The sequence below is a fragment of the Mustela putorius genome, unplaced genomic scaffold (genome assembly GCF_011764305.1).
Source record: "Mustela putorius furo isolate JIRA1106 unplaced genomic scaffold, ASM1176430v1.1 tig00003987_pilon_pilon_pilon, whole genome shotgun sequence".
Lineage (NCBI taxonomy): Eukaryota > Metazoa > Chordata > Mammalia > Carnivora > Mustelidae > Mustela > Mustela putorius.
The window spans coordinates 11,653,716-11,725,804 of NW_025422126.1; positions in this window are offsets into that span (position 1 = coordinate 11,653,716).

The following is a 72,089-nucleotide window of genomic DNA, read 5'->3' on the forward strand; positions in this document are numbered from 1 at the left end:
CCAAACTATGGAAAGAACCTAGATGTCCATCAACAGATGAATGGATCAAGAAGATGTGGTATATATACACAATGGAATACTATGCAGCCATCAAAAGAAATGAAATCTTGCCATTTGTGACAACATGGATAGAACTAGAGCGTATCATGCTTAGCGAAATAAGTCAAGCAGAGAAAGACAGCTATCATATGATCTCCCTGATATGAGGAAGTGGTCATGCAACATGGGGGCTTAAGTGGGTAGGAGAAGAATCAATGAAACAAGATGGGATTGGGAGGGCGATAAACCATAAGTGACTCTTAATCTTACAAAACAAACTGAGGGTTGCTGGGGGGAGGGGGGTTGGGAGAAGGGGGGGTGGAATTATGGACATTGGGGAGGGTATGTGCTTTGGTGAGTGCTGACTCACAGACCTGTACCCCTGGGGATAAAAATACATGTTTATAAAAAATAAAAAATTAAAAAAAAAAGAATAGAAACCTGATGTAAAACAGTATTATTAGTAATAGCATTTTGAGAGTGTTATTTAATTTTTTAAACTTATAAACAGGTTCCTGGACTCTTTGGAAATAATTTAAGATAAGTTTCATCATTTTTTAAAAAATAAAGTATAGGATTACCCATTTAGTCAAACAAAACAGAGAAGGAAATGCTATTGAAAGTCAGAGTAGAAACATCTAAAAGCTGATTTTTTTTGAAGAGATTAGAAGTATTTGGCAAAGAACTCAGGTAAACAGAAACATTTCCCCCTATTTCTAATTAAAATGCAAATAACCTCAGAACTAGATACAGGTTCTATTAGAGGATGGGGAGCCTTACAGGATTTGGAGTCAGAGCATTCAAGTTCAAGCCTATCAAGTTTTATGATCTTGAAAGAGTTACTTTCTCTCTTCATTTTCCCGTTTTTTCCACATAGGAACTCAATATAATCATGGGGGAAATATTATTATAAAGATAAAAGAAGAATCCAGTCAAGACAAACTAACATTGTTTTTGTGAGAATTAAATAATATGTAAATGTGATCCATATACTATATGCAGCTCTAAGCTGTATGGTTATTATGGCATTTTTAAAAAATAAGACTACTGTACTTTGCAGGGAGATCTCCAATCATTGGGATGAACTTGGCAGGAGATTTGCCTTATCTCTGTGTTAGGCATATCACTGGCTTTCAATATTATGAATTAAAGAAAGAAAGAGTCAGATTAGATAAACCCCACATTCTCTTGCAAACCAAAGACAAACAAAACAGAGAATCATAGAACCTGTCCAAGTTGTAGGCTTCCATTGGATCTGAAAGTAGTTCACAAATTGGTTTTTTTATATAATATGTTCACTTTTCTAGTGGCAAATGACTACTGGAACATCAATGCTAACATAAAGTTTTTAAAGTTATTTTCAAAATAATTTTAAAATACAGATTTTGTTTAAAGCTAAGGCTATCATGTTTTAGATGCTTCTGCTAAAATCTTCAAAATACTTAAAATATATTTTTACCATTCTAATTAGTTTCTTGATAGTACTATTATACTTTTGTCTATAAAAAACTACCCAGAGTCATATTATCAACATATCTTCACAATATTTGGATCATTTGATATTCACTAAGGAGAAGTTGAAAGCTTTAATAATTTGAAGCAATTAATTTAGTTTCAAATTATTATTCTCCTTTGGAAATTGTAATAAATGAGAAAATGAGCTTTTGAAGAAATTAGTGAGCTATTATCTAAAATATGTAAGCGACTCATGAAGACAACATTTGCTGTGATAAAGAAAAAAAAAAATAAAACAAAACAAACCAAGAAATCACTGTGTGCCATTCTTTTTATGTGTTTAGGGAAAAGAGAATATTCCATATTTATAATAAAAATAAAATAGCTTTAAGAGGTGGAAAGGAAAAAAAAAAAAAAGATACTGTCAACTCTGATATGCCCAGAGTTTTAGAGTTACTCTACTAAAATGTCCCAAGTCTCAATCATACCTCAGGTTATGTTTCTGAATAACAGAACTCTAACAGGACATTTTGCTGAGACTGTGGTCAAGACAATTCTATTGTTTAGACAACTGTGAAATGTAGAATGTTGGCTCTACTTGGGCTTGCCCGCAAGGGTGCTGGCTACACACCTTTTGCACTGACATTTACAGAAGAGATATTTAAAGTGAAAAAATTTATGATTAGCTGAATTGAATTTTATGGGGTTCTGGGCCAACTTCTTGGACTTGTGAAGAAACCCCACATGATCTTTCTTAATATAGATCAAGACCTTGCTTATTTTACAAAAGCCTGCAATCTCACCATTACAGTAACCCTTTAAATCATGGATCTAAATGGGAAGGGAAGACTTTAACCTGATGGACAGGGACATTTCTGTCATATTTTTAGTCACAAAACAATATGCTGAATATAGGCTCCTATGTCTCTACCTCTTCTAGGCTTCAACAGGGATGATCTGCCTTCATAATCAAAACATCAGTATAAGAAATTACTTTGTGTGTCCATGCCATAATCCAGATGATTCGAGGAGTTCCTCAGTTACCAGCTGGTAGAATCTAAAATTAGTCCTGCTTTTATCAACATAATATACATGATGACAGAGGCATTTTAAGACCAACTACAAAAAAATTTGAAAAGACCAACTAAATTTCTCTTCCTATCCTAGGTCCCCTATATTGTCATATTCCCCATGTCTACAATGACAGCAAGATCAACAGCTATAAAATACTAACCTTTATGTCTCCCATGGGAAGTATCATGCATTTGCCTGGCATTAGGCATGCAATATCTATCATTCCTATTATCAGTGTCACTGTTCCTTTCACCATGTAGGAATACATAGATTGAATAAAGGTTCAGCAGGGTTAGGTAACTTACTGAAGTTACAGTGCTGGAGACTAGTCTTCTCCTTCAATGTGTCTATTAATTCTCAATCTTAGCATTCTTATGCTAACGCAGTTCTTACATTTTGAATGAAATGACCTGCTGGTGTCACAAGAACACCATCTCATTGTTCCTCAAAATATACATAGATACATACTTTTGTTCCTGGTGTTTTAATTAACTGGAGCAACATCTAGTTATAGAACTGTTCCCTAAAGAACACTTATTCAAAACGTTCAAATCCATCCTATCCAAAAGACAATCATGTATTTTATCATTTATAGTTTTGTCCTGCAAACTTTGAGATCCTGGCTCTTCTGCCTTTATCTTTTAAGGTGCTTGGCTTTTTAATTTATGCCCCAGTAACATGTAGTCACTGGTCATTGTCTGGACACAACATTTATTTCCTTACATTAGTGTTTCTGCTTATCCCCTGCCTGGGATGTTTTCCTCAAAATGTTTATTCAATGAACACAGATTCTTATTCTTTAAACCACATTAGGTATAAAATCTTCTAGGGAGCCTACTCTGATTCTCAAAGTCTATGTTCCCACAGTAGTATTCTATGTTTGCTTTTTAATGGGTGCTATTTGAGCACCTATTATACTAATAATAAACATGTTTTCTCTTTCTCCCTCATAAGACAATATCTTGTTGCCTCCATAGCACTTTGTCTAAAGCCATGCACATTTTTAAATAAATACATGAAGAGAAGTTTTATAACTTACCAAAATGTGTTTTATAAGGCATTGATTATTGCTATATGTTTATGTGTTCCAGCCTTTTCTGTGTTATTACAAATTCGATCAATAATGTACATGCTCTATCCCAGTGATCAAGAACACAACTCTCTAAAGATTGTCTGGCTTGGCCAAATACTAGAAGTAAGATCTTGGACAAATTGTTCAACTTGTCTTGATGTTAGTTTTTTCATCCAAAAATAGAGATAATAATAATTTCTATCTAATAGTGTTCTAATGAGAGTTAAATAATTGCATTTATACAGAATTTTTTATAATAGTGCTTGCACACCATTTTGTTAGGTTTTATTCTTAATTATCAATGTGTCAATTCTTAACATTAATGTATATATGGACACTGAATGAATATATAGGGTAGAAAATGCACTAGGTTTTGCATTTATTAGGAAAAAAAAAATCCATGACCCCAGTTCTCATAAAGAACACAGCATGAAAAGGAAAAAATAAGGATGGAAATATGTGTATGAATATGTCAAAGACACACACACACATCTATATATACATATATAATATATATAGTATACATATATGTTATATATTATATATACATTATATATTATATATACATACACACATATCTATATACATGAAATATATGATAAATTGTGATGTCATGAATAAAACCACCAAGTGATCTGTGGCAGAACATGATGTAGGTGACCAGCCTTATGTCATACAGCCAAATAAGGCTTCACTGAGAAGGACCATTTAAGCTGAGAAATAGTAAGAGTGAACATTTGAAGAAGAGTAATTTGAAAAGATAGACCATAAAATGCAAGACCTGACCACTAGAGAAAGTTTAGTGTGTTGGAGGAATTAAATAAAAGCCAAGATATAATAGTGTAGTCAGTGAAAGAACAGATGGCAGGAAGTTGAGGTAGACAGGGGTGAGACAGTGTATGACTTTGTAATTAAATTGAGACCTTCTTTCTGAACAACCTTATATAACAGCTGTAGAATACACCCAGTCAATACTTACTATATGGACCTGAAGTGCTTCAAAAGTGGCTATTTGATATAATTCTAAACTTTAAATAGATAACTAGACAAAGTGGGGATTTTCTTCATTTGTTTTTCTTCTTAAATTAAAGTTAAAAAAAGAAATACCACATGTTCCAGTAATTCCACTATTGGGGATTTACCTCCTCCTGCCAAAAAAGCTCCACTAATCCAAAAAGATAAATGCACCCATATCTATCTATCTATATCTATATAGATATATGTGTATGTGTGCATGTGTGTGTATATATATACATATATATGTATATATATCTATACATCTATCTATATATAGAGAGAGAACCAATATATGGAAGCAGCTCAAGTGTCCATGGATAGATGAATGGATAAAAAAGATGTGAAATGTGTGTATATTTGTATATATGTGTGTACATATCTAAATATGTGTGTACATACATCTATAATAGAATATTACTCAGTCATAAAAAGGAAGACTTCATGCCATTTGCAACAACACAGATGGATCTAGAAGGTATTAAGCTAAATGACATAAGTCAAATACCATCATGCTTCACTTATATGTGGAATCTAAAAAATAAAACAAATGAAAAACAAACAAAAAACAGGATCATACCTATAAACACAGAGAACAAACTGATGCCTGCCATGGGGGAGGGATGTGGGGGAATGGGGAAAATGAGTGAAGGGGAGAAGAAGATACAGGCTTCTAGTTACAGAGTGAGTAGGTCATGGGGATGAAAGGTATGGCAAAGGAAACATAATCAGTGGTATTATAATTAGGTTGTATGGTGACTGATGGTAGCTATGCTTGTGGTGAGAACAACATAATGCATAGAGTTGTGGAATCAATAATTGTACACCTGAAACCATTATAACCCAGTGTCAACAATACTCAAATACACATAAAAAAGGAAATAAGCTATGTTTCATGAGAGTATAAGTTAGAAAAATGTTGAATCAAAGAAAGTTTAAAATGCTTCTTTACTGTGAGACTAGAAGTTCTTCAATATGTTACTGGGAACTGTGACTGACCAATAATGAGATACAGTATGAATCATTCCCAAATGTTTTTCAGGAACTCCTTTATTTTAGAGCATCATTTTGGTCTAGGGCTACACTGGAACAACCCACTTTGATAAGTGCTAGCTGAGATAAATGAGAGAGCTTAACTGAATAGTATAGTCCATACCTGAACTTGATATGTGGCGTTGACAAGAAATTTTAAATTTCTAAACCTCAGTCTTTCAATTTTACAGTGGAGAGAATAAGTCATTTCAAATAGTCATGGTATAAGTGAAATGTCATAATCTATGTAAGTTAGGCTAAAGTCTAGCACATTTTAGTCAATAAATATTACTACTTAAAAACAGAAATATGTTTTTTGAATGGTTTATAATTTGATGTTGCTATTAGATTTATTCAGATTTTATTCTAGGGTTTACCACAGACATCAGAGTTGAGTAAAATATTTAAGGTTTCATATTAAAAGAGTTTATGTATTTTTAACTGCATTCAATAAGATTTTATAGAACTCAAAAAAAAAAAAAAGACAATGAATACAAAGTAATGTAAAAGCCAGCCTTCTGCCCCCATCTTGAAGGAAGGGGTTTCAGAAATACAACCCTTTATTTCTTTAATTCTACAGTGGTAGCTGGCCTTTGAATAACCCAATGATTCCTACTTTTTTGTATTTATGCCTTATTATAGGCCTTGTCTACATTAAATCATAGCTGGCCTATCAGACAAGAGGAATATGGTAGAAAGAATTGTGTACAGCTTCCATGGTTAGTTTATAGAAAATATTATAGCTTCTGCTATGACCTATTGGAATATTTGGTCTGGAGGAAGCTGGCCACCAGGTCATAAGGACACTCAGTGCTCCCTGTAGAAAGATGCATTTGGGTACAGCTAGCTTGTCAACAGCCAGAGCCAGCTTGCTGATTATTGAGTGAGCTACCTTAGGAGTGGATCCTTGAGCCCCAGTCAAGCCTTCAAATGACTACAGCCTTGGACTGCATGCTGACTTTAATGTCTTGAAAGACTATAAGCCAGAACCATTTAGTTAAGTTGTTCTTAAAAGCTCTGCTTTATGAAAAATATAATAGTTAACAAATACTATTATTCCTTTATACCACTATGGTGTGGATAATTTTCTGTATAACTGATAAGTAATGAATCTATAAACTCCTTTGTTGAGAAAATTTTGCTTAGTTTCATTTCCCTATTATAGTATTTACACACATTATTCCCAAATTTAATACTTTTTTCTGATGTACCTCCCTGGAAGAGAGTCTTTGTTCTGTTATTTTTTCCTGTATTCTTATTGTAATCACCATCTGTATCAACCTTAATTATTTGGAGGTCCTGATACCCCATTGCTACTGGCTTCTTCAGTGAAATATCTCCTCCTCTGCATCTTCCTTTCTGTTCAATGGCTCTTTTCTCTTTTTACACATTTTGTTTTCTTATTATAAACAAACACACAAAGCACATTTTATTCTGTAATTTTGCTAAATGATCAAGGTACTATTTACTCATTCATTTAACACATCTATTCAACAAATGTGAAGCACCACTAACCAATATCTTCTCAGTGTTTGTGAGATAAAAATTTCAAAAAAGGTTCCTTACTCTCATCAAATTACAGACAAGTCCATAAGAAATTACACATGAGGTTGGCAAATGCCAATGGTCAGCATCAGAAGGTGACATAGCTCATGCACAAGGACAATGAAAACACAAAATAATGGTAGGCCTTAGTATGCATGAGAGCAGTGAAGGTCCTAATTTCCTCAGTGAAAAAGGGGCATGGCCAGGAGTTAATAACAAGGATATAACAGTGGCAGTGTAGCCAGTCTCAATGAAGATAGTTTTTTTTTTTTCTTTCTCTTTTAAGATTTTATTTCTTTATTTGAGAGAGAGAGAAAGAGCACATGAGTGGGGAGGACAGACAGATGGAGAGCAGAAGCAGATTCCCCACTGAGCTGCGAGCCTAAGGTGAGACTCAACCTCAGGACCCCAGGATCATGACCTGAGCCAAAGGCAAATGCTTAACTGACTAAGCTACCCAGGCACCATAAAGCCAGACTTTTTACAGACCTATGAAGGAGTGGTTATTTGGATACCAGCAGAAGGTACAGAAAATACTGAACTCAATTCTGAATACAAAATCTGTAAGATATTTGAAAATAAGGTTTCTTTTGAAAGATCATGATAAGTCAGATTCACAGGAGAAAAAAAAAAAAAAAAAAGGTTTGTGCTGACCTATGAGATATGGGGACTATTCAATGAAAAGTTTGAAGATGTAGAGGACTGTGATAGTTATGGAACTGACCATATATACAGCACAATAAAGGGATACAAGAGTCCATTAGTTACTGGAGGGGAAGAAAGTTAGATCAGGGTATGGTAATTAGAAAGAAGAATAACGGTGAGCTTATAATAAAAGACAGATGACCAGAGGCACTGATCTCTTAATCAGTGGATGAGGGTAACAAGGTGTGAACCATGATGAATATAAATGAGTGAAGTACCTTCCTTAAGCATCAGGACTTAAGAAGCCCTTGACACAGTGTCTTACCCATAGAAAGCACTTAATTGGTTTATGTTGAATGAGAGACCTCTGGGTCAAAAAAAGAGATTTAAAAGTTATTAAGTTACAGATGATAATTTAAATAATAAGAGTGAATACAAAAACCCAAGGGGACCATGATGAGATTTACAAAGTCAAAAACCTAGGAAATGGGTGTATATTTATGTGTGTGTGTGTGTGTGTGTACACACACATTCGTGAATGCACACATACATGCATATAGAAGAAACTTGCTAGCATTCATGTAAAAGAATGGAGATAATAGATATAATAAAGAAAAGTGATTGACTTAGTTAAATTATGCAACACATTCACTCTAAAATTCGCCATGCTATTCCCTGAGACCAGTGGTTTGGACTTGTGGCTTGCTTCAGCACCACCTGAGGACTTAGAAATACCAGTGCTTCAGAAATACCACAGCTTCAGAGCTATTGAATCAGAAATTGGGACTGGCCCCCAGGCATTAACTTCTAATTATATGATTAGAATATTGCCCTATTACCTTGTCTACTAAGCAGTTCAATGTGAGTACCTTAGATTTATGCTCAATTTCCTTCAGAAAGTATTTAGCAGACTCCAGAATAACCACTTTTTCCTCATTCTCACTCCTCTACAAGAAAATATCTATACTATTTCTGACATGTGATAGTAATTTTAAAAATATTTTAAGTGATGCAGAGCTAATTCTTATATATGGATGATTGCATAGATTAATATTCTTGATTTTAGAAGATTCTTCCATATTTTCAATTGATATGTTACTCCATAGAACTACTTCTACATATTTCTAAGTGTAACCTTGGAAAGGTTATTTAATTAATCAGAGTCACTCAGGATGCTATAATAAATCAGAGGCAGGATATCTAGTCAACTGTGCGGGATGATTTGTGATTCTGAATTCCTCACACACTTTTTTTTTTTTTTTTTGGCACTTTGTTTTTGACTCAATGTGGAAATAAACTTTTTATTTTATTTTATTATTTATTTATTTATTTGACCCAGAGAGAGAGAGGGAGATCACAAGTAGGCAGAGAGAGAGGGGGAAGCAGGCTCCCTGCTGAGCAGAGAGCCCAATATGGGCCTCAATCTCAGCACCCTGAAATCTTGTCCTGGGCGAAGGAAGAGGCTTAACCCACTGAGCCACCCAGGAGCCCTGGAATTAAGCTTTTAAACATATACACATGCAAAGTAGAAAACCACATGTCAATAACTGGGTCACATATTTGCCATGTAAACATATCACCCTTAATTCCTTATCTTTTATCTTTTTAATTTAATTCATGTTAATGCTTTTAAAATGATTATGCACAAGCCACTTCTATGTACATATGCATTCATAAATATAGATCTATGCTAAAAAATGTAATCTTTCTTAATTATCTGCATTTAAATGTCTGTATAACATATTTCCTATTTATAGTCAGTTTACATGAAAACAACAGCTGCCCTAGAAAAATAATTGCTGGGAAAGAACCAGGGTATAACTAAGCAACCATGGGCATTTCCTGGTGAAATAAATCTATTTGACTGAAAGCAACTCTGAATGTTAAAATGGGAATAGGAAAATATCTATGAGCATGTTGCTTCTCCTTCAAGAGCAACTAGATTTCAGATTTAATTAAAAAACTGTTTTCTCTATCTGTATTTTTTTTTTTTTTTTTTATTTTTTAATTTTTTATTTTTTATAAACATATATTTTTATCCCCAGGGGTACAGGTCTGTGAATCACCAGGTTTACACACTTCACAGCACTCACCAAATCACATACCCTCCCCAATGTCCATAATCCCACCCCCTTCTCCCAAACCCCCTCCCCCCGGCAACCCTCAGTTTGTTGTGAGATTAAGAGTCACTTATGGTTTGTCTCCCTCCCAATCCCATCTTGTTTCATTTATTCTTATTTTTATTACCTGTAAGCCATTAGGCTTCCATAATTCTCACAGTACACAGAGAGAACTGATATATTAATATAGAAACAAGAGAGACTGAACATCAAATGTATCTATAGAATAGGTTGATCGATCAACAAGAATATTAAATATTTAACTAATTCTAACTTCATTAAACCCCAAACTTGCTTCCTAAGCTTTTAATCTGTCTTTGTAGATGAGTTATTTGAAACTTAGTGAACTATAAAGAGATGTGTCCTGTTAATGTTTTTTAATGGGATTTAGCCTAATACTGGGATTGTGCATAGTATAATTTCAATACATTTTTGTAATAAATTGGCCAATAATAAGATGAGTATTGCTGCTAGAAACTAAACCATTTCTATGTGTTTAATCTTACATTTTCTTAACACATTTGTCTCTAAACTGAATATTTAAAAATTATTTGTTAGATGATCTTATAAAATAACTACGATAAAAAAGAAATTTCAAATCATATATAGTTTTTAAAAAGCAAGTCCCTTTCACTTTGGATCCTTTACCATGATCATCTATTAGTAAATTCTAAATATTTTCTGTTCCCTTCCTTTTCCCCTTTGTACCACACTGTAGACAATTAATATTTGAATATACAAATATATATGTATATATGCATATATGTGTCTATCTACATATTACATTACAAAATTAAGGGGTATTATGTATTCTGTTTTGGACTTCATTATTGCTTTTGGTTTGTGGGTAGTTATGTACCTTCACCTTATTTTAGAAATGCTAACAGTATATATGGACCTATTTTCACTGTATGAAAGCTCTCAAGTGGTCCATAATTATATTGTTTAATCAGACCCAGTTATCAGGCATTTAGATAGTTTCTGATTTTTCACTGTTATGAATAAAGTTGCCACATGTATCTTTTTCATGTACTTCGGGAACATCACTGTGTGAGCATCTGCAGAGAAGAATCCTTGAAGTGAAGTTGCTGGGTTAAAAGGTCTGTGCATTTTAAATTTTGATAGAAACTGACAACTTGTTCTCAAACCAGTGACAGTTTTAAAACATGACTATATTGTATTCCATTCCAACTTTCAAAATGTTACCCATAATCCCTCCCCCAATGTACTCAAACAAACATAAAGTATCAGTTTATTTTTTTTAAGTCTGCTGTTCAAACAGTTACTAGATGTATCCTTTTTCTTCAGTGTTTCCCCCCCACACCCCCCTCAACCCTGTCCTTACATAAACATATAATCTAAGTAAAAATATCCTGTCAGGCAAGCACAGCTTCAACACATAAGCCCTGGGCCCCTTTCCAATCAGATTGTCATACTTCATCCCTCTGCTCTAAAGGTGATGAACCAAGTCACAGTCCTGCCAAAAATGATTTTGAGTGTTTATTTACCCACAACCTTGTCACCATTGCCTTTTCTCAAATGTGTTAATGTTTGCCAATGTGTCATGAAAAGTAAAGGTGTCTCATTATTTCAGCTGGCATTTAGGTCATTGTAAGTGACTGAGTATCTCCCTCATTTCATTAAAACTCAGGATTACTTCATAAACATATCTAGCATTCTTCAAGAGTATACAACTTTTTTCATTATTGAACCAACATTATAGTATGATTTCTGAAGAAAGCACCCTAAGCCAATTGATTTGTTCAGCAAGTTTTACATTTAAAATGTTATAGGAAATGTTCTAAGTGGATGGCAGAAATGCCCCTATGGTCAGGTGAAAAGACAGAATAAATCATTAGAGTGGAAACATGTTATAATGAGAAAAACCAAACACAGGGAATGTTCATTGAACATACACCATTTAGTACAAAAGTATGGTCCAGGCCTTGAAGAAGAGAAAAAAAATTAAAAACAAAAACAAAACAACTCATTGAACTGATGCAAAGAATTAGACCCTGTGCCCACTGATTTCCCTGCCTAGACATTTTTAGTGGAAGAGTTAGTGCTGCAGGTTTACAGAGGTGGAAATGGAGGCTCAGAAATATTACCTAGTTAATGGTGAAGGGAGAATTAAACCCAAAGTCTGTCTCTTTGCATACCTGAAAATTTTTTTCGCAGTACTGTACTCATTTTTATCAATGTCAATTCTGATGAGAATCAGAAAGGTAAGTTCACTAATAATTACAACTATGAAGACTGATAGAACTCCGGCAGCAGGGAGGGAGGGAGAGAGAGTGAGCTGTCTTTTGCATTTTGCATGTGGGAGATGGTGAATGACTTCCTTCTACACGATGACTAAAAAAGGTCATTAACTTTGAATACAACACACTAACTTCAAGAACTGTGTTACCATCTTTCTTTCTTTTCTTTTCTTTCCTTTTTTTTTTTTTTTTTTTTTTGCCAGACCTCAACATCTGCATCTCTTATCCATTCCCAAGTTTCAATATGTGTGTTATTCAGATAGCTCTAGGTCATACAATAGTTTATATTCCCCCTGAATCCGAGTTCACTGTAAGTGATTTAATGTGACAGGAAATAGAAAATTGTATTGGCAGAACGTTGCTAAACTTAATTACTCACCAGATCCAACCCCAATCAATTAACTACAACATTAAACAACATAAATTCTAGATTATCTTCTATGAGAAAGGTCGCTACTCCTGATTCTTCTCAATTAACAACTCTACTCCTTTTATTCACATGCAGAACCATAGCCAGTAAATCCATGTTAGTTTACAATAATGATGCTTTATATTTATATAGTAGTTGCCATTTTCAAAGCACTTTCATATCTACTAACTCAGTTCAGCTTCGTCATTTAATAACTCATGATTTAAAGCAGGTAATATTTTTGCAACTTCTCAGGTCCTTAAAAATGAGACTTGGAGAGATCAACGGCTCATCCAACATGACATACTTAGGAAATTTTAGGTATCAGACATGTCATAGAGTCCCGGGAGGTCAAAAGTTGTATTTTTCTGAAGACTTCTAAATATAACACATGAAGAAGTCAAGACTTTGAAAACTTCAACAATTTGTCTAAAGTCACATACCTAGATGGATACTGGCAGAACTGGGAACTTGATACAGCTTTTGCCTCCTGGTTCTGTGCAGTTTTCAAGCGACACTCAAACTCCTAACAATTAGAAATAATACAAAAATCAGACATATTAGGGGAATTATGTTTTAACACTGTCTACCAAGTCTATTACAACTTGTCTTTCCTTGCAATACCTATTATTTTTTTGTGTAATTACAAAATCTCAAGAGTAATGGCAAAATTAAAATTTTAACTGTTTTCTCAACATAACATAAAAGTACACTTTAATTTTTCTCTGAGGATAGATCCCTTAAATCCTTAATTCCAAGACACTTTTCTTCACCTTCATCTCCACACCCAATGCAACTTATCATTATCTTCAATTCTCTTGCCTACCACTGGCAGTAGACTAGACCATGTGTATTCACTCTGCCACCTTCTCAGCCAGTCTTACATATTTTCAATTTAACATTACATCCTTTACCCTTAACACATGGTATGTGAGAGAAAGAGAGAGAGAGAAAGAGAATTTTCTGTTCCTTTCAAGATCTTCACTTGATACTTGTTCCCACCCTGGAATTTGCTCTCCTTCATTTGCCCTATACCTAGTTAACTTTGGAAACATATCTAACTTATTCTAATGTGTCTCCTCAGACTGCCCAGGTCCTTTTGATGCTGCCAATTTCAAAACACCTAAACACAACCCTTTTGGAAAAAGGGTTTGAAGGGTGACAAAAAAAAAAAAAAAAGAGAGAGAGAGAGAGAGAGAGAACCCATTGTTTTCCAGGCACAATCCAAAGACCTCTGCACATGGTATCACTCTTGATCATCATAATAGCAAGTTTTTGGTATGATTAGAAAAGTTTAATGAGTTGCCATCAAGCTAAAGACCTAGCATTAGAAACCAGACAAAATACCAGTACCACTAATAGTAATATTAATGATAATAAAACTACCAAAATGATTATTAAATTATTCCTATATATAGGAGAATGTTAAGTGATTTACCCATATTATGAAATTTTATAATCACAAAATAATCATAATAACACTGATCTCACCTTGTGAATAAAAAAATAATGCTCCAAGTTTATTTCTAAGATTTTATTTATTTATTTGAGAGAGAGATATTGAGAGAGAGAACACAAGTGGAGGGGACAGGCAGAAGGAAAGGGAGAAGCAGGCCCCCCACGGAGCAGGGAGCCCAACATTCAGGGCTGGATGTGGGGCTGGACATAGGGCTCAATCCCAAGACCCCAGGATCATAACCTTAGCAACAGGTAGACGTTTAATTGCCTGAGCCACCCAGGCACCCCAGGCCCACAGTTTTTAATCATGCTATTCAAAGTTCTATAACTCTTATGTAAAGAAGCTTAGCCATGAAACAAACCAAATGATTTTACAGCTTTTGAACAAACTTTCTACCATATGTCTATATGTCAGAGAACAGATACATAGCAATACACCATGATTTATCATCAGATTTATTTTCTGTTTGACTCAAACATTCTAAGTTACACTGTTCTAAAGATGGAATAATCTTGACCCTTTGCACTCTAAAATTTGTCTGGATGACCTGGCTAAGGCAACCTAGTGAATTGGACAAGATAATTTGTAAATCATATATCTGATAAAGGGCTAATATCTTAAAATGTATAAAGAACTTACACAACTCAACATCAAAACAACAAATAATGTGATGAAAAATGGGCAGAGGACCTGAATAGACATCTTCCAAAGAAGACATACAGACATATGAAAAGATGCTCCACATCACTTATGATCGGGAAATGCAAGTCAAAACCATAATGAGATAATACCTCACATCTATCAAAATGGCTAGTATCAAAAACACAAGAAACAGGAAGTGTTGGTGAAGATGTGGAAAAAACAGGAACCCTCAGGCATTGTTGATGAGAATGTAAGTTTATGCAGCCATGCTGGAACTCAGTATGTAGGTTCCTTAAAAATTAAAAATAGAAATACCATATGATCTAGTAATTAAATTACTGGGTATTTACCCAGAGAAAATCAAAACACTAATTTGAAAAAATACATGCACCCCTATGTTTATTGTAGCATTAATTATAATAGCTAAGATATGGGAGCATTAAGCATTCATCAATACATGACTAGATAAAGAAGATGTTATCTATCTATATCTATATCTGTATCTATATACATATTAAACATTACTCAGTCATAAAAAAGAACAAGAGCTTGTCATTTGCCCCAACATGGAAGGGCCTCCAGAGCATTATATTAAGTGAAATACTTATCTGCTTCAGCAATAAGATGTTAGAAATATGGCATAGCTACAGCACTTGTGCAGTTGAATTTGCCCACAACTGTACCTCTGTGCCATTACCAGACATACCTATGCTAGCTAGCCTACTGGTCCCAGGAAGAAGATAAAAGACTTGTAGAGGACAGTGAAAATAAGAAGGTAAGGGACTTGTGGAGGACAGCGAAAATAATAAATATAAATGAAAAACACAAAAACAATATAATTTCACTTGTATGTTGAAACTCTAAAAATAAATTAACAAATAAACAAAGAAAAAAACAATAAAGAGACCCATATATACAGAGAACTAACTGGGGTTACCAGAGCAGAGGACATTAGGGGGATGAGGAAAATGTGTAAAGGGCAGTGGGAAGTACAGGCTTCCAGTTATGGAATGAGTAAGTCATGGAGATGAAAGGTACAGCATAGGGTATAGAGTCAACGGTATTGTAATAGTGTTGTATGGGGACAGATGGTGGCTTCACTGAGGTGAGCATAACATGATGCCTAGAGTTGTCAAATCACTATCTTGTGCACCTGAAATTAATGTAGCATTGTGTGTCAACCATAGTTCAATTAAAAAAATTGTCTTGGAAGTCAGTGTCTCTAAAATAACAATAATTTATGGATCACTTATAAGTATTAAGTCTTATTATCTCAAATCTCCAACTGTGTGATACAATTATGAGTATGCAAATTTTATCAATTGGCAAACCAAAGCCTATAATTTCACAACAATAAGTGGTCAAACTAGAATCCAAATCTTGTTCTATTGCTTTCAAAGTCATAGTTTCCCACTATTCTCCACCATCTCTCTTGCATCAATAATGGGATTATAGCATTATTGACAACTGATGCATATTTGGTAGTGGAACTTTGCTTCAGTCTGATTTTGCTGAAACTGAAGGATCCTTTTAGTGTGATTACATTTTCCTAAGCATAAATCAGAGAAGGCTGTGGAAAAAGCTTTTCCTCTACCCATGATTTCTAATTCATGTTAATGAAAAATCCTACTGAGTAAATGCAAATTATATTTAATTATATATTTTAGAGATTTACTTATTTTGAAAATAAATCATACAACATTAAGACTCTCTAATTAATGTGAGGACATATGGCCATCATATGCTCAGCAGCCCAAGTCTGATCTTATAGAAATGACTAATGAACACATTTTGTAGGCTTAAGGAAGATAGGAAGAAAGCTCTTACTAAATACTTGTTAAATAAGGAGTTAAAAAATTCATGTGCACTCAATTATGCATTCAGTTTAAAACTAATTAACATTCCTGTCATTAGCTCACCATCTTTAAAAAAAATCACATTCTACAAGCATTTCAAATTCTTTTTTTTTTTTTAAGATTTTATTTATTTATTTGACAGAGAGAGAGATCACAAGCAGGCAGAGAATCAGGCAGAGAGAGAGGGAGGGTAGCAGGCTCCCTGCCGAGCAGAGAGCCCAATGCAGGATTCGATCCCAGGACCCTGGGATCATTACTTGAGCCGAAGGCAGGGGCTTAACCCACTGAGCCACCCAGGCACTCTCAAATTCTATTTTAAAGTGATTTTTTCTTCTTTTTTAAGCAGATTATTAACAAAGAATGACCAGGCAAGTCCAATTCTTTGTGTCTCTCTCAGTATCAGAAAGTAAGTGTGTTATGAATAAAAGAAACAGATGGAAATAATACAAGATGCAATTTGTATGTATCATTTTATTTAATATTTTAACAATCCGGCAAAGTAGCTATTATTATAATAAATTAACATTCCATTAAGTTAAGCCTTAGAAATGTAATAAGTTGTCATATATCAAAGTAATGGCAGAGTGGGGTAGAAACCCAGAGATATCTGGATTTTGGAGACAGTACTTTAAGCCCTTTCGTGTTCACTCACCAATTATTATTTCCTTTTAACTTTTAACATAAAGTGGATATATGTTAACCATGTCCACAAAATACTGCATAACAAATCACTCCAAAACTTGGTGTTTTAAAGGAACAATCATTTATTTTTAAAGATCTGCAGAGCACCGGAGTCACCTGGGTCAGATCTGCAGAGCACCTTAGGTCAGCTGTTGTGATCTAAGTTTTCTGTTGTGACTCTCCTCCAAAAGTCTCTTGTCTTCTTCCTGGATCCAGCAGGCTAGCACAGGCATGTCTGGTGATGGCAGAGAGGCGCACCTGTGGGCAAACTCAGTTGCACACAATGCTTTAGCTACACCATATTTCTAACACCCTACTGGCTAAAGCAAATAAAATGGTACCACCAAGAGGTGACATATATACTGCATACACAGTTAAGAACATTGCAAAATTACTTGTTAAATGGCAAAGATATGGATAGAAGATAGGGGATCATGATCAGGAATGCAATATACCAGAGAGGGGATAAACATTTCTATATCAGTTGTTCTTAAACTGGAGTACAAGTCAAGAACACCAAGGATGTTTCCTAAAAGTATAAAGTCTAGGCTACCTCTAGAACTTAAATTCCCTTGATTCAGGTCTAGGCACCAAAATTAGTATTTTAACAAGGGCCTTTGTGATCCTAAAGCTTCTATGTAGTATTTTTTTTTCTTTCTAATGTGGCCTCTTGACAGTTCTCTCAGAAATATCTTAATTCAATGTACCAACCCCCAGGCCATTCAGTTAAAAATGTTATATCTGTGACTCAGCAATAAGAAACTCGGCTTTCTGTCCTAGCTCCAGAGAAATTTCATAATTAAACTATTTTAATGATAGATTTGTTCTTAATAATCTAATGATTTTTTGACATTATATCACATGCAACAACTTGTATGTGATATGGTAATGGCCAACACCACACCAAAAGAATTATCAAGTACAACCCTACTTTGGAGCCTGCAGGACAAGATGAAAAGAGACACATGTGTGAAGTAATCTGTTGACAAATAGATTTCCCTTTCATCTTTGTTCTAAAGCTTTCCTTGTATAAAACTTAATGAGTACTCTGTTATCTTGATAATGAAAAACAGTAAATAGAAAAAGTAGAATTTGATGATAATATAAAACTTTGGTGCTCAAATTTATTCAAAATTGTTTTTGAAACTCTCTCAACTGGTCTTTTAATTCTATGATTTAATGGGGGGGGGGAATCTATGAGATGCTAATATCTCTTTAATGCTTTGCATCTATTAGAATTTCCTACAAAGAGATAGATTAGATACAGATACAGTTATAGATATAGACAGATAAAGATATAGATAAAGATTTATTTTTTTCCCTTAACAGGGACAGAGTCAGCTAGGATGGTGAGGTACTGATGAATACTGAGGTTGAAGCAGTCCCAGAGACGACGAAGTAGAGGAAACTATGACGTCTTGAAAGTCCCTTCTAAATGGTCAAAATCAAACATCTTAGTCTGACCTAAATCTCATGAGATAGGTGAATAAATCTTCTATTTTTTAGATGTTTTGTTTATTTTGCATTGTATCCCCCATTTTAAAAAAAATTATTTTTTATTTAATTTATTTTCAGTGTAACAGAATTCATTGTTTATGCACCACACCCAGTGCTCCATGCAATACCATGCCCTCCAAAATACCCACCACCTGGCTCCCCCAACCTCCCACCCCCACCCCTTCAGAATGCTCATATTGTTTTTCAGAGTCCATGGTGCATCTCCCCCTCCAATTTCCCTCAACTCCCTTCTCCTCTCCATCTCTCCATGTTCTCCTTGTTATTTCTTATGCTCTTCAAATAAGTGAAACCATATGATAATTGACTCTCTCTGCTTGACTTATTTCACTCAGCATAATCTCTTCCAGTCCCATCCATATTGATACAAAAGTTGGGTATTCATCCTTTCTGATGGAGGCATAATACTCCATTGTGTATATGGACCACATCTTCCTTATCCATTCATCCTTCTAAGGGCATCTTGGTTCTTTCCACAGTTTGGCGACCGTGACCATTGCTGTTATGAACATTGGGGTACATATGTCCCTTCTGTTCACTACATCTGTATCATTGGGGTAAATACCTAGTAGTGCAATTGCAGGGTCTTAGGGAAGCTGTATTTTTAATTTCTTAAGAATTTTCCACACTGTTCTCCAAATTGGCTGCACCAACTTGCATTCCCACCAATAGTGTAAGAGGGTTCCCCTTTCTCCACATTCTCTCTAGCACGCGTTGTTTCCTGTCTTGCTAATTTTGGCCACTCTAACTGGTGTAAGGTGGTATCTCAATGTGGTTTTGATTTGAATTTCCCTCATGGCTAGTGATGATGAACATTTTTTCATGTGTCTGATAGCCATTTGTATGTCTTCATTGGAGAAGTGTCTGTTCATGTCTTCCCATTTTCTGAAAGCTGCTCCTATGATATTTGTTACATAGAAATTTGTAACTATTTTACCTTCATTGGCAATTGTGACATGCCCTTTGGAATTATAAAATATCCTTGTTTTCCTCATTGTCTTTTTTTCCTGACCTCTTGTCTACTATTAAGATTTCAACACCTGCTTTCATTATCTTTTTGTTTCTTTATCTTTATATTTCTACTACACAATTTTTTATCCTTTTGTCTGAAGAACTAGGCAAAAAAAAATTACTGATGTCCTCTCTAGTATAGTCTTCTATGTTATTCATCCTTTCTTTGATACAATATTTATTTAGGTTTTACTTCTTAATTCAGTCTGTCTTTTCTTCTGCATTTACATTTTTATTTTTAATGTAAATTATAAATGTTATATTTGTTGAATTACAGACATACTGTACATTATTATTATTTTAACATATATTTATTAATATATTATAAAGTCTTTTGCTTTGTTGTGATTTCCTAAAGATTTACCATTTTCCTCTTGTTTAGTTGGAGTTTATCTTTAACTGATTTCCTCAAGAATAGCTAATATGAATAATAGAGACTGAAAAGGAGAAGAAATACAAGAGTCCTTAAGCATGCTGAAAGATCTTCAGCTTCATTTATTTTGAGAGAAATGTTTAATCACACTGCGAAATCACTTTTTACCTATCATTTAGCAAAAATATAAGTTTGACAACAAATCCCAGGAACTAGAAAAAAATTGGCTCTTTATGTATTGTTAATGTGAGCTCAAAATAATGAAACCCATAAAAGGCAATTTGTGAATATTTATCAGCATTATAAATGCCTTTAACTTTTGACCTAGCAATCCTACCTCTTGGAATTCATCTTAAAAAAAAATTACCCACATGTTTGCCATATGTACAAACTGTATACTATGGCATTGTTTTTAGTAACAAATTAGGCACAAAACAAACATCCATCAATAGAGGATTGATTAAATAAACCAAGGGGCATTTGTACATATAATATAATACTAGGCTCATCTTAAAAAACAAAGAATATCTCTACACTGATATGGGGTTTGGGTTCTAAAACTCTAGGTAGATCTTCAAGTGAAAAAAGGAAATTCTAGTAGGGGGTATAAAATGTGCTGCTGCTTTTTATAAAAGTAAGGACAGATAATACTAATATATTTATTTGTATCTATTTAAGGAAACACTGGAAAGTATACGAGGGAAAAAAGTGATTACTTATAGGGGCTGAGAGAAGCAATCATGGGCAAGACATAAATGATAGAACACCTGTCAGTTAGTAACTGTTTTATTTTAATCAGAAGTTATATTTAAATATATATTTACAATATACATCTATAATACATGAAATAAAAATTATATACAGTATGTGCACATATATAAAATATGTAATATAAATAATATGTTTATATATATACACACAGACTAGTATAGCACTATCCAACTGGGAACATTAACCAATCTATTGGTGCAAAGACCATCAAAATGCACTCTGGTCATATGACTACACTGACGACTATAAACTAAATAACATCCCTAGTTTTGAATGTTGAACCCTATAAATATATTACCCTCTAAAATAGCATATTTTTTTAAGTTTAAATATAATTAAAAGCAAAACACATAATCAGGTGTCCTAAATTCTCTTAGAATACATAAATACAGTGGATGCTTTTATACTTTCAGAAATCACATAAGTTAAGTTATAAAATATAGTAATTATACTCTTCAATAATGCTCTCAGTATAAAGAGTAATTTAGATTTTTCTAGGGCATAATTCCTAAAAATATATATTTAAGATCTACTCCTCTTATAAGACCACCCACAAAAATTTCCAAAATCTAATATATTTACAAGTACTATGTATTATGTCCTTACGTCCAATAAGAGCTGTTAGTATCTTGAAGGCTTTAAGAATTATGGCACCAATAAAAAAAACAATAAAAGTTATTTGAGATATTTCCTTAATAAATTATAAAACCATAGAATTCTTTATCTTTTTTCAATATTCAATTAAAAATATGTTTGATGTTCTTTGTTAACTATTTTTTAGATAATCTGCACTGATTATGATCTAGTAGCAAGGGTGTCCAGCATTTTACCCCATAACTGTACTCTGAATGTTTGTGTGTTTATCAAAATAATTCAGTCATTTTTATTTTTTACTTATTTTTATTTTTTTTTAAAGATTTTATTTATTTATTTGACAGAGAGAGATCACAAGTAGGCAGAGAGGCAGGCAGAGAGAGAGAGAGAGGAGGAAGCAGGCTCCCTGCTGAGCAGAGAGCCTGATGCGGGACTCGATCCCAGGACCCTGAGATAATGACCTGAGCCGAAGGCAGCAGCTTAACCCCACTGAGCCACCCAGGCGCCCCAATTCAGTCATTTTTAATTTAAATTTTAGGAAAGAGCTTGCTAGATAAAAATTGCCTAAATGGTATGGTCTAAAAATATTCATTCTACAGCCATTCTGCTACCTCAACCTCATTTTCAAAACAGACTATGAATAAAAAAGTAAACAACTGACAAATAAATTAGAAAATGCTAGAATTAAAGACAATCTAATACAGCAGAAGATGCTTGGATTTTAATTCTAGACGTATTTGGTTCTCAATCTTGCATCTTCTACTTGTAAACTGTGTAAAAATGAACAATTAGCTCTGCTGACTTTCCATTTTCTGATCTATATATATGTGGATATGCATCTTGCATGGCTATTGTCAGAATTACATAAAATACGTGTCGATTGCTTAACACAGTGTCTATCATGAGGGCTGTTTTAGTTTTCTTCTTCCCTGTCCAGAAATGTAAGCAATAGTGAGTTATTTCTTATTAATTCAAGATTCAGTCATAAAACATATACAAAATTGTTAGTTCAGTGTGCCAGCAGAAGCAAAACCAGCTTGAATTTAAAGGGAAAATATTCAAAATGAAAAGATGATTTTAAGCTTACATGTTTTTATGGATGGACAGCAAGATATCAAAGCTTCTCAACTACAAACATGGATTTGTTCTCATGGCAGAAGAAGCATATCTCAGAGAGCAGAATTAATAGCCCCAAAGAATCACACATAGGGGTAAACTGGGTTCCAAACATATATTCCCTGCCCTGGGACAGTAAGACTTGGGGCAGAGGGTGTCTTTGGGTTATTGCATCACTATCTCCCAATGGATTTTTTATTTGTTGGAACAGATAACTTGACTTTTTAGACCACGAATCTCTGCATCTGAAAATAAACAAATAAGCAAACATCCATGAAGCCAACTCTAAGAAGCCCCATCCACACATGGATAAGATTTAGATACTAATGTCTTTTTTAAAATACTTTATTTATTGAGTAATCTCTGCCCCCAGTGTGGGTCTTGAACTCCAGACCTTGCGATCAAGAGTTGCACTGTTTACCAGCTAAGCCAGCCAGGAGCCCCAACATTATTATCTTATACTTTAAGCTTGAACTTCATGCTATAATTGGATATGACTTCTGGTGGTCTTGAAAGAGAGTGTTAGTTACTTTACATTCCTGGAGAAATATGAATATTTTATGATCAGTAGGCTGATTGTCATAGATTAATGTTAGTCCAAATTTGTTGTCATTCCATGTCTTTAATCTGGGCCAGACTGTGACTTGCTGTGATTGACAGGATGATATAAACTTGTAACTTTTTAAAGTGTACTTTAAATGGGCTTACAAGAAATCTGCAGCTTCCATTTTTAATTTGTTCTCTTGTGGAATCCGACTTCCATGATCTAAGAAGCTCAAACCATATAGGGAGGTCACATGCAGGAGAACTGAGGTGCTCTAGTTAACTGCCCCACCTGACAGCACCAATGGCCAGCCACATGAGTGAGCTGTACTGGAGGTTCGAGCCATCTGAGTCTCCCAGATGACTGCAGCTCCAGCCAACACCACCTAAAACAAATTCTCAGCTGAGCCCATTCAACCTGAGTCATGGGAGATAGAAAATGGCTGTTATTATTTTAAGCTATTGTGTTTGGTGGTATTTTTTTTTTTTAATACAGAGTTGTAGACACATAGTCAAATATTTGTTAAATGAATTCTAAGGATGGGGAAAACACTTTTTTATACCATAATTAACCTGTAAACTAAAGATGATTGGTTCTTCCCAATTCCCCTGTCCACACCCTATAGAATTCTTTTGTGGATTATCTCTCGAGAAGTAGCAGAACTAGTTTTTAAAGTAACATGCTTTTGTTAAGAAGAATTATTAGAGATGAAAATTTAGTCCAATCATTTATTAGTTGTGGAAGTTCATTAAACTATTCAACATATTTGATCCTCAGTGTCACTTTTAAAAATGGAGATAATAATACCCATTTTACAGAATGTACATGAGTATTACACGAAATAAGACATAAAAAATCATCCATCAAGAATCTCATTTTTAGGGGTGCCTGAGTGGCTCAGTGGGTTAAGCCTCTGCCTTCAGCTTAGGTCATGATTTTAAGGTCCTGGGATGGAGCCCTGTGTCAGGCTCTCTGCTCTCTGCCTGCCTCTCTGCCTACTTGGGATCTCTCTCTGTGTCAAATATATATATATATATATACACATATATATGTATATATTTTTTAAAGAGTCTCATTAAGTGCAGGCACTTTGTTTTATTCAATAAAGTTTACTACCATTATTATCTAACAAGAGAAAAAGTGGCTTGTTGGGATGTGTCCATGAAATGACTTTGTCTTTCAGAGCAGAGAGAGGAAGTTGATACGCACATGGGGAAACTTACCAATTATTTCACTGGCACCTAGAATTGGGGAGGTCATTTTCTAAGGCAGTTCACAATGCCACACATACATATTTCCCCCTTCACAATACGGGATGTGTTAGCTGGTAGGTGATGGCAGAAAGGGTGCATAAGGCTCCCCTATGCCTAGGCAGATGAGTTCCTATTCTTAGTAGCCACTTGCCTACTTAATCAATGCTAATGCAGACTCCATTTCACCTCCTTACACTCTGAGGGAGAAGCCATGCTGATTAACAATCAAAGACAATATCTAGCTTTTCACTGTTTTTTCCCCCTAAGGTAAATACAAATCATAATTTAACTCCTTCCCAGAGCAGGAAGATATCAAGAGCTAGAAACCTGAAAGAATTGTAAAAAGCCTGTGTATTCTGCTATATATTTTGTAAATGCTAAGTCTACCTGTATCTTCAAGTAGAAAAGCTTAATAAGAATAAGAAGAGACATCTTTTTGAAACCCGTCCCCTTGTGTATGCACTCTTTGCCACTCCCCATAACACTATGACCACTTTATGCCTGTGTGAAACAGATTCGAATCCATTGCTATTTAGTGCTCCTATTGTGGACACCATTTTAGAATCTATTTCAGAGAGAGTGGGATAAAAAAAAAATCTAAGGGCTTTTACAGAATAAAAAAGTTTTATTTCCTGCAGTGGTTCACTGGGTGTGCTCCCCAGGCCAGCAGCACTGGCATCTCCTGAAACCTGTTAGAAAAGAAAATTATAGGGCTCTACCATAGACCTGTTAATGCAAAAATTCTGTAGATGGAGTCATGCAATCAGTGTTTTAACAAGGCCCCCAGGTTATTCTGAATGCTTAAAGTTTGGGAACTGTCAGTGCAGTGGGTGGAGGGGTAGAAAAATACAAAAACCCAAACAAAACAGTAACCTTCCCCCCACCCCACCACCTCGATCTCTCAGAAACATGGATTTCAAGTTTGATTCCATCAAAGAGCAAGGAAAAGCATCACATGTCAATATTAGATGGTTGAAAAAGCTCTACTTCTAGGATCAGAAAAGAATTGGGATTAATACATGACTCTAACCTTGTTTCCCTCAATATATAGGAAATCACATCACACATATAAAATATCTAGTACAAAACTGGGAGCCCAAGAATCCATTCCATTCATTTTAGTGTTTGCTAAAGATATGGAAACTAAAGCCAAAGTAACATTCAACTCAAAGAGCGTACCTCTTTGTTGGTTGCCTGCTTCAGGGGGTGAACAGAAGGTTGTGAGAAATGGAGATGGTAAAATATAAGTAGCACAAAGATAGGCACTGATGAGGAAACTCATTCCTTACCCTGCAGGCTATTTCTTCACAGACTCTAGTGGAAACGTAGTGCTAGGATGACCTATGGCAGTGAATTCCATGGTATGCATTCATCAGAATTTTCTGGCTTCATTCATTTTCAATTACCGAATGCCTGTCTATGAAGTGCCAGGAGCAGTGCCAGTCAATGAAGGTAGAATAGGCAATTCAGAAAGAGGTGGTGCAGGCTAATAGTTATGAACTTGGGCATGGCACCAACTTGCCTAATCCGGGCCTATCATCTTTCTATTGTGTAACCTCGGGGAATTCATTCAGCCTCCAGGGTCTCACTTCTTCATTGTTATTATTAAAAGGGGGTAATGGAAAATTCATTCTAGGACTGTGGTCAGATCAAAATGAATTAATCCCCATACAAAACTGAGAGGAGTATCCAAGAGGAGTTTTCAAGCAACACATGTCCTTCATAAATGTGGGTTAATGTCATCTTGTGCCATGTTGGTGGATTTCACTCCATTAAAGGCTTTCCTTGATATCCTATTGTCTGTGTGATGGAGTCCACAATGTTATTCTTTCTGTCCTCAAGACAAGTGAATCTCAAACTTTTATGTGACTCAGATCATGGGGGGAGTCTTGTTAAAGTACAGATTCTGATTCAGGAAGCCCAGGGTAGGGCCTTGGTTTCTGCATTTCCAACAGACTCCCAGGTGATGCCAGTGTTGCGTGTTCACAGACTACAACTTCAATCCAAAACTACACCCTAATTTCAACATTAGAATGTAGCCCATTGCAAGGCTAGAACATCAGTTTAATAGAGCTCCCTATAATAATGCTATGAAAAAAAAAATGACCAATTCTACCCACTTGGAGATCAAGCAGTCTTGTAAGTAGGTATTAATTATAAGGGAAGACAAAGTATAAGACAAGAGAAAACTATAAAAGCGTTCTTTATTATGACTTTGTTGTCAAGGGCACAGAGTTTGAATCTGATCTAGACAGCAGCAGGAGACCAGAGCAATGAATGAGAAGCAAAATTGATAGACATGCAGGGCAGGGAAGAAAGCTTTTACTAACTGCTGTGCTGAGAGCTCCACCACAGAGATGGGGAAATACAATTCACAGGCATGGAGTTAGAGTAGCAGGAAGTCATTTTTACAGATTCCTACACATCTTATATTGAATTATGGTGGAACATTATCACAAAACATGCTGGCTGAATGAAATGTAATTTACTTCATTATTTCATTTTATTTTTAGGGATAGTATTTGCCTCAGAGTCATACAGATAAAATGAATTAATATATACAGAGCATATAAAGTTTTTAGAATAGACTTGTAGCTGACACACAGAGTTAGGTCTCTTTTATAAGATATATTCTTATAAATTAATTTTACCATATTTTATATTAACGGCAACAAGCTAAAAAGAAGAAAGACACATGTAGTTGACTTCTAAATGTTACAACTCACAAACAATTCTTCTAAGGCTAAAGCTACCACAAACAGTAAATTTCAGGCACATTAGCCTTTTTTTAGTTCCTCCCCAGATACCACATGATTTCCCAACTTAGGATCTCTGTTGGTGTTTCCTTGTTGGAAAGACTCTAACCCTAGGTCTTGACATGGCGAACTCCTTTTTATCATTTAGGTCCTGGTTAAAATGTCATCTCTTTCGGGAGACTCTCCTGAACATTAATCTTAATTATCTCTCTCCATCCCTACTGCAACATGTTTAGTAACTCTGTGTCATACATACCATTTTAATCTTTTGTAATACTCATCACTATCTGAAATCTTGTCCATACATATGTTTGTTTGATTATTGGATGTTTCCTTCCAAGAAGAATGTCAGAGTGTAAGCACTTTGAGATCAGGACTTCCCCTCCCTGCAGAGTTTGGGGAGCAATCCATGCACTGAGATCCAGGACACAGTAGACACTTGATAACTATTTCTTCAATAAGTAAAGATAAATAAGACATGGGCCTCATCATTGTGAATCTCAAAGCACCAAAAAGTTCATAATCCCTACACATATTTAGAATAGTTTAAAATGCTGTCCTTTGGTAAGTGTAGGCTATCTCCTTTATCTAAATAAGCAGCAATTAAATATTTACTGTATAGTACTTCTTGATTTGCAATGATATTTCTGCTACACAGATTCTGGCATAGAAGAATAAAGTGAATCAAGGACCTACGATCAATGGCTATCTATGAATATGTCAACTTGCACAGGTTTTGCTGAGTATAGGTCCATAACTGAATACAGAAACCATATTCAATTTTACAAAGCTCACTCAGCTATGAGTGAACTTGGGTATGTCAAGATCAGATTTTTATCACTTAAATAGTGAGTGAAATAAAATCGATCTTAAATTTTTTTTTTTTTTGTTAAAGGTTTTATTTATTTATTTAGCAGAGAGAGAGATCACAAGTAGGCAGAAAGGCAGGCAGAGAGAGGGAGAAGCAGGCTCCCTGCTGAGCAGAGAGCCCAATACGGGGCTTGATCCCAAAATCCTGAGCTCATGACCTGAGCCGAAGGCAGAGGTTTAACTCACTGAGCCACCCAGGCACCCAACCTTAAAATTATTAAATGGATAGACAATTATTATGTGCTCTTTCTATATATTAAGCAATATCATGTATATTAACCTTAGTTAATAATAGGAATTCTAAATGTTATCAAATTTTTTAATTTGTTATATGCATAACCTGATGCCTTCCTTATTATCAGGAGAGAGGCGTTTGCTAGGAATTGGAAAAGGGGACTTACTGGAGAAAAAAGTCACAATTTGGTATTGTTATGTTCCTATACACTATGGTTACAGTTACTCAGCTTTATACCTAGGAAATACTCAAGATAAAGTCAAATATATAGAAGTTATATCAGTTTGGGATGTGGAAAAAATTATTATCAAAAGTCCAATTCTCAGTGCTACCCTTTTCACACCACAGTATTTCATTTTTTGAAAGCAATGTTCAATTGTGTCAGGCCTGTATACATAATAATAAACTGTGAAATCAGAAGCTGCCAAGGTGAGATGGTGTAAAAATGGTCTTCCTACAAATTTTCTTTGATCAAAAGTAAAGATGTTAAAGCAACCTTTAATTTAATACCCACAAAATGGCACATACTGAGCAGTTAATACGTGCCCAGGAAATTAACAGATTCCATTTTTAATGCTTCTGTGTTCATTTTAATTTTCATATTTATTGTTGATATTAAAATCTGAATCATCAGTCTTATCCTTGCTCCTTCAAAATGTGTCTTTGGATTGACACATTTTCCCTCTTAGGTTCTATTTTTCCTCTTAGGTTCTTCATTTTATGCTCTTGTTTTCTTTGTTAGTTTTCAACAAATGTGGCTCCGTATATATTATTCACCTCAGATTCCAAACATTTTTTATTTCTTATTCTGGTCAGATAAGATTTTGTATAAGGTTTTTAAAAGGGTACAGAAATGAACAAAACATAGTCCAGTGCTTTGAAAAACATACACATTGCTATGTGGAAAATGTGAAGATATTGAAAAATAATTCACCCAAGAAGTAACATTTGGGATATGTTTCCTGAAGAATGGGAGGACTTTTGATAGGTAGGGGGGAGTTTGGATATAATGGAAGAATGACAGATCAGGTAAATCATGGAACACACACAAAAAATTCATAGTAATATCAGGAAATTTGAACTGAAGGTTAAATTTAGGGGTTACAACACAAGGCTGAAGGTTAAATTTGGGGGAAATATGATGGGTAAAAACTACTATTTTTTAAAATGACCGTTCAATTTTTTGGGCTAGGCCATGACGGGATTAAATTTTTTTTTGATACTAACTTCTTTTCCTTTTCTTAGTCTCCTCTAAAATTTTCTCACCCAATATTTCTTCCATCTTAGATACCCTTAACTTTATTTTGAATCCTTCCATTTTTCTCCATAACGTACTATTTTCCTAATGTCTTAACTGGATTTACAAAAATGCCTCCTACAGATATTTCTTATTTCCATTCATTTCTCACAACCTGTAAAGTTTGTAAAATGCAAAACTCCCATGTCATTTTCCTGCCTCAAAAATCTTCACTAGTTTCCCAATATCCTCAAGACTCCCGAGCATAATATATGAACTCTCAAGTCTGTTTATCCTTTCCAGTATCTCCTGCATACAGATCCCCCTGCCACTCACTTACAAGCTTCCGCCTGTGTTCTTTTGTCTGAAATCCATTGCTCTCACCCCACTCATCTTTAGACAGTCCAGCAGGAAACATTTTTGACTCTGTGTTCAGCATTCTCCTCTCTGTGTCCTCAGTACACTCTGTGTATCATACTAAGTTGTAACACAATATTTACAGGATCGTATCACAAACTGGAAGCTCTGTGAGGCTCGGCCATGTTATCTTGTCCATTATTATATTCCCAGGACACTACATTGCCCAGCAAATAGTTGCAACTAAATATATATGTGTGAGCTAAATGCATACAGAAAAGAATAAAGGATGTATGTATGAACAGAATGAAGGAGAATGAACAAAGGAAAAAATGAGGAGATAAAAGCTTTTCTAACTAAAAGTTTTAAATCTTGCAAAATAATGAAAAATCAGCATAAACAACACTCATAATAACTCCTATTTATTGAGACACAAACATGTATCAAATCAACGCATGTAGTATTATATCCAGGACTTAGCATGATGCTTGAGGGGGGAAATTATATATATATATATATATATATATATATATATATATATATATTTGGCTGGCTAATTATTATCCTTATAAATCCCAAAGATGCAGTTACTATTATGTTTTCTCATTTTATACACAAGAAAATGAATATTAAAAGAAGATAAGTAATCCCTATAATCACACAATACCACCATTTGGATCTAAAGGTTGTGAGTTTTCAATTATGTCAAAGTTTTCTAAAGACTTTTAAATAACGGAGCCCCTTTCCCCCCCCTCCCACGATAACGGTTATATATAAATAGAATGTATGAGGCTTTGAAAATGGGCCCACTCTGGGATAAGCCAATTCATTTTCCCCCACCCCTTGCACACATGAGTTGGTCGCTGAGTAATCTCCAGGGATGCCTTCAAGATTATAAAGGACATCTGATATCTCACTCCTTGCTATCTGCTATTTCATGAATAAGTTCTCAAGGCACCAATATTAAGTATCTGGAATTCCTTTGACTTTTCTGCCAGTATATTTGCTATGAAATGTAATATATTTGCCTTGGTCTAATAAAGGGCCTAGTTATTAAATCAAAAGGAGTAATCCAGGAGATATGCTGACCAGGCGCATAGCTGAAAACTTCTGAAGTTTGACATTTAATACTCTGCAAGCATGGAAAAGTGAGAATCTGGAAGAATTTCCAACTAGGATTTGATGGCTCAGGAAGTTGATAGGATGGTAAAGTTGGGTCTCTGCATCTAGACACTTAGTAAATTAGGGCTATGCAGAAGTAGATTATAGCTTGGAAATGAATGTAGTTTATTTTTCTTCTGGGAACTGCACGTGATGTTATGATCAAGAGTAAAGGCTTTAGAATCTGATAGACTCACATTCATGACTTACCTTTGAAACCCATCTCCCAAGATAGAGCTCACTTAATTAAGACTGTGTTTCACATGTAGGTGTATCCTTTTTATATTATTATGTTTTATTAGTCACCATACAGTTATGTAGGTGTTTCTTTTGAGAACTTGGCCTAAGGACAGAAATGAAGGACTGAATGGGGGAATGAGCAAGTCAAAGTGTGAGGGCAGGGGTGCCTGGGTGGCTCAGTCAGTTAAGTATCTGCATTCAGCTCAGGTCATGATCCCAGCATCCTGGGTCCTGAGATCAAGCCGGGCATTGGGCTCTCTGCTCAACGGGGACTCTGCTTCTCCCTCTGCCTCTCCCCCTACCTCTGCTTGTGCTCCATTTCTCGTTCTGTTCATGCTCTCTCTCTCTTTCAAATAAGCTAATAAAATCTTTTAAAAAAATGTGAGGGTGGCTGGAGATCCATTTTCCTGGGGTCTAAGAGGACGGGTAGCATGCTAGATAGCATATAGCTTGATTAGTTTTCAACAACACTTTTCTTCATGGCAGTGCTGTTTGTTTAAGACATTCTCTGGGCAGGAACACAATCTCAAAAAAAATTTTTTTTGAAGACCCATCTTTTTATTTATCTCTTATTTTTTAAAATATTTATTTATTTATTTATCTGTCAGGGAGAGGGAGCAAGAGAGAGCACAAGTGGAGGGAACAGCAGAGGGAGAGGAAGAAGCAGGCCCCCTGCTGAGCAGGGTGCCCGAAGCGGGGCTCCATCCCAGGGATCCCAATGAGTCTGAGACAGACGTTTGACCGACTGAGTCACCTTGAAATTTCTTTGTAGAATCCTAGGCCATAGCATTTAAGTGGAACTCAATTATTACTTGATTTGAAGTTAATTAAATAATAAGCAGTGTCCTCTTCTAATTTCTAAGGATAAAGATTAAAAAGAGAAGAGAAAGAAAGGAAATTAACATGATATATATGGATTTTAGTTATTTTCTTTCTAGGACCTCACAGTCTATTTGAACTCAGCCTTTTACAAGAGTAATTAAATATAGTGAAAATTCAATAGCAAAAGTGGGCCCAATTCTGACATTTATCCATATAAGAATTCTGTGAATGATCATGTCCCCTCAGAAAAATTTGTACCCACATATCCCATTATTGCATGTGGAGCTGATTCTATTTCTCCTGACCAGAGGAAGCTACCTGTGTAACAGAATAGAAGACTTAGACTGGAGAAAATATTTTTTGCCTGTTTCTTCACCCGGCAAAAATGCAAGAAGTAGCAATTCTGTGTAATGTATTGTAAACAGTTAAGGCTGCCCTTTGGAAAACCATGCTTCAAATGAGCTTTTGCAGATTGCTGTTAAAACCAAAGGGATGAATTATATCCTCTACTGCACATAATGAACCCAGCAGTTTGGTGTGAGGATTTAGGACAATGTTCCAGTGAATATAATGTTTTGCCCAATTTAAGAGGGATTTAGAAAAGCACCAGGTATATATTTGGAGATTTTAATTGAATTAAGAATTATTAAGGGAATGGAAAAGTGAGGGTTGTATCCTCACACAATCCTTCTTCTTATCCCAGACTTAGAGCTTAATGTAGCCTCACATTCTTTTTGGTTAAGACTCAGATCCCTTCTCTGTGAGCCTATGGGTGTGTGTCCTAATATTCTGTGGAATATTAGAGTACTCAGGCACCAGAAAGCTCCTCACCAACCATTGATCCAGGGATTCCAAATTCAAAGGCTTTTAAGGGTCAAATGGATAGAATTAATTGAATAAAGAGGTTAAGTATATGGCCAGTCAAGATCTTGGTATCTACAGAACAGATTTTCCTCCTAGACTAGTAGTTTGAGTCCTATAATGATTATAATGATCACTACTTTCCTGTAATAAGAATATAAAGTTTGAAATATATAAGGTTTAAGTCAATCTCATTTGGACTTTTTTTAGTACAGTTAAACCCCCTACTAGTCACAGAATGTAAAACAAGCTTGCTTAATATGTCTAAGTCTTCCTTTGTTCATCTGTGTAATGGAAGAAAGCAATACCTAATCTGGTGAGTTGTATGGAAGGTCATAATGTGTGTGTGTGTGTGTGTGTGTGTGTGTGTGTGTGTGTGGTGCATGCATATATATACATATATATATATATATATATATATTTATAGCACACACACATACACACATGCACACACTCCTATATGGTATCTGACAAGTAGTAGAACTGATCTTAGAAACCAAAGCCGTGTGAATTTCAAGACAGACCTTCTTTCTGGTTCTGTCAGAGTGGTCCCAGGCCAGCAGATAATTTATTAATTGAAGTGACTTGTGACAAGCTTCCCTTGAACTCAAGAGTGTTTGTTTTCCAGACTAGTTTTGCTCCTTCCTACCTGGGAAGCTATTTAATATTTCTAAGCCATAGTCACTTATTTTATAAAGTTGAGGTCTAATTTACTAGCTTCAAGGTGCCCAAATCATCCCTCAGTCTTCAAAGTTTATTGACCTTTCAGGAGCACTTGATAGAGCCAGTAGTCCCTTTCTTCTTACTGAAGCACTTTATTTAGTCATCCTCTAGGAAGTTTTTCTCTCAGCCTTTCTAACTTTTTGTGGGTTAAATGAAGAAATGAATATAAAGGGCTTAGCGCAATTCCTAAAACTTAATAAACAGTCAGTAGATAGCAACTTATATCATCATTTATAATCATGATACCATGGATCTCCAGATTCATTCTGTAGGCAGAATTACATCCTCCTCACTGTGCACCACATTTAGAAGCTAAGAATTACAGGACTAGGCAAAAAAAGACAAAAACTCTTGCCTTTATAGAACTCACATTCCAGTGAGGATGCTAAACAAAAAATAAACAAATAAAATATATAGAAGATATATGGGGTGATATTTGAAATAGGGATCTCATAAAACCCTGATATTTTATTAAAGCATCAAAAGATATGAGTATGAGTCATTTGGACATTTGCAGGAACCATATTCTAGACAGAGCAAACAAGTATGAAAACCCTGAGAAAATGATGTCCCAGGAATAGATAAGAGCATGTTGAACTAAGGGGAGGGAAGTACGAAATGGTAGATAAAAGAAATTACAAGTCATTGGGAACCTAGAATTGGCTGCCATATGTGAGATAGGAAGGCATTGGAGAGTTTCATACAAAGGTGTAGCAAAATCTTTCTGGCTGCCCTGGAAAAAGCAGCCAATGATAAAAAGCAGGAAAACCAGTAGAATGCTGTTAAAATTATACATGGAACTGTGATTGGCTTGGACTGTCGGTGGTAGCTACAAAAAAATGATTAGAAGAGGTAGCATTTTACACACATTTTGAAGACAGAATTGACAAAATTTACAGAAGCAATGGATGTGTGATTAAAGGAAAAGATAATAGTAATGGTCTCAAGATTTTGAACTGAGTAACTGGTTGAATGGAGTGCCACTTGTTGATTCCATGGGGACTACATTTCTTACTTTTCTAAGATGAGGACTAAGTTGAACATCCTTTTATTTGTTAGAATATTACTGTTATTACTCCTACACTCAAAGCATCATTTTTATATGTAAAACCTTCACATATGTAATTTGAACCACATAACAATTACTTAACCAAGTAAAGCAAGAGGGCAAGGCTTTTGATGATGATGGTGGTGATGGTGATGATGATCATACTGGCATAGAAACTGAGCTGAGAAATATCAAGGGATTTTCCTGAAGTCTCAAAACTTGAAAGCAATTGATCTTTAATCTAGTATTTTTTTTTTCAATTTTAATTTCAGTATAATTAATATACAGTGTCACAATTTCAGGTATACAATATAGTGACCCAACAATTCTATACTTTACTCAGTGCTCATCATGGTAAGTGAATTCTTAATCCTCATCACCTGTTTCACCCACCCCACCCATCTTCCTTCTGGTAACCATCACTTCGTTCTCTACAATTAAGAGTCTGGATTTTCTTTGTTTCTTTTTTCTTTGTTTGTTTCTTAAATTCCACATACAAATGAAATTAAATGGTGTTGCCTTTCTCTGACTTCTTTTACCCTCAAGATCCATCCACGTTGGATGGATGGATGGAGATATATATACATATGGTATGTATACATATTGTATGTATATTGTATATTATATATTATATATCAGTTATCTACATATAAATCTATATCTATGTATATTATATATTTATATCTATGTGTGTGTGTGTGTATATCTTCTTTATCCATTCATCTATCAATGGCCACTTGAGTTGCTTCTATAATTTGGCTATTTAAAAAATGCTGCAATAAACATGGGGAAGCATACATCTTTTTGCATTAGTGTTTTGTACTCTAAAAGTGTCATATTCCCAGTAGTGGCATTACTGGATCATATGGTATTCTACTTTTAATTTTTGAGGAACCTCCAGACTATTTTCCACAGTGGTTGCACCAGTTTGCATTCCCACCAACAGTGCATGAGGGTTCCTTTTTCTCCACATCCTCACCAACACAAGTAGTTTCTTCAGTTGGTATTTTAATTTACTCAATAGTCTATATTAAATTTAATACAATCTGAAAAATTAGAATAACTGATTTCTCTTTTCTCTTCTCCTTTTGACAAAAAAAAAAAAAAAAACAAAAACTAGAAAATAAAATATTTCCTCCCCTGCTTGATTCCACAAAGTTTGTTATGATATCCTACAGAAATGGAACCAAAATAATTGATCAGTATTTTATTTTTAAATATGTGGCTAGAATTGCTGAGGAAAATCATAGTGTTATACTGTTAAAGAATAGAGACATGTATGTTTTAGATAGATGATATACTCTGGCCACAAATACATATCCTTTAGTCAAACTCTTAACCAGTACATGTATTAGTATAACTTGTAAAAATTTACAAGTGTGTAACTTCCCAAACTACAATCAGAAACAGCTGTCTCACTGTCTTCAAAATAGAACTCAATCATGTGAACATTTATTGTCTTATCAATATCTGGTAAAGGGTTCTTTCACTTGAACTCATTTTTTAACTATAATTTTGCAACTTCAAAATGGATGGCAAGAATAAGAAACTAATCATGGCATATTAGGATGTAGATAGGGTTCACTCAACAGGTATGTGCTGTGACTTCATTATCCCTCAAGGATAGTGTATTAAAAACTGGAAATTATTGCCTGCAAAGAAACTGTGACGTTCATCACAAATAGTTGAAACCCTAAATAATAAATCGATGGCTTTTTATCAACTACTGTACACTTAAAGTTTGGACATTAAGTAACTCATTAAGAAATTGTTACTAATGAGAATTAAAAAGAGTAATGTTTAATGACAAATAGAATTAAGGGCCCTGGTATTTAGCCTGAATGACAAAACATTTCCTTTGTTTCTCTACGTTCATATCAAAATTTGCATGTAGGGCTATGTTTCCTTAATGCTCAATAGCATTGTACAATGGCTTTTTTGTGGTTTTAATCTAAACCAACAGTTGGAAGTCCTTCTGATCTTAGTACATCCTTACAAATCTGCAATCATTGAGAATTCCAAAGAGTTTTTGTTTACATGGTTTATATTTATTGGTACTTACTGTATTGGTACTTATGTGTAAAATATTTTAAATCATTAAAAATAATGATTATATATTTGCCTGAACAATACATTTTGTGAAAAATAACTATATTTCAAAAAATAAATCTAACATGATAAATTGCATTGGCTTCAATTTTTTTATAAATTTCTTTAATATGTAGCTTTAAGAAAAAGCTGAATTCTCGTATCTACTCCCATATTTCATCTTTTGAAATTCACATTTCATGTAGCCTTTGGAAAACTTCAACTGTATACTCATGAGAGAATAAGAGTAAAGAAGGCAAGTATTATGTTAGTATTGTTATAAAAATAGTTTTGAAACTCATGAATCCCCTGAAAGTGGCCTGGGGACCTCCAAGGGTTCCTAGATTGCACTTTCAGAAAAGTTTTAGAAATCCATTGTCTATCCTGGTCAGTCTATGTTACCCATATAAGTAGATTTGTTGCCCTCTGATAGGACTACTCTGTTCCATATCTGACATAGAAATTATAGCATACACTATTCATAAAACACGAACTCATAAAATGCTAAAGTGTCTGAAATTTGAAGTATTTTGGGTTATGTCAGAAAAATCTTCTAATAAGGCAAATATGGCCTCATTTTAAGTAATTATAGGATGTGGGATGTGCCATGGAAATGGAAAGGGTAAATTTTGGAGACCTAAAGATGTGTTGAGAAGAAACTACCATAAAAAGGGTTTTTGTCTCTTGTTTTAGTTTTGTTTTTTGAAAGGTTTTGAATTATATAGTGAATCCATTATGTCAATCAGCACAATCAAAACATTTTTCTAAGGTTCTTGAAACAAGAATGCACTCTATGTAATTAACTTAAGGACCTGGAAAACTGAGTAGTGTGCTAGAGCCTGTAAGAATCATACATAAATTGCATATTGAACATTGACAGAATTAATGGCTTAAGTTGGATACAAGTATATGTCCAAGTATATTTTCCCTTCCTTTTTCTCCAGTGGTTATAAAGATATATGCTGACACAAAACTGCCTTCAGGTATCACTACCTTAAAAAGAAATACAGTATCAAAGTAATAATATATTTGACCTACTTGGTTAATATTCAAAGTGATGGTCAAGAAGGTTATAAGCAAACATCAGCTTTTTTTCACACCTCTTAGCTCATTCTGCAAATTAATAACACCATCTTGGGAGCACTCAAGACCCTGGATAATGAATGTTAATAGGAGTTCCTGTTGGCTGCATCTGAGGATGCATTTATTTTTCTCATTATCTTACACACAATCTTTTAGCTATTGTCTGCCACTGCTGCTCACTCAGGAAGCCACAGAAAGTGCTAAAGATGTCAAGAAGCAATAAGCCTCATTTATTTTTATGGCCTTCATCAGCGTTTTTTTTTCTTTTCTCTCTCACTTTTTTTTTTTTTTTTACTTAAAGCCCTATAATAGAATTTGCTGATTAGAATCAGAAGCATATCTAAGTATAGATATGAGAGACCTTTCTGGAAAGTGATAGGCTATGGAAGGGCACTTTACCTACATGATACCTCTGACAGTGAATCTAAAGTCAATTAATGGGTATTTCTTCTTTCCTTTCTGGCTATGTTCTAGATATTTCACAATTGATTAAAACTAATAACATTATGAAAGTCAGTAAATAATAGACTTGGGAGAATGAAATATAGTAAGGGATTAAAATATGACCAGCAGAGATATTCAGGACAACAGTATATGCAAATGGCTAAAAAGCAAAACATATTATATATAACTCCTTAGCTATTAAAAGGTTATCCCTAATTTCTTTCCATGCATCATTAAAAAAATAAAGTGAGAGCAAATGATCACAATAAAGGAAGATACAATTAAATAATATATAATTCCATGTGAGAATGGGAACCTCTCTGAGCTCATCTGTGGACATGCCTGGACATGCAGGCTATCAGACTGGGTAGACTGATAGTTCAAAGAACTTCTTATCTGTAATAATAGGACATGCAGCCAGAGACACAGACTGGAAGTCCATTCCTGAGGGAAAAACAAATCCAGATGTGACAAGAAATCAGAACTTGCTTACCAATCCAAAGAGCTAAAGGGACAGTGGAAGGTAAGATACTAACTTCAAAGTGATACAGGGATCATGAAAGCACATCATTTGGATTATCAATGATCAATGATCAATTATCAATTAGAAAACTGGCAAGCCTTGAAGACTATCTCAGGCACACTGAAGGTTTAGGGTCTCTCAGGAAGGGAAGAAGGTGATATAAGTTTTTAAGTGTTTTAAGACTGTGATTTAAGTATTTATATAGCACTTCAGTTAAAACTGAGGAAACATCAACTGTTTATATAAAAGCAAGTGGGTATGGGTAAATATTAACTACCAATTACATACAGTTTTTTATTACTATCACTCTTCCTGTCATATACCTGGATTAACTCAGAAACTGAGGGCATGATGTGGGTGGTTTTGGGGAGTATTAGATTTTTCTAATGGAGATGGAGATGGAAAAGAGAGGGCAGGTACTTGGAGAAGGGAGGCAGGTATTACTAAAAAAGGCAAGAACCAACCAAAATAGAGTACTCATGACTTCTGCTGAGAATACCTATCTGTCCCTTTTGGGGGGACATTTTCAAAACTTGATATGAACCACTGTAATTTTCCTACTTCTCTGGTGTGATCTGACCAATTGATCCTTGCTCTGTTTAGCTGGGTGTTATCCATTATCAAACAACTAAAGGCTGTCCTTAATAGCTACGGTCAGGTGAGGCTAAACTGTATTGCAGTTTGATCCCTTATGCTCTGAATTATGCTGTCCCTGATCTAAGAGTCCCAGGTGATGGGAATGGAAAACAAGTAGTGGATCCAGGAATGTGAGGAACTCAGCAGGCTTCTAAAACCAAAGGGAAAATCTTAAAGCTGAACATGTCAAAAGGCTGTCTTTAAGTAAAAAATTCTAAAAAGTTGGAAGAATTAGAGTAGCTTTTACAATAGAAAAGTTTCCATTCTATTTCATACTTAGATCCTTTCTCTGTACTAGTGTAGTTAAAATGTAATTTCAGATTACAACTCTAAAATCTTCATGGCTGAAAGGCAAACACAGAGGATCAAGATAAAGACAATGAAAAAGGAGGTCTTCAAAACAAAATTAATCATACAACTCCTCAAGCCTACTTTGCTTCTTAAGGCCTTAATGTATATGATAAAGAAACATTAGGAAAGATTCACTATCTATCTGATAACTTATCTTCAAGTAAGTTTATAGTCCTTTAACTTTAAAATCCACAGGAGTTTGTGGTGCTTGAGTGGCTCAGATGGTTAAGCATCTGCCTTTGGCTCAGGTCATGATCTCTGAGTCCTGGTATGGAGCCCTGCATCAGGTTCCCTACCTACTTTTCCCTCTCACTGTGCTGCCCCCTGTTTGTGCCCCCTGTCCAATAAATGAATAAAATCTTAAAAAAAAAAAAAAGAAAGAAAACTTTAAATTTTAAATAAAGATAAACACATTTATTTGTAAAAGGTAAAGCAGTATTTGGTATGAACTATTACTGAAGTCATAGCAATTTTCTTGAGAGAATTAAATGAAGACTTCATTCAGAGGTAGCATAAAGACATCTCTTTATTCAACAAAGTTCACAACTGTGAAGACAGAGCAAGAATCTTGACAAACAGTGATCCAAAGGGACACATGCACCCGAATGTTTATAGCAGCAATGTCCACAATAGCCAAACTATGGAAAGAACCTAGATGTCCATCAACAGATGAATGGATCAAGAAGATGTGGTATATATACACAATGGAATACTATGCAGCCATCAAAAGAAATGAAATCTTGCCATTTGCAACAACATGGATGGAACTAGAGCGTATCATGCTTAGCGAAATAAGTCAAGCAGAGAAAGACAACTATCATATGATCTCCCTGATATGAGGAAGTGGTGATGCAACATGGAGGCTTAAGTGGGTAGAAGAATAAATGAAAGAAGATGGGATTGGGAGGGAGACAAACCATAAGTGACTCTTAATCTCACAAAACAAACTGAGGGTTGCCGGGGGGAGGGGGTTTGGGAGAAGGGGGTGGGATTATGGACATTGGGGAGGGTATGTGATTTGGTGAGTGCTGTGAAGTGTGTAAACCTGGTGATTCACAGACCTGTACCCCTGGGGATAAAAATATATGTTTATAAAAAATAAAAAATTAAAAAAAAAAAAAAGAATCTTGACAAACAATGTCTTTAATGCTAAGTCTTATAAAGGACTTCTGTCTTCATACCATTTTCTTTTCAGGCAATTCACTTGGATTGGGGCTAGAGTGCATAAGTTTGAAAAAAGAGTAGTGTGGAATAGGAGTGGAGCCATATATTAGTAGATTTTGAAAGCCATGATATAGTGGAGTAAAGAGGAATCCTTTAGGGTCTGTTTTAATAGAATGCCTCAACCATTTCTGCAATTCATGAAGAAATCCTGTTGTATACAGAAGTTGCATGGAATTCCTTAATTAACATTCATATAATATTAGAAGTAATAAATCCTCTTAATACTCCCAACCCCCAAACATGTAACTGATCTGCAAGCTACTTATCACCTCAGCATTTAAAATGAATAATTTTCTTATACTTGGTCGTGTTACTAAGGGTCTAGAAAAATGATTTTATAAAGTCATATAAAATATTCTAAATCAATGTGTAACACTATGAAGTAGAATTAAAATACTACTAGACAAACAAAAGTTCTAGTCAAGAATTTGATGCTAACTCTCCTTATATCCCTTGGCCAATTCTTTTCTTTTTCTTTTTTTAAAGATATTATTTCTTTATTTGAGAGATAGAGACAGCAAGAAAGAGCAGGCTCCCCACTGAGCAGGGAGTCCAACGTTGGAATGGATGAATCCTAAGATCCTGGGATCATGACCTGAGTTGAGGGCAGACCTTAACCAACTGAGCCACCCAGGTGCCCCTGTATCTCAGTTTTCTGAAATACAAAATGAAGATAATGTTATCTATATTGCCTTCTTCCCAGGGCTAGTAAAGATATCTATGGGTCTATATATAACTAGACTTTGACAAATAAACAGAAAAAAACAAATATTCATTCAAAACAATGTGTCATGATTTACATTATTACATGATTAATAGTTTTCTGAAGTGTAAAGAGTATGATATTATGAACAACCTCTAATTTGTCACTCCCCCACAATATAAGATGATATCTACCCTACCCTTCTAGAACAGTATACAGTTCAGATAGAACAGATATAGATATTGATATAGATTTCAGATCTCCCTTAATGGTGCTCACGATGGTGACATCAGCAGGTAACAGACTACAATAGGCCTTTCAGTGAGTCACTTCCTGACATAGGGTGAGTATACAGGTTAGTATTATCAAGTATGACAGTGTATGGCTCTACAGAGAAACTATGTCATTCAAAAAATGTTAATGACCTCAGCTGGACAGAGAAGCCTCAGAAGACCTCCATAAAACAAATCTTCAGTATAAGAGAAACAGCTTAGTAACATGGGAGAAAGAAAAAAAATAAAGATAGGGAAAGTGAAGAAAGAATTTTAGGGATGGAAGAAACTATAGACACTGACTTGCCCTATCTATTAACATTAACCTTGGGAAAACAGATAATTGCAGAGATAAGCCACATATACAAAGTTATTCTAGGCAGTATCCAAATGGGAACCAGAACTCATTCCTCTTAATCCTTCATCCACTGCACTTGCCGTTTTTGCCAGTTTACATGTTTTTGTGACTGTGATTATTGAAAAAAGTTGTGTCATTTTCTTTCTACTCATACTTAAATCATTATATTTGGGTCAATTTTCCATTTCCTCATAGTTTGCAATCTGCACACTTTGTAATCCTATAAATTTAGTGTCATTTGGCATTTCTATTAATCTGCCATTTACTCCACCATTCTAGATCTTTAATAAAAATGTTAAATAAGACCAGACCTAGCATTTGTTACTTTTTGTTTATAAGCTTTTCCTCAATTTTAATCTGACTGATTTTCTTGTCATCTAAGCTCATTTAAAACAAATTTGCAAGTAAAATATCATCAGACATAGTATCAGATGTTTTGCTAATGCCTGAATATATCACATTTTCCTTTCTATCCATTAATTTTGAGAATTTATCAAAGGAAGGAACTCAGCTTGTCTACCATGAATTTTCATTTATAAACCCCTGCTGTTCTAGGTCTTCAAGTCTTTCTTTTAGTTGTTTTGAGTTGTTCAACTAATTTATAAAATAGTACATCCATTTTTGTAACATTTTGTAACAATTTCTCTCTATGTAACAGATACAAATTTTGAGGGTGGGAATGACAGTAGTACCATATATTGGTATGGGAAATTCTTAAGTAAAAACACCAAATATCAAAAGGATTAGTCTCCTTAACTGTAAATAATATTAAGTTCTTGGTGGAATTCTGGTCTTTCATGTCAAGCTATTGAATCCATTATAATGGAGTAGGAGAGACTGTGGACTAAGCAAATATTTATAAATCACATTTCCTGATAATTCTGGTATCAGTAACACTCTTCAAGCCTGAGTTCTCTCTGTGTTACTGCTTCTGCCTGTGTTTAAACCCTTACCACCTCTTAGATTCTCTGATAATTTCAGCCCTTCTCTTCTACTGTCTTCTACCCACCGATCACATCTCCTCAGCATCACCAGCTACTTGCAAAAAACTACTGTTGTTTATGTCCCATTAATTACCTCTCATTGTGTGTAATGTAAAGTTTAAACTCTTTAACAAGGTCATACAAGGCCCTTTACAGTATGCCCCTGAGCTCTCTCTGAATACTGAACTCATTCTTTTCGAGACCTGCTGTTCTCTATTAGCCAATGTCTTTCCATAGACCCAGAATGCCCTTTCTTTCCTTCTTCACCCAGGAATTACACTTCATCCCCAATGACCTTGATCTCTGGCATGTAAGTGAAGCCTTTCTCAATCACTTCAGGCAGTTGGGAACATCTCATTTTGATGCCCCAAGTATATTGGTAAGTTTGCTCTTACTCCCTGCATTATGCTGTTATTAATACTAACACAACTCTGAGCTCCTGTAGGACAGAAATTATTTCTCCCTTACCAGGCTTGCCCTGTTTGCCAAAATGGAGTGAGCATCAAACATTTGTTGAATTACTTCGTGAATGCACTAAAAATTCTTGAACATAGAAGTAGATTGCATTTACAAAATGGACACCTTCCCAGTATTGATGTCTTTTATTCTTGCAGTTAATTTCATGTTTGTCATCCCAAGGTACACCAAATTGCCTTCTCTATAAATGAAGTATTACTTACTTTGAATAGTGAAATATTCTTTTATAGCTTACAAAATCAAGCCTCAAAACTTCCGTCAGAGAAATCCCGTAAAATTTTTCTTTTTATCTTCTCTTCATCAGTAAAGGTGCTAGAATGCTTTACTCTTCTTAAACCTGAATTTGACGTTATAATTTCACTGGTGAGCATCTAGCATAAATTCCAAGGCTATTAGCTTTCCTGGTACATTAGGGATCATTACCAAGTTTCCAGAATATTTTAATCTCTTCTTATTCTATATGGTCTCCCTTTGCTAGGATCATAAATTAATTTGTGTGACCTTGTTTGTTTGTCCAGTCCTGGCCAGCTCTACTATCTTGCAGAAACTTAAGACCTTCAGCCTTCAGGATCAGGAATAGCCATACCTAGTGTATAAGTTATTCTTGAGCATGCCCTGTCCCACTGGCCACTGGTGTCTGAAATTGATTTTGCTGCTCATAACTCAATACCTATTAGAGCTTATGTGAACATTCTTGATCTCCCCACACCCACAAATTAACTGAACTACAGTTTTTCTAGGTTCATGTCATGTTTTTATCTGCAACTGGACTCAAATCCTGAGCCAGTTTTCAGTTCTTTCATGTGGTTGGTACTGAAGATTAAATGTTTGTGTCTCTTCATGTTCCTCAAATTCATATGTTGAAACTGAATCCTCAAAGTGATGATGTCTGGAGGTAGGGCCTTTTGAGAAATGATTGGGTCATAAGGGTGGAGCCCTCATAAGTGGGATAATGTTCTTATAAAAGGGACCACATGAAGAGCTCTATAGTCCCTTCCACCATGTGAAAAGGCCATAAATGAACAAGGAAGCAGTCACCAGACACTGAATCTGTCAGTACCTTCATCTTTGACATTCCAATCTTCAGAACTATGAAAAATAAATTTCTATTGTTTATAAATTATGTGGCCAATGGCATTTTGTTCTAGTAGCCCAAGTTGACTAAGACACATAAGAAACTCAGTTCGTATATTTCTACCTGCATGGTGACATCTTTATGTTCATTCCCTTTTAAAATCATTAATTGGGTCCCACTGTCCTTGGAATCAAACACAAACTGTAACTAGGTATCATTGAGTTTTCTCCCAATTTTACGTCATCCATCTTGAAATAACTTCCCTTTCTCTTTTTTTTCCTTCCGTCTTACTCTAGGCATTCCAAAAATTTTTTCAGTTTCTCAATTATGTCTGCTTTCTCTCTTCACTGAATATTCATACATTCTTTCCCCCTTATTGTGAAACCTGCCTCTCTACCTTCTCTGCCTAGTTCTTATAGATAAGTACTTCTTGCACTCCAGATCTTGTTCTTTTTTTCCTCTCCAGTATTTTTGTATCTAAAAATTTTTTTTTGAAGTATAATTGACACAAGATGTTACATTAGTTTCAGCCATACAACACACTGATTCAACAACTCTATATATTATGCTTTGTACACAAGTGCAGCTACCAATGGGTCACCATACAGTGCTATTACATTATCATTGACTATATTCCTTATGCTGTACCTTTCATTCTATGATTTATTCATTCCATAACTAGAAGCCTATACCTTCTACTTACCATCACCCATTTTGGCTCCCCCCCCACTCTCAATCTCATTTTAGAGTCTTGTTATGAAGTCTGCTCTGACCTCTTGATGAGGTTTGCTTGCCACAGCAGTCTGAACCGTCTCACATACCATAGTAGTCCCCACGAGGCTCTACATTCTGGGAATCCTCCTTTGCCTCATTCACCATTAGCTACCCAGTGCCTGACAAACAGTTGTATTCCCTAAATACTGGTTGTTATTGAAAAACTTCCGCCCAACCCGGTACGTCCCATTCCTGCATGGTCCCTGGCTACCTGTTTCCTTTCACATTCAGTGTCTTCCATTATCTCTGCTCTAGCCCCAAACAAAAGAAAGTTTAGTCATTCTTTTTCCTATCATGTAAAAGGGGAGAGGAATTTGGACAAATGTTCATAAAATAACTTTAGCATTTTATCCTCACAAGAATGATAGGCCTATTTCTGAGCGGTTATGACTCATTGTGCAATTTCAGCTATGTATCTTTATCTAAAATTGACAGAAAGATCTATAAACTATCCTGTAAAATCTGAGTGTAAAAATTCTCATTCTATCTATGTATACATTTTACCCACTGTGTAAGTAATATTATTGTTTCCTAACCTTCTAAGAGAAAGAAGTGGAAAACATTTCAGGATTCTGTTTATTTGCCATGGGCACGCTTCAATCTCTTTTTCATTGTTATCACCAAATTTGCTATCAAATAGAATATTAAGGTGAGTTAGTGATTTGATAAACAAACAAAAAGCAATTTTCATTTCTGAATTACAATTAAAGTGACATTTAACCACACTGCATAGTTCTTAAAAGAGAACAGGTATTTAAATGTAAGGTAAAAATGAAATTACTCAACTGACACTGAATTCTCAGGTATTTGGCTTAAACTTTCTTGATAATTGGTCCCATTTGCCAATCTTGACTCAGTCAGTCCCTTTGAGCTGAAGCTTCAGCTGCTTCTTTTACTTTCACAGATACACTATTCTTAAAAAAATCCATGTGAGGTTGACATTTGACTGGTATTATGGATGTTATTGTTGATGTTATTATGGATTTTAGAAGACTGATCTATAGTGGATCCACCAGGACAGACTTTTTAATTGTGTTCTATGCCAAGTGGGTGTGGTTTCACATAAAAAAAGAAAATATTTCAAGAGGTATGAAATGCTCTCATTGCAGTACTGTTGATAGCAGAATTATGCTTGGAAGAACTGATGCTTAGACGTATCACACAGATTCTGTAACAGAAACCTCTCAAAAACCTGGAGAAGGTTGTCAATCTTCAACTCAGTGGTTTTTAACCTTGGCTACACACAGGAATCATGTAAAGAGATGGAAAAAAATACAAATGTTTCTGCCACAATACCGGGGATCATAATTTAATTGGTTTTGCGTATGGCCTGGGCATATAGATCTTTATTTAAAAGCTCTCCAGGAGCTTCTAATGAACAGTGAAGATTGAGGAATATTGCTACATTGCTTTAACTTTATGGATTCAGAGCTGGTGTCCATGATGCTTGATAAGCACAGGCTCAGTCCCTTCTATCCGGTGACTGAGTCAAATACATCCCAGGCAGGAAATAAATCAAAAGTCAGCCCATTAGCTGATACATAGCTTAGAATTAGCTTTGCTCCAGCAATGGTCTGAATGTTTATCCCCCCACCCCAAGATTCATATATTGTAAGATACTCCAAAGGCAATGGTATTAGGTGGTAGGGTCTTTGCAATGTTATTAGATTGTGAGAACAGAGACCTCGTTAATGGCATTAGTGCCCTTGAATAAGAGGCCTGACAGAGCTCCTTTGTTTCCTTACATAATCTGTAATTATTACAAGGAGAATTCTAGAACCCTAAAGAGAGCACTTATCCAACTATGCTGGTATCTAATTATGGCCTTTAGCCACCAGAACTGTGATAAATAAATTCTAGTTGTTCACAAAACACCCAAGTTTTGGTATAGTGGATTGAATGGCCAAAGACAGTTGCCATGTTACTTTTCATTATTCATTGATTAAAATGTAGAATGTAGAATATTGAAAACATATAAGATCAGACATAAAATGCTTACATTTCCAAATATATATCATACCATATTCTTCGCTCATTATATATCAGCCACACTGTTTTCTATTTCTTTGAAAGTGCACTTTCTCACCCTTAATTGTCTGATTTTCCTCCCCTGGGAAAACTTGTTCATTCTTACCTTAGGATATTAGTTCAGATGTCATGTCTTCAAAATAGTCTCTTGTCAACTGATCTTACCCAATTACACTTCATCTCATCACTTTGTTTTGATTTTTAAAATACTAATGTGATTTTCTTGATTATTTTCTATTTTATTGTATTCTTTTCCACCATACTCTAAGGTAGAGAGATTGATTCATTATTGAATGAATAAATGAATGAAGGAATAAATGAATGCAAAGTGAAGTGAACTGGTCAGTTTTAGAAATTCCTAAGATATCTGAGTTATAGACTCTTTCAATTCTACCCTGGTAGTATCCATGTCTACATTTTATTTTCTTTCTCCTACCATCCATACTTTCCGTCTATCCACTCACCCTTTATCTCCTTATTTATAAATCAAATGTAGCAACATCTACCAGAAAAAAACAAAAAACAACAACAGAAAAAACCCAAAGCAATCCATAACTCTATCTACCTATTTTTATATCCATATCTATTACATCATGGTGTAACAGATCTAGTTTTTCAGAAGAACTTCTGCATCCTCTGCTAGTCAAAACCCATAGCCAAAGGTAACAACTCTTCCAACATTTACTTAACCATATATTAGTTTTGCCTACATTTGAACTTTAAAAAGAATTAAATCATACTATGTTATGTTTTACATCACTAATCAACATTGTTTGTGATATTCATTTCTATTACTGCATTTTAAAACATTTTGACTATTGATTTTTATCTCTTGCATTCAAGTAATGCATATATTATATATACATAGATATGTATAATATATAATATATAAATATTATCATTTATTACAATATATATATGCATGTGAGTATGTATGTATATGTATATGTGTATATATATATATATGTATATATGTCTACAATCACTTAATTAACTATTCCACTACTGCTAGGCACTAAGTTACTTCAGGATTTGGTTATTAGGCACAGTGCTGTTATGATCACGGTTGTATATGCGTTCAGGATCTGTATGCATTTTAGTTGCATACAGAGATACCTCTAGGAGTCAAATTTTGGACAGAGAATATACATAGGTTCAATACTAAAGGACAACGCCAAATAATTTTTTAAATTGACTGCACCATGTCTCACTATATGAGAAAAGTGAGTTCGCTGCCCTACATTTTTAGCACTATTTGGTAATGTTTAATATGAATATTTATAATAAGAATATTCTATTATATTTTCATATTTATATTTTACATTATATATTAAAATTCTATATTAAATACATTTTATTTTATTAAATATCTATAAATATTATATATACACAAACATACAATGTAGTATTATATTTACTATATTTCTATTCTGATAAATATTAGTATTTCATTTTTGCTTAATTAGTAGTTCCCTTAAAACTAATAAGGGATCTTTTCACAGGTTTATGCCCGTTTGGAAATCCTATCTTTTGATGTGTGTGCTCAAGTCATTAGACCATTCTATTTATTTATTTATTTATTTATTTATTTTTAAAGATTTTATTTATTTATTTAAAAGAGAGAGTGAGTGAGGGGGCACCTGGGTGGCTCATCATTTAGCATCTGCCTTCTGCCTAGGGTCCTGATCCCAGGCTCCTGGGATCCAGCCCAGGAAGCCTGCTTCTCCCTCTCCCACTCCCCCTGCTTGTGCTCTCTCTCTCTCTCTCTCTCTCTCTATCTCTCACTATGTTTCTCTGTCAAATAAATAAATGAAATCTTTAAAAAAAAAAAGGAAGAAAAGAAAAAGAAAAACAAAAGAGAGAGTGAGTGAGAAAGTGAGGGAGAACATGAGCAGGGGGGAGGGTGAGATGGAGAAGCCAACGTCTGGCTGAGCTGGGATCCCAGTGTGGGGTTGGATCCCAGGACCCAGGGATCATGACCTGAGCCAAAGGCAGAAGCTTAACTAACTGAGCCACCCAGGAACCCCACCATTAGACCATTTTAATTGTATTATCTCTCCTTTGATGACATGGAGTTCTTACACATTCTAGACATGAATTTTATGGTTTTTACTATTTTACTCTTTTTAAAACTGTCTTTTGATGAACCTAATTTTAATGAAGGCAACATCATTGTATTTGTTTGTTAAAATCTTTGTTTTTAGAGAGAAAGAGAGAGAAAGCATGAGAGGAAAAGAGAGAATTTTAAGCAGGTGAGGAAGGGCTCAATCTCATAACCCTGAAATCATGACCTGAATCAAAATCAAGACATACACTTAACCAAATAAGCCACCCAGGCACCCCCACAGGGGTTAATATTTTTATGTGATTTTAAAAATACATTTAAATTTTTTCATTTCCTAATTGTGGCCAATAAATAGAAATATAATTTTATTCAGCAGCCTTGTTAATTTTACATTTTAATTGTATGTATTTATTTATAGATACTTTCTAATTTTCAATGTATACTCTTGTCTACATATAATAATATTCTTATTTCTTTCTTTACAGTCCTAATGAGAGGATGCAGTGATGCAGTACAATGACAGGAGAGAATAGTGAGAATGAAGCTACTTCTCTATTGTAAACTACCTGTATGTAGAACATTTATTGCTTCATTAACAATAAAAGGGTATTAAGTCACTTTATCTTCATTTATTTCCTCAATCCTTCTATGTCTTTTTGACACAAATTTTAATCCTGCTCATTTTTAAAACCAAGGCATAGTTATCCCTGTTTTGCACAGTCACTTATTGATACAGATTTATTCATGATTACTTTTTTTGTCTGTCTTATTTCTTTCTGAATTTCTGAACTTCCTTTTAGAAGAAACTTACTTCTGTCTTAACACTTCTCATTATTATTTTTTTTAATGCCTTTCTGTTGGCAATTTTTTGAGTTATTATTTGTTTAAAAATGTTATTACATAGTTTACTTTTACTGGGTATAAGATTCCATGTGGGTAGTTATTTTCTTTGTACATTTCAAATATGACATTACATTTTCTTTTTTTTTTTTTTAATTTTTTTTTTTAAGATTTTATTTATTTATTTGACAGAGAGAAATCACAAGTAGTTGGAGAGGCATAGAGAGAGAGAGGGGGAAGCAGGCTCTCCCTGAGCAGAGAGCCCGATGCGGGACTCGATCCCAAGACTCTGAGATCATGACCTGAGCCGAAGGCAGCGGTTTAACCCACTGAGCCACCCAGGCACCCCGACATTACATTTTCTTATGATTCCATTGTTTCTGTACGAAAATGAGCTACTAGGTTTGTTTACACATTTTTATGGGCAGAGTGTCTCCAGTTCTCTGGAGGCTTTCAAGTTTTCTATTTGTCTTTGATTTTTATTGTTTTTATTACAGTGTGTCTAGGTGTGAATTTTTTTTTTTAATTTATTCTGATTAGGGTTTGTAGATTTTTTTTACCTTTTACTGAGTTATAATTGATATATAGCATTATATTAGTTTCAGGTGTATGATGTAATGATTCAACTAGTATATATTGAGAAACAATCACTATACTTAGTCTAGTTAACAACCATCACTACACAGTTAATTTACTTTTCTTATGATAACATTTTTTTTAAGGTTTTATTTACTTATTTGACAGAGAGAGAGGGAACACAAGTGGGGGCAGGGGAGAGGGAAAAGCAGACTTCCCCTGAACAGAGACTCCAATGTGGAGCTTGATCCCAGGAGCCTAGGATCATGACCCAAGGCGATGGCAGACACTTACCGACTGAGTTACCCAAGCACCCCGTGATGGTAACTTTTAAGATCTACTCAATATTAGTTTTTGTTTTTGTTTTTTAATCTTGAAGCTATGCATGAATATTATAGTGTCATTCATCAGTTTTTATTGGCCAGTATTTCTTCAGATATTGCTTTTAAATTTTTTACTTTCATGGGACACAAACTATAGTTTTGTCAGACTTTTTTTTTTAATATTTTATTTATTTATTTGACAGAGAGAGAGAGAGAGATCACAAGTAGGCAGAGAGGCAGGCAGAGAGAGAGGGGGGAAGCAGGCTCCATACTGAGCAGAGAGCCCCATGTGGGGCTTGATCCCAGGACTCTGAGATCATGAACTGAGCCAAAGGCAGAGGCTTAACCCACTGAGCCACCCAGGTGCCCCTTGTCAGACATTTTTGATGTGTTCCAGTCTGGATATTATCTATAGACCTATTTCTTAGTTTACTAATTTTCTTCCTAATGTACTGAATTTGATTAATTCAATCTTTTATGTCCTCACTTTGAGCAATAGGCCTTTTCATCTATAGTCATTCCACGTGATTATTTAAAAAAAAAACACATGTCTAATTCTTGGTGAGAAGTTCCCTTTTGTCATCTATTTTTTGATAATATTAATCATATATATTTAACAGACTGCCTGGTATTTCCAGTGTTTGGCTCACCTGTAGACCACTTTCTATATTTCATTTTCCTATTGGTCTTAGGCCATTTGGTTTTATCTTAGCATTCTTGGATTTTGAAATTCATAAGTGGACACTGTGAAAAACAAATTCTTCTTCCAGAGATACTTTATTTTCCTTTTAATGACTTAAACATAACACATAAACATGGGATACATGACCTTCTTGAAACAGGAAATGAAATAATTCTGCAGAAAGCCCAATGTATTTATCAGAGCCTCTTTCACAAAGCTTGAACAAATATTTTTGTCTCTCCAGTACTGTGGGATCACCAAATCAGTACTTAGTTTCTTAACTTACCTGATATTCCTTAATGACTTTCAACCTCTTCCTACCTGCCAAAGTCAGAAAATTGTGAGTCAAAATATGCCTGAAGAGAAATTAATAAAAATGTAAGATTCACCTCCTAGTAGTTTCTTTTACAAGAAAAAGATGACCTTTTCTCTTGAGGTCTCCTTGCTTTGGTAATTCCAAATGACAGTTTTTTTCTCCTCTGCACATGAAAACCACTGAAAGTTCTGAACGACTACTTTCTACTTATGAACTTTCTACTACTTTCTACTACTTTCTAAGTTATGAACTGCTTATGAATGAGCAAATTTCTGTGTGTATATATATGCATATATATTATATGTGTGTATATATATATACTGTACATACATATTTATATACTATATATATATATGTACATACAGTGTATGTATAGTAGATAATACCCCAAACCACGTAGGTGGCCCTGTGTATCTTCTTTGATTCAAGGTCTGTTCCAATCTTCTGCCCATCATTTAACTGAATTTTGTTTGTTTTTGCTATCATGTTGTAAGAGTTCTTTACATGTTTTGAAGACATACAAATGTCAAATGGTACACAGGAAGAAGCCATCATAAATCATTAACAAATACTACTCAAAACCACAATAAAATATCACCTCATACCTGTTAGAATGGCTATTATAAAAAAGACTAAAAATAATAAGTGTTGGCAAGGGTATGAAGAAAAGGTGTGCACTGTTATTGGGAATGTAAATTGGTGCAGCCACTGGGGAAAACAGTATGGAGTTTCCTCAAAATATTAAAAATAAAGCTACCATGTGATCCAGCAATTCCACTTCTAGGTATTTATATAAAGAAAATGAAAATACTAATTCATAAAGATATATGCACCCCCATATTGATTGCAACATTACTTACAAGCCAAGATATGGAAACAATCTAAGTGTCAATCAATGGATAAATGGACTTATCCATGTCATACATACATATACATACACACACACATACACATACACAGAATGGAATATTATTCAGCCATAAAAATGAATGAAATCTTGCTATTTGCAACAATATGGATGGATGTTGAGTTAGGCTAAATGAAAGAAGTCAAATAGAGGAAGACAAATACAATATGATTTCTCCTTTATATGTTGAGTCTAAAAAATAATGAACAAAAGAAAAACACAAGCTCATAGATAGAACAGATTGGTGACTATCAGAGGTGGGGACTGAGAGGTAGGAGAAATGGCTAAACTTGTTTTTTGGTTTTTTTTTTTTGATTAAGTAAATTGATTTTTTTTTTAAAGTGCTTGTCTGATATAAGATACTCCATTATAATGAGAAGTGGAAATTTTGGTTCTCTTCTTTTATAAAAGTGGCTACTGATCCCAACATACAATATATATTTTTAAAATTTTATTTAATCCGCTAGTTACTCCCTGATACTCAACACCTTACAGTTAAACCTATATGGCCGAATCCCTACTACCCACCCAGCTTGGTAGTAATTGGTATTATTAGCGTCACAAAGAAGAAACTATATTTCTCAAGTTACTTCCAAGATCTTATTGAGAAGCAACATAGGTAAGACAAGGCCATTCCAAAGGAAATTGTTTCAGACCAATTACGAAAGAACTAAAACTTTGCCAAAAAAAAGAAAAAAGGTATTTATTTTGTTCCATAAACTTCAACTGCCATTCCCTAGCTCCTTCCTTAGGCATCACCAACCCTATCACTGTCCAAATCAGACCTCACAGAAATGAATATTATTCTCAGTTCTCACTAGGTCTGAGAGTCTTAAAATATATATTGTCTAAATTTAACTGTCTGCAGCCAACACATAAACCTCTGTGATACCATTATTGACTATTTCATGACAGAAAAGATTTCTTTCAAAACAAAAGGGTGGTGTGTACATTCTGGGATGATCTAAATTTAAAGGCAAATCAAAAATTGGCAAACTAACAATGAAAATATTCAACTGAGTATCCTAGAAATGAGAAACAATGCAAAAGTAAAAACAAGCCAACAGAAGCAAAGCCATGTAAAATGGATAAAAGAAAACTGACAAAAAAATACTCAAATGATGGGAATAAAATACCACTGAGAATCTCATCATATTCTCCAAAATGAAATAAATCACTAGAACACAGCTGGGAGATATAAAAGCCAGAGAGAGGTAGGAAGCCTAGGAAATCCGAAAATAAGGGAGGACAATTTTAGCTTCCCCTGCACCTGAGGATACTTTCTGTCCCTGAGAAAGACTAGGATATGTCTACTGCCAAAATGCATACTCGGCACACTTCCCTCAAGAGGTATGCATTTGTTCGCTCATATTTTCTCCCCCTATCCTTCCCTCATCATCTTGTTGTGACTAGTCACAAGGTGTTTAAGCTTCTGGGAGGAAAAAGTGTATGTATTTTGCAACACAGGTTTCACGAAATTCCAATTAGTTATAAATTACTATTTTCCCAATTCAGACAAAATTTTTGCATTTTTTTAAAGTGCTTAGAATGCGTCTACCAGGAGGTAGTGGGAAAATCACTTACCTCATCTTATTCTTAATTTTCTCCTGTGACAAAATAAAGTAGACAAAGCAATATTGGATATGTCAACTGAACACACATTTGTGAAAACTATACAAGATAATAAGAGCAAAAAAATTTCAGTTATAGGCATAGTATAATGTATTAATTTTTAAATATATCTAAATATAATTGCCATATATTTTCAATTAATATCTTATTTTTACTTTAACCCCAAGTAGGTGTCTAAAAAATGATATTGGCATGAGGGTAGAATGGTTGAATTAATATTATTGTTTGTATGAAAAATTGGCCCTTATGGACTAGGTAAAAACTTACAGAACACGTGCCTTTGAAACCTCTATCATCCGGTTATAGATAAGGTATAATTCTGTCAGTTTGGAATCTCATTTTAGAATCTCAGTATGCTTCCTTCTTCGACTTGGTTCTTTGGAGTAAAAAATGTGGATGCAGTTTTCATTTCTGCTCTTGGATTCCTTCATGAACTTACACTCACTAATTTGTATAGAAGACTAAATAAAAATAACAGAGCCCATGAAGTCCCTTGGAGGAGATGAGCACATGAGCACAATACCTTCATTACCAGACTCTATACCTATATAGAGTCTGGCATTTCGGGTTCCTTCTCATCCCTATTCCTTCTCCCTTTGCTGGTGTCTTGCTTTACATTGTTTTCATAATGTGACCCACATACTTATGGAATTAAGGAGACAAGCATAATAAAAAGTTAAAAATTATTTGAGCCACTGGAGCTTCTTTGAAAATAAGTATATGCATTTATTTATATATATATATGTATATATATATTTTCTTCCTTTTTGACAGATGACTGTCTACATATATTTATATATAAAATCATATAAATAATATATAATACATATAAATTATACATATAACTATCTGTCAAAGAAGAAGGAAAATTTGGAGTTTGATTAAAAATGATGGTGTTCTACTTAGAAGAAAATGGATTTGGATAGGGGAGGCCTGAGGTTAAATAATAGCTCTACTACTTTGGATGTCAGTCAAGTAATTTAATTTGATTCTACATTCTCTATTCTGTAGTAGATAGCGTGGTAAATACACTGTAATAGATACAGACACTATGGAGGACTGTTTGCAAAAATGGCCTCAATCTTTTCCCTCTCAGTATCTCCACCTTTTTGCACAGTGACTTTGCACTCTTCCTATGAAAAAGTAAATTATATTTCTCCATGCAGTGAAGCTGGGATGACCTAGTGACTTAGTTTGACCAATAAAGAGAATGTGGCAGAAGCAATGATTCGCAGGTCTCTCCTCTAGGACTCAAGAGTTCTCTTTCTCTTCTCTGCTCTCACTTGGCAATCAGCCTAGCCAATATGTGAACAAGTTGCATGTAGGTTACCAGAGAACAGGGATTTACAGGGAGCAGAGATGACGTATTCCAGCTGAGGCTGCCCTCAGCTAGTTGCCTCAGGTGCCCACAACTGCAACTTAGTTTCACCAAGAGCAAACCTGCAGAATAGTGAGCAAAACAGCCCCACATTGTACGCAGGAAATTTTGGGGTGAGTTGTTACGTAGCAAAACCTGATTGGGATTATAACAGCTGGTTTTTCTTCATAGAAGAATATAATTGAAATGAGTTACTATGTGAAATAGAATATCATCTTGCCTAGCAAAGTAACATAATTAATGCTTCATGTAAACTAGAAAAAATAATGATCCAAGTACAAACTAAGAACTTGTAATTCAATTAGAAGAAAAGGTGACTACTGCAAGATTCTTGAGATTATAATAGTTTGACACTTTAGGTAGTTTACTTTAAAGATGATTTTAACATGGAGGACATTGGGAGATGGAGAGAAGTGATTTGGGGGATATCCGAGGGGGAGACAAACCATGAGAGACTGTGGACTCTGAGAAACAAACCAAGGGTTTTGGAGGTGGCAGGGGGATGGGTGAGCCTTGGTGTGTATGAAGGAGGGCACGTACTGCATGGAGCACTGGGTGTGGCATAAACAATGAATTTTGGAACACTGGAAAAAAATAAAACTAAATAAAATTTTTTAAAAATGATTTTATTGTGATCCAAAATTCAGGGGGGGAAATATTGAGCAAGTCTGTCTTTCAATTGAGTTTTTTCACAATTTATGAAATCATTAGGGATTATGAAATAACTTCACAAAAGTAATTGGTTTGCTATTATATTGGCTTTTATTAAATAATGGTGATTGGTGATTCAAAAACATGGTTCATTTAAGTTTATATGTTTTGATGTGGCAAGATAAGATTTGAACCCAGAATTTTTCTTTTTTTTTCTTTTTTTTTTTTTTTTTTAAGATTTTATTTATTTGACAGAGATCACAAGTAGGCAGAAAGGCAGGCAGAGAGTGGAAGGGAAGCAGGCTCCTTGCTGAACAGAGAGCTCAATGTGGGGCTCAATCCCAGGACTCTGGGATCATGACCTGAGCGGAAGGCAGAGGTTTTAACCCACTGAGCCCACCAGGCACCCCTCAGAATTTTTCTTTTAATGTCACGTCATCATTGGCCACGGTGCGTAAGATAACATCCAAACTCAAACATACTTGGGTTTCTGTCTCGCTTTCCTTCTTGCTAATTTTGTGGTCTTAGGTTAACTGCTTAACTGCACAAAACCTGCTTTCTCATGAGATCGTTGTTATGAGGACAATGAAATAATTCAAACACGTATTTTGTAATATAGTTCTCAACATATAAAGAATGAGAAAACAATTTTGTCTGGAATAATTTTCTTTAAAAACCATGGAAAGACAAACATCAATTATATAAACTCTGTATCTTAAATAATTTAGGATTTAACACGAGTTCTGAGCAAAGGTCCACAAAGAATTCAGGGTCTATAAATCTGTATAAAAAAAAATAACCCTGTAGTTTATTTTCACTAACTTCTTCCTGAAATTTAGGATTTCCTTCAATTATAAACTTAAGCAGAAAAACCCAGTAGTATTAGCAGTATCTATAACTTTCTCATTATTAGAAACTGAAGATATTTTAGAGCACATTATAGTTATTAAAGATAATCTTGAAATATTGTTATTACTATTCTGCAATTATTTATATTAGATTCAGTATAAATGAAAACAAATAAATTTAAATTAAAAACATGTTTATTTACTACATTTGTAATAAAGAGAAGACTGATGTTTTAGAAATCTTTAATGCAGTCACTGAGTCAACACTCTGAATTCCAGGTATTATGTCAAATTTTGGAAACACAGAGATAAAATTCACTTGTTGAGAAGACATTAAATTGTAGTATGAAAAGTCCTGTGATTTTTAGTATACATTAGATGCAATAAAAGTTCAAAGAAGAAACAAAAAAATCCAGATGAGTTGGGACAAATTATTCTAAAGGAAAGCACATCTGAAATTAGTCATGATGGTCTAGAAATGGTTGTTTCGTGAAGAATGGATGGAGTTGGTTAAGGGTGAACAGAAGATAATAAGAAAATGTAATACAGCCTGCTAGCTATTTAAAAAAAACTATTTACCCTTTTTCCTAGGGAAGCCACTGGACTGTACTTCCCAGCCTCCTTTGCAAGTCCGTAAGATCATATAGCAGGTTCCAGTCAATGCAAAGGGAACAGAAGTAAGCTATGAAAAGCTTATTTTGAAAACCCTCCCACAGGCAACCCAATGTCTTTAAAATTAATAAAATAGAGGTGCCTCGGTGCCTCAGTCGTTTAGCTTCTGCCTTCGGCTCAGGTTATGATCGATCCCAGGGTCCTGGGATGGAGCCTTGCATTGGGCTCCTGCTCAGTGGGGAGCCTGCTTATCCCTCTCCCACACACCCACTTGTGTTCCCTCTCTTGCTGTGTCTCTCTCTGCCAAATAAATAAATAAAAATAAATGAATAAAATACTTACTTCAATTGTTTCAATGATTAAGAATTCTAGTCAACTTTTAAGTACTCAAGTATCTTGATTATGAACAGTTAGGCAATCAATAAAATAGTAAATCTGAATAACTCCATGAGCACAAATTATATCATTTAGAATTCTAAAGTAATATGAGAAAAATCTCATGATTTCTTATGGAATTGCTTATTACTGACATCTAATAGCCTGGGTGGCTCAGTGGGTTGGGCCTCTGTCTTCAGCTCGGGTCGTGGCCTTGGGGTCCTGGGATTGAGTCCCACATTGGGCTCTCTGCTCAGCAAGGAGCCTGCTTACCCCTCCCTCTCTGCCTGCCTCTTTGCCTACTTGTGATCTCTCTCTGTCAAATGAATAAATAAAATCTTTAAAAAAAAAAAAGAAGTATAAATGAACAAGGAGGAATCAGACTTGGATGACCTATATGATAACTTCGACATCTGATTTGAAAGCCTTGCATCCCTGTTTCTCCTTTTGTAATAAGAAATAAAAATACTCACATTTTAAAACACTTTGATGATTTCTTAAAATATGGAAGGAATGTAAGCTGGTTTTGAGTACACATAAATAAAAATCAGTTCCATCTGCTAAATATATAGTGCTCTTTTGATGATGAGAATTTTGTGTGGGTTTTTTTCTGTTTGAGATGATTTAAACTGTATCATCCAGATTCACCTTGATCTTTTATTCCTACTGGCAAATGCTTTCAAAAATGGCTTTATGGAATTAAGTTTTCAGCCTCTAAAATAGCTTTCCTCCATGGGAAGGAGACTGGCTTTATTTGCAATATGCATTAATAAAGCACACTAAACTGTTTTACTTTAAAGTGTAAGTACTTTTCTGCCCAATACCATAAATAGAAGTTTAATGAAAATGTTTGGTCAAGTTTAGATGAATTACATTTCACACAGCATGCACTTAATACAATATGGATTTAAAAACCTTCAGACAGAAGTTATGTCTCCTGTGTCTTACCTAGCGCTAAGTATGTTGTCAACAACCTCAGCTGATGATAATAATAATTCAAAGGCATTTACAGTTTAATCAGAATTTGGAGATTCTTTTATGCATTTTTCAGTTGTCATATTGAATAAAATGCAGGTGGACCTAAATCTCAGCACTTGTTTTCTACTTTTGTTTTTTTAAAGGTATTTCATGCATGAAAAGAATTAAGCCTTTCCATTACTGCTCAAATGGCATAGATATGAGCTGCATGAACTAAAAGAATTAACATTAACATTACTTTCAAATATTGAGGGCAACAAATTGTATACTACAGAAGAGCCAAATCCAGGCCACATATCTCATATTGATAATCCCTCCAGCTTCTACCTAGGCATCCTGTTACTGAAAGTGTATGCATATCAACTTCAAAATATAACGGATGCTTCCACTTTTAATCTTCCATTTTATTTATTCACCTAATACTGAACTATCATTCAAGGTTTTATGAAAACTCCGGAGTCTCTATGTTTAATCAGGACAAGACTGTGGCTTAATGAATTAGAGAAATTACTTCTCACTGTGTGAAATTCAAGTTTTATGTTCTTTAAACTTACTTTAAAGTATGAAGGAGGAATGTAGAATAGGAAGTCAGAGAGATTCAAAACATAAAAAATATTCGATACCACATTACTAACTTCAAGATGTAGAGAGCCATGTAAAAAGCACGGGTAGAAATTGTATTCTGTCAACTAGCAGAGAGCTTACAACAGGCCTCCAGGTCCCCGAAGAGAACCGCAGCCCAGCTGCCAGCTTGATTTTAGCCTTATGATTTCAATGAGCAGAGAATCTAGACATTCAAGCTGAAATTCTGACCCACAGAACTATGAGATAATAGATAGGATTCTTTTGAAGCTGCTAAATTTATGGTAATAAAAATAGAAAACTAACACATTTTTGTTGTGTGAGACAGTAGACATGCCTATACCCTTAATGACAGTTTATACTTTGAATACATACTATCTATATCTTGCAAGCTGGCTGAAAATCTTGATGCCTGAAATTCCTGCTTGCTCTTCTTTGAACTATTCCTAGGGTCATTTTGACCTTCTACTAATTATGTGACCAGAATCACATGCAACTATGTTATACACGCATATGCACTACAAATTTATATAATTCTGAGAACAATTTTCGCCACAGTATCACAAAAGAACAATTTCTGTGTATAGGACACGGCCTATACAATAGATAGCACTGATTTTCTAAAGGTAATACTTGTTTTTAAAGAAGGAGAACTTTTTTAAGACGTAAAAGAACAATAGTATGGCACATAAATCTACTGCGAATGTGGATCATGGTAACTGATGTCAGCCAACTAGTTTATATTCGACATCATTAATCTCTTGGACATGACAAATCTTGGTAGCAGAAGGGAATAAGTTCCAGATAATACACTTTTGAAATAATGAATAACCCTTCCAATGAAGCACTTTAATGACTCTCCTTGTCAGATTTAAAATTTTATTATTAACATTAGAAAATGGAAGCCCAAAAAGATACAGTTGCAAATCAATTTCACTGTGCCTTCATAATGAGTCCCTAATTGAACTCAATTTCTGATATAGTTGTGAATTTCCTTCTACACTAAATTTTAATGACATGTATAGAAGGATTTAGTTACTGGGCATAAAGGAATTTATTTTAAGTCTCCATTTGATGTAGTTTAATAGATGAAATATAAATCATCTCCACATTAATATGATGATAGGGAATGTATTTATGTCTCTTTATAGGTTAGAGTATGATCACTTTGTTAAATCAGTGTTTTCACTTAACCCATTAAACATAAATGATAAGAAAGAATAACACTAAATGGTAATGTTCATTAGGTAAGGCTGTATGGTAGAAGATTTACATTTAATTTATTTAATGTCTAATAAAGAAATAGTGGTTCTTTTTCCTAAAATTATTTGATTGCCATATTGAAAAAAATGTGAATTACAAATATAATTATCTATTTCAAAGGGTCAGAACCTGATCTTTCACATCTAACAAAAATTAACAAAACATATAAAGCACTTTCCCCAAGGAATGGCCATGTGATGATATATGTGTGCTTAAAATTAACACCTTTAATTACATTGCCATATCCTGACAATACTGAAAATTGACAGTCATTAGAATGATGGACTCCTGCATAGTCTGAGGACCAGGTCTGTGCTTTACTCTTTATACTATAAATCTAGTTGCTCTAATTCATTTATAGCTTTCCTTTTAATCAATTGCCTTGTTAGCTGGAATATAACATATATCTTTTTTTTTTTTTTTCATAGCATGGTTTAAGACAATAGGACAGGCATTGCTATCATAAAAACTCAGTTTTGTTATAGACTCTAACCTTGTTAACTATCAACCTTGAAAAAGTAACCTGAATTTCTTTTCTTTTCTTTTTTTAAATTAATTAATTAATTTATTTATTTATTTGACAGAGAGAAAGATCGCAAGTAGGCAGAGAAGCAAACAGAGAAAGGGAGAAGCAGGCTCCCTGCTGAGCAGAGAGCCCGATGTGGGGCTCGATCCCAGGACCCTGAGATCATGACCTGAGCTGAAGGCAGAGGCTTAATCCACTGAGCCACCCAGGTGCCCCAGTAACCTGAATTTCTTAAACATCACTTTCCTTATCTGAAAATGGGAAAGTATTCCTACCATAAAGAATTGTGAAGATAATTTGAGATAATTTATGCAAATTGCATAATGTAATGGTTGGTACCTAGTAAACACATGAAATTCAAAATACACAGCTAATGTGATAATGAAGATGAATATGATAATGATGACTATGATGACGATGACTATGTCATTTTCTAGGTCTAATCCTTACCACTTTTGTTACTTTTACCTGCTCATTACAGATTTTGAAATGAAAGCATTTACTGAGAACTGGTATTATGCCAGGTATCAGGTTAGGTGTTGGACAAATAAAATCTAATAAAATGCCACTTCTGCTAAGAGGAAATACTGCTAGGTATCCATATCCATTTTCTTCAGATTTATATAAAGTCTATAATGAGATTTCCAAGCCCTGTTTTATATGTTAACCTTATAATTGCTATCTTATCATTTCAAAGTTATATATTTTATATCCTTAGACAAAATATCAACTCATATTGACAAGAGGTTTTATTTTGACTTATCAGAACTGGTAACATTTTATTATTTGCAAATCCTTTGCAGGCAATGATTGAGTTAATGATTGAGGAAACAAATGAATTGATGGAATAAAGTAATGACTTTATATGGATGAAATGGAACTTTATGCCCCTTTATCATCTTCCCTGTATTCAACAAATACTTACACTGTCACCAGATGGAAGGCTATGGTAGCAAACCAAACACATTTTCTGCCCTCACTGAGACCACTGACTAAAACTCAGAAGAATTATTGAGCAAATAGTTCCTTTTTTATATACAAATATTTAACAAAATAAAATGCTCTATGGGTCATAAAGTACATGGTGCCAGACTGTAGATAACTGGAAGAGGTAGAAAAAGCTGAGATGTTAGCCAGGTTTCTAGAGTGAGTGATGTTGAGGCTGAGATTCTAGGACAGAAACAACGTCAGGTTATGTAGAAGAGAATCTAAGAGAAACCCAATGATGGAGTCACACCAGAACTGAAGATCAGGATCCTAAAGGTTTTCTTGAAATGGTTGCTCCCATTAGTTGTAAACCACTTAATCCAGGCGTAGGCTTTATGCTTCTTCCTCATCATATTCTCTAGCACAATGACCAATGAGTAACTGGTATCTAAAAAATTGTTGTATGGAGGAGCAGAAGAGTTTGACCATAAAACTGGCTAGTTCTCAAGCTTTGCATGTGAATTTTCTGGGATGCAAAGGCCACAGGGTTTATCTTCTCAGAGCTTAGAACTTAGCCATCAGCATGAGATAACTGGGAGAGACTTGGAACAAAGAGTGTTTCTCCTCTCCATTATCCTACTTTAGACTCAAAATAATGGCCAATATGTAACTAGACTGTTCCACTAGAAATAAATGGAAGAAAAAGAATGAGAAGGGAAACAATATAGAGCTTCTGCTCTGGGAGGAGGCACTTCATTGTGCCCTTAGCTCTGTTAAGAAATACAGACCAAAATGTGGAATTCAGGCAAAAGAGAGTAAAACATGTCCTTTCAATGTTATACTTGTGCATTATTTAACACATCTAACCAATCTTATTTGATTTTCTAGGACAACAGTTCTCAAGTATCTTATTCTTAGACCTCTTTTTTGGGTTTGCATTTGGTGGGTTATGGCTATTGATTTTTACCACCCTGGAAATCTAAAATATAATCTAAAAATATATATATTTATTAATTTTAACATAACTATAATCGAATGCTGACACAAATTACATATTTCTATAAAATAAATATATTTTCCAAAACAAATAAGGAATTAGTGAAAAGTGTAGCATTGTTCTACATTTTTATAAATCTCACTAATGTCTGGATTAAGAGAAGACAGTTGATTCTCATTACTGTTCCTACATTTAATCTGTTACAATATTTTATATCATTCAGCCTCCGAAAAACTCCATTCATGGGTGAATGAGAGTGAAAGAGGCAAATAAAAACTCAGCATTATTATAAAAACAGTTTTGATCTTGTAGATATTCTGAAAGGGGCCCCAGCTGAGATAATAAACAATTCGAAGATAATATCAACATTTAACTTTGCTATTTGAACTCAATACTGTGGAGCCCCATGCTAATCTGCAGATTTAGGTTAAGTAGGAAAGGCAACCCAAAGGTTATTAATTTTATTGTCTTAGGTAACATTAAGCATTTTTGTAATTAATCTAAAGATCTTAACATTCTTTACTCAAACAAAACTGATGTAAATACAGTTTTTCAGCTGTTATTGGTAGTAGACTTATCAACTTTCTTTATTAATGATTTAATAAATTTTTCTTTATTAATGTTTAATAAATTAACAAATTCACATTCTGTATTTGTATGAGTCTTATTTTTAACTATCTGAAAACTATATTTGACAAGAGTCTTTACCTCAGTAAACCTCCTCAATAATCTATATTACAGAGTAGGAAATTGAGACTCAGGAAATGCAAGTGACATCTCTGAAATGAAGGATCTGGTAGCTCTAGTGATGTCCCAGATCTGCTTCTGGTAACATCTTCCTGGTTTTCTATGTTGGACTCATGACAATTTCCAGACTTGTATGATCTATTCTGTCTTGCAGGCTGAGCTATATGAAAGGAAATACTGTATACATCCTTTTCAAAGTAGTATCCCTAAAGGGGAAATCCTGAATATAAGTTTCACCAAGCTTTTTGTGATTTTAGTACAAAATGAGAAAAATCAATTTAGTGGGTTGGATGGAGGTTCCCAGAATCAATCTTTCCATGTCAGGAAACACTTTATTGTGGTTTCTTAATATAAAGCTATCTATTCTCCATGAAGGATGCAAAGAAGAGATGATAAAGTATTAAACTAACACATTGAGAGATGCCTGAGGCTGAAATCTGGACTAAATAGATTTAGGAAACCTTGATGGAACATGAGAAAATCAAATGTAGGTATAAAAGGGGGGAAAAAAAAGTCTAGGCATCTGTTATCTTTCCTAGGGACCATAGGCTTGCATTAATACTGACTGTTATGAATTAAAGTTGGCAGTGGACTAGAGACATAGTCTTTTTCATTTCATTTCATTTGTAGTATTATTATTAGGGGAACCAGAAGAAATATGAATGTTCTTCTCTAGTAAAGGATCCTGAGAGAGCAAAGACCCGACACTTTAAAAATGATCGAGGCATTTTTCTGTAACTGCTCTCATCTTTTATAGGAGGAAGTATGCAATAAGTTTCTGAGTATTGGAAACCTCTTGTTTTTATTGCTTGTGATACAATGAAGAAGACACCATTATACAGACAGAAGGGAACAGTTGAGAGGATCATTTGTGGCATTTTTGTAGTGAACAATATCAACCAGTGTCTGGAGTTAGTTCCCAAAACTTGACTGTACATCAGAATGACCAAAAGACATTTATACAATTAAAAATGTTGGGGACTTGTCCTTACTTACTGATCAGAATCTCCCAGGAATAGAACTGAGAATATATATTAAGGTAATCTGGCTTGCGGCATCTGGGTGGCGGAGTCGGTTGAGCATTCAACTCTTGGTTTCAGCTCAGGTCATGATCTCAGAGTCGTACTATGGAGCCCCATGTTGGGTTCTGCACTCAGTGTGGAGTCTGCTTGAGTTTCTCTCTCCCTCTCCCTCTGTCCCTCCTGCCTGTGCACTCTCTCTCTCTAAAGATGAATAAATCCTTAAAGAAAAGAAGTAACCTGGCTTATGTGTGTCATAGCATGTGTCTGGGAAACTCAGGAAAACATGTCATAAGATGTAAACAGCACAAGTCTTAGTTGTTACTCTTAACTTTTATGAAATTGTATTCAGAAAGAGAGACACAGAGACAGAGAGAGAGATGGAAAGAAGGAGGAGGGTGGAAGGAGATAGAGACGTTGAGAGGTCAAGAGGTTGAGAGAGAGAGAAAAAGCATGAGAGAAAGTTATCTTTCTTTTCCAAATTGTAGGACTTGTTTGAAATCTCTTTCTTTGGAAGCTACAGGAACTGTAGAGAAAGTATGGACATGAAATCAGATCTCATACTTAACATTAGCTGTATAAACTCAAAAGATAGGTTAATTAACTATCAGGACAAAAGATAGGTTAATTACCTATCAGAACTTTAGTTTCTTTAACTGAAAATCGGAGAAAATAGGATTGCTGTAAGGAAACAACCTAGAATCTGATTCTAGGTGTTCTAGGTGTTTAGGAGTATTAAAGAATATAAAATCTGGTTGTTCAAGAGTATTAAAAAAAATGAGAACTATTATTTGGTTCTATTTACAGTTTAGAGTTCATATCAGATGCATAAAATAATATTATTAAGCTATTTTTCATTGGAAAATATATCTACCCATCAATATTATATATAATGGGATACTTATATATACATATGTTATATATATATTTTGTTCTGTATATATCATATATTTCATAATTCATATGTATATATAGTTCATATATATACATATACATATATTTAGTCTTACCAATTTATAGCTCCAAAGCATCATCCAGCCCAGTGCCAGCAAGCAAACAGAGGTCTGGTCAGACAATGAGAGCCGCTGCATCTAAGCATTCACATGCACTTAATTCTAAACTTCCCCATTTGAGCCATCTATCTTTACTGACACATTGTTAGTATTCTATGCCAGTGAGCCCTGTCTGGATAAATCAACACCCTCATTTTCTTTGTAACATTTTATTCTTAAATCCCCTAGATTCAAAATTACGTTTACAAGATGTTCCTTTTGTAACTACAGGTAAACTCTTAGAAGTTTAACTAGTTAAATTTGACTTTATCCTTTCCCTTGCTTCTCTACTAGGTATTAAATATTTTGTGAACTTTTTGTGTTGCATGTTGTAGAAATAATGACATATTTGAATTATTCATCAAAAAGTCCTCTTAACTGTGCCAGTCTAAATGAGGGACTTGCCACCACTCAGCAGTCAAAAGGAAGGATATTTCTTAAAAAAAAAAAAAATCCTCATTAACCTCAGTTATAATTCTGACTCTACCACTTCTGAATTGTATGACTTGACACGACTCACTTAACTACTCTGAGTTCCCAATTCAATATCTAGAAAATGAGTCTGCTGGCCTACCTGGGGGACTCAGTCAGGTAAGTATCTGCCTTCTGCTGGGATCATGATCTCAGGGTCCTGGGATAGAGTCCTGGGTTTAGCCTCTGCTCAGCAGGGAGTCGGCTTCTCCCTCTCCATTATCTCTCTCACTCTCCTCTCTCTCAAATAAATAAAAATTTAAAAATAAATAAATAAATAAAATGAGTCTGGTTATAGATGCAATTCAAGGCTTTTATGAATATTAATGAAATATGATTAGAACTCAAAAATATGGTAGGTTATTCAAATAATAATAATTTCATCTTACCTTTTAAAAAATGCTTAGAAAATATTATAATTAGCATAATTCCTAAAATGTATCGACTATTTATGATGTATCAGAGACTCTGGTAAATATGTCAAAACATGAGGAGCATGAGAATTGAGACCCAAACCGTGTCTGTTTTATATTAAGCACGCAGGCTTAGAATACATCCCAGGTCTGCCCCTTAAAAGCTTAGAGCCTGAGATCAAGTTACATAACTTCCTGTGACATAAATTTGTCATCTATAAATTTTAAATTATAAATTGCCTCACTCATAGGGTTATTGAGAATGTTTAAATCAATTAATACTTGCTAAGTGCTAAGAATATTGACTAGCACATAGTAAATGTTCAACAGTGCTAGCTATTAGAATCATTAGCTACTGTCATTATTATTCAACAAAGACAATAGTCAAAAATCTAATGACTCTCTTCAGATGATTTTTGAAAGTACTGTACAGTCTCTTAGTATAAGCAACACAAAATGTTATAGGCACCATATTGTCAGATTGAAAAAGAATGAAACGCTCAGTAAAGTAGTTAACAGCTCTAACGACAGGGAGAGAATCAACACTTCTAGAACCAATTCCAAATCATAGCATTTTATGTATTTTTAAGTACCCAGTCACACCTACTTCACAGAGGAAAACACCTTAGGGCAAGGGCTGTAGCTTTTACTTGGCTTGCAAAGTGCTACAAAATCTTGATTGTTGGCAAGAGCTCATTCTCTAGAAATTGATGGGGTGGCTGAGGTAAGCCTTTAAGTAATTTAGATGGAGCATTTTAAAATCCATTTAGAAGCTATTTAGGGGAGTATGAGTCTGAAGTCAAAGTTGAAGCTGAAACTCCTATGAGGCCTGAGGCAGAGAACCACAATCAATAAAGGCCATTATCCTAAATAAGTCCAGAACACCTTACAACTGGCTGAGTATTTTAATCCCTTTCTGGCCAGGGAGCAAAGGCAGATTACAGGAGACAAAGGGCCCAGGGGCTCAGAGGACTGCAGAACCAGAGAAGACAGGACTAACTCTCTCAGCAAGAAGTCTCTAAGTCCGAAGCAATTTTCTCCTTTGCCTTTCCACCCCATCTCTGCCCTTCTGCTGCTGTTCTGTCCCATACTTATCCATTACTCCCACATTGTTCTAGCCTAGCAAAGCTTCAGACTATCAAGGCTCAAACAGAAAATGCTCTCCTTCAAAAAGGCTTTCTAGACATCTCTTTTGACTGACTGGTGGCTTTGAAACATGGCTGTACATTAGAAACATCTGGAACAATTTCACAGGCCTGGCAGGTAGTCCTCAAGATTTGGATTCCAGTTGTCTAGAATGAGCACTGGCAATGGATCTTTTGTAAAAGGTTTGTATTGATTCTAAGAAGAAGCTAGGTTTGCACACCACTTTGGATGGGTCCACCTCTTCTTCTCACCCCACCTTTGCTTTGTAATATTCTACTGGACTTGGGTAGCTCTACCCTTTGTCTTCAAAACTGCTATACTATGAGCTCACAAATTCGGGGGATTCTCTCCTTTTATTTATTTTTTTCCTTCTGGAATAAAGTTGATACTCAATAAATATTCCTTAAATTATGAATTAGTTTGTTTATTCATATTTTTAAACCTTATATTCTGGCATCTATTGATTCACTCATTCATTTACTGATGCATTTATTCACTAATAATATAGGTCTTATATTAACCAATGCATAATGAATGAATAAAGTAACAGATTATTATTTATATTCATCAAAGTGTGATGCCACATTTTAGGAAAAGCACTAAGCATAAGATGTACAATGGAGAACGTGTCACAACTGTATATGATTTATACATGTTACATAGCCATACATATATACAAATGCACATAACCTACATGCATACACATGTATGCACTTATGTACATCTAGTTATAGTTTTGTGGTTAAGAGCACAGACTCTTAAACCCAGACTGCCTGAGTTGATCCCTAGCTCCTCCAGTAACCATCTCTTCCATTTACCTACCTGCCCTTCAGTTCCCTCATTTAAAAAGTAGGAATAATAAATACAAGCTATTCATATGGATATTGTAAAGTAGTTAACAGTGAAGGTGAACAGGTGAAAGATGAAAGATGAAACATATTAATGATGAAGATGAAGATGAAAACATATTAATCTTTGAAGATGTAGATGAAACATATTAATCTGCATAAAGCAAGAGTAAGCACTACACAAATATTAGCAATTCTTATCATTATCATTGCCAGGTTATCCCTCATATTTTGTGCTTTTTCACACACAGGAATAGCACTTCCAGACTAAGTAAGTCAGGCTGGGACAGACTGACTGACCTTAAATCTTTCATACTACCACCATGTCAGAGTTAGAGTTTTAAATGATGAGTCATTTTTCCACAGTGAATTGCTTGCATATTTCCATGGAATACCTGAAGAGAGAGATATATAGAGAGAGAAAGAGACAGAGGAAAGAAGGAAAGGGGAGAGAGAGTAGGGAGGGAGGGAGGAGTAAAGAAATAGAGAAAGAGAGAGAAGGAGAGAGAGAGAGAGAAAGAGAAAGAAAGATAAAAGGAAACAAATGTTTTGTCAACCTGGTCTTCCAACTATTTAAAATAATTTCTATGAATTAATATGCTATCTTCTCCAAGTAGCAGTAACATCTGTTCTCCCGACCGATATTCACCATGTCTGATATGACTGTTCCCCAATTATCCACATGCGCTTTATTCTCTTTGTGAATTCCATAGAGCACATATTCACCTGTGGGTTTTTTAATATATTTTTTAGAGACAGAGTGTGCACAAAAAGGGGGGGAGGGGCAGAAGGAGAGGGAGAGAAAGAATCTTAAGGAGGCTCTAGGCCCAGCACAAAGCCCCAAGTGTGGCTGGATTTCACTACCACGAGATCATGACCTAAGTCAAAATCAAAAGTTGGATGGGGCGCCTGGGTGGCTCAGTGGGTTAAAGCCTCTGCCTTCGGGCTCAGGTCATGATCTCAGGGTCCTGGGATTGAGCCACACAATGGGCTCTCTGCTCAGCGGGGAGCCTGCTTCTTCCTCTCTGCCTGCTTCTCTGCCTACTTGTGATCTCTCTCTGTCAAATAAATAAATAAAATCTTTTTTTAAAAATAAATAAATAAATAAATAAAATCTTAAAAAAAAAAAAATCAAGAGTTGGATGCTTAACCAACTGAGCCACCCTGGTGCCCCTCACCCAAGTGACTTTTTCTTTCTGCTGCTATTTCATGGTCAGGGAATCTACCTAAAATTTTTCTGTTTACTGTCTTTTGTTTTTCTAGCAAAACAAACAATAAAATACTAAAGGAAAAATATACATCCCATTTTATAAAATATGTAACTTTGTTATATAATATAAACTATTTATGCTACATATTAGTGCAGGACTCAGAAAGAAATAAAATAAGGTATAAAGTATTAATTATATAATTAGAAGTATTTATTTTACTTAACTTAAGTTTTGAGTTTCAAGAGTTGTATCTTCATGAAGCCACTTGATAAAAAGGCTAAGGTTAATTTATTAAATACAAAAAGAATCTCAAATTTGATACTAATTTTCATTATTATCTGAAATTGTTTAGAATATCTTATGGCAATAGCTGACTGTCAAAAAATCTCAATAAAACTATTTATTTGTCTTTTTTCTTTCTCCATATAATACTGATTGCCACTGAAAAACATTCACATCTACAATAAAGATTTTGCTTACTGATTTTCTGCTTCTGGATAGATGAAATAATTATTTGAGAAAGAAAATCATGCAGTGGAGTGAAGGAATCCATTATTTCTTAATTTTGTCTTCATTCATAGAAAACTTATGCTGAATTATTGCACTTGCTTTGTGACCTAGGGTAAGTAAAACAACTTCTCTCAGACACAAGGCTTTTGTCATTAAAACATGATCAGTATGTCAAAGAAATGATCTAGTTTCATATCCATGTGTCTTCCATGGCTAGCACAATGCCTAGAACATAGTTCTTACTCAACAAAGATTTATTATATTAACTAAAAAGGAATCCCATATACAAAGACTCCACACTTTGCTTGTTTTAATGGCCTTTTGTCAAAATCAAGTTAAATAATGGTTATAGAAAATTACAGTGTCCCACCAATATAAATGACA